General features: G+C 40.3%; 1 protein-coding gene across 1 annotated transcript; it reads left to right on the top strand.

The window, feature by feature from the left end:
* The first annotated feature begins 12,894 nt into the window (after positions 1-12,894).
* Positions 12,895-55,088, top strand: DCTD (dCMP deaminase). The gene is made up of 6 exons (XM_072624974.1): positions 12,895-12,990; positions 15,363-15,477; positions 16,829-16,964; positions 49,158-49,274; positions 51,808-51,904; positions 53,315-55,088. Exons 1-6 carry the CDS (start codon positions 12,968-12,970, stop codon positions 53,388-53,390), a joined length of 564 nt encoding a protein of 187 aa, XP_072481075.1. The 5' UTR covers positions 12,895-12,967; the 3' UTR covers positions 53,391-55,088.
* The last annotated feature ends 17,001 nt before the right edge of the window (positions 55,089-72,089 follow it).

Here is a 72,089-nt window from a genome sequence, read left to right as displayed (position 1 = left end):
TCTTCTCTGAATTACCTGTAGACTACTCCATCTGAGGCTGGATTTTTTTTGGGGTGGGGAGTGGTTGTGGCTAAGGGACATTTTGACCCTCACTTTGTCAGTATCAACAGTCAATTTCCTTTGGGGATTATACAAAGAACCCTCCTCCCTACCACCCCTTTTTTACTATCTACTCTAACTGGAGCATTTCCAGTGGAGATGAATATGCTCCCTTATCCTTCCCAGTGGCCCCATTCAGGGACTATTTCTGGTGACATATATGTCAGGGTTCAAGAACTTTCCCTGATATGCTAATATTTTGATTGTGACCACTTAAACTCTCAATGCCCTGAACAAATCTCAATGACAATAAGTTACAGATAACTTGAGGATCTCCAACAGAAGAATTCTTCCAACTGATGGAATTATGGGTCTTTATCAACGATCCCTTAAATATTAGTCTAAAGATAGGCTGTACCTAAATATAGGAGCATGTTAATAAAATGAGAGATCTTTGAAAGGAAAATAACAATACCCAGAGACAGACAGAAAGGTAGTTCCTGAATAATGATATTGACTATTGACTAGTCTTTGGTCTTAGGTAAGTCAGATGGAAGTAGGGCTTATATTCAGAACAATCTTGTAGGTAGGTTCATAGATTCAGAGCTGGAAAGGACCTGAGAGATCCACCTTCCACATTTACCAAGGAGGAAATTCATAGAAGTTCAATGTGACCTGCCCATGGTCTAACAGATGGTAAACAACAGAGCCAAGATCTGAATACAAATCCTCTTATTCTAAAACCAGTACTTTCTTCATTGCGTTATATTACCTTTTCTTTGCCTGGGTAACAGGGATGTTAGAACTGAGACTGTGCTCGGGCCAGTTCTAGTGACGCATACACTTTGATCCCTTATTAAAGAACACACATAACCAGAGGCTCCTGGTTGGTCTGTTGGTCTTTTGGTCCATTGGTAACTTGGATAGTGGTGTTGGGGCTGCAACAAAGAGGTCTGGCAAGTGATCCAGGAGCAACTGCCCACTGAGCAGGCTTAGAAGGAAAAACAACTTCTGTTCTCTCTTTCAACTGTGTCTGGAATCTCTGAATTCTTCTTTGGATCTCTATCATGGCATTGGGGACATCCACTTGTCTTTGATCCTTCATCAAGTTCCTAATTTCTTTTCTGCTTTGGGGTTCCCCCCCTCCCCCAGCACCAAACACCAATACTGAGATGTTATTCCTAGGCTTGGCAGCTTTGATGTGAGTTCAAGAGGTTTGAAGTGATTGCAAAGTCTGGGGGCTTGTTGACCATTAGGCGATGTTTGTTGTAGGTACCTATTTGTTGGAGAAGATGACTGTCTTGAGGAGGATGATCCATAAACGCCTGGCAGGCCAGAACTTATGGACAGTGTGGATTGAGGTGAAAATGAAATGTGTTTCGGAATCTCATAAGTTTCCTTTGAACCTTTACCTGGGAGAGTATAGTGGAGGAAATGGGTTTCTATAAGTCTTTTGAGCACATAATTTGTTTTCTATATCTGTTTATGGTTTCCTGTGTGTTTTTTTGTTATGGGTTACTGTTTCATGTTTTATGTATTTGTCAGTGTAGTGTATCTTTTGATTTTGAGCCTTTCTTTTGTGTTAGAGGAAATAAATAGCTGTCCCGTACTTGATAGCTACCACTTAGTACATTGTGTAGCTTTTCCAGATGGGGTTCTGTTAATCCCTTTTTGGAAGAATCTCAGACATAAGCCACACCTGAACCTTGTTTAAGGATGTTTTCCTGGACTACGCCCAAAGGGCAATCAAGCTGTGCATACCCTTTGATCCAGCAATACTTCTAGGTCTGTATTCTGAAGACATCATAAAAAGGGAAAAGGACCTACAATTACAAAAAATTTTTTAGCAGTTCTTTTTGTGGTGGCAAAGAACTGGAAATTGAGGGGATGCCCATCATTTGGGAAGTGACTGAACAAGTTGTAGTATACAAATGTAATGGAATACTATTGTCCCATAAGAAATGATAAGCAGGCAGATTTAGAAAAACCTGGAAAGACTTACATGAAATGATACTGAGTGAAATGAACAGAACTAGGAGAACATTGTACACAGTAACAGTAACATTGTAAGATGATGAACTATGATTAACTTAATTCTTCTCAGCAATACAATGACCCAAGGCAATTCCAAAAGACTCATGATGGAAAATGCTATCCACATCCAGAGAAAGAACTATAGAGTCTGAATACAGATTAAAACATACTATTCTCACTTTTTTTTCCCTTTTTTTCTGTTTCTCCTTTCACAATATGACTAATGTGGAAATATGTTTTACATGATTACACATGTATAACCTATATCAGATTGCTCTCTGTCTTGGGAAGAGGGAGGAAGGAGAAAAATTTGGAACTCAAAATATTTCAAAAAATGAATGTTGAAAATTGTCTTTGCCTGTGATTAGGAAAAAAAACATTAATTTTTTTTTTTTAAAAAAAGGATGTTTTCCTGGAATAACTCTGGATGGGGGCATATTAAGCCAAAGAGTATGAAAAAAGGCATGAGCTCTGATTTTTACAGGACAGACCCAGCCCCAGGATGACCATGAGTCTGTGTGAACCCAGAACAAGGGCTTCTTTGGTGGAGAGGGAGCTCCTGCCAATCAATGACACCTATAAACTTTCATTTTCAGCTTAATGACCATTATATCAGGTTACTGACCTCTAACACACACTATACACTGCAACCAAAATGCTTCTTTTGATTCTTTATGTCACATGCCAGAAATCAGTAAGGAGCTCACCATTTAGTTGATGGCCTGCAGGACATGTCAAGCAGGTTATGATAGCTGTTAGCACACAAATGCAATTTAACAGCTGCTTTCATTTATAGCTATTTCCTAGGCAGTCACCTTGCTAAATCAGTTAAAATACACCCTGCAAAATGACTAGTGATTCTGTATGTCAATGAAGAGCACCCTATCTAGAACTTTAATACCTTGTTGATTACCCTTCAGTAAATTCCTCGATGACCCCATAGTAGAGTATATAATTTAATGAGATAGTTAATATTTCTATAAAACCAGCAATCTAATAAATTCACATTGAGGAGGCACTTTCATAGAACCAATGTGAGTGACTGTTCCACATGAGGCATTATCTTTTCTTGTACAACATTGAAAGCTTACACGCTGTTTGACAAATCTGAATTTTAAAAAGGAAGAATGATTGGCACCCAATAACTTACGTGGAAATAGAAAGTGGCACAAGAAAATTGCCTGGTTTTTTTTTAGATTTATATTTTACACAAATTTTTTTTCTTTTAGGGTTGATCCTACATGTGTAATTTCCATGAGAGTCAATCAGAGTCATGGATGAAAAAGGCTACAAGGTCAGATCTGTAGAGCAAAAACTTGCAAAGCCAACTGGGCCATTTCTTGGCATGGAGAAGAATTCGGGGTGATGACAGTATGCTTCTGACAAAGCTTTCTTCTATTCTCTACATTTGAAATTCAGTCCTAGAAGCAGTGATGTCTTTATCATCAAATCTTGATAGATTTGCTGAGGCAAAGAACAAAGAGGCAGATACAAAACAGGGCAGGGATTTTTAAAAGTGCCATTCCCTAACTTCATGACCAAAAGATAAAACGGATTTTGCTTATACATACATAGGCTGGCCTTTCTTTATGCAGCAGACTCTCCTGAAAAGTTGGGGATCAAATAAATATTGTATATAAAATGACATGAGAAACAACATGGTATGTTGGTTTTAGACCTGAAGTCTTGGGTTCATAACCTAACTCTCCTACTTACTTCCTGTATGACCTTAGCCATGTAATTTAATTCTTCTGGGCACCAACTGAGGTAGATGACCTCAAATGGTCCTTCTATGGTCTTATGAATTTTTAGAAACCACCAACACCATGGTTATCACCTCCCTTCAAACATTGATCTTAAATTTGAAAACTCTGCAAATAGCAGTATCCCCCAGAATATCTACCCTACTTTTACACAGCTAGCATTAAAGGAAACAACCCTTGAACATGGGGACCACCTTCCCCACCACCACTGCTGACTGACTACTATTGATGGGTAGGTGAGTCCAAGAAACGTAGAAATGGCAATGCTCCCATGGCTTCTTCCAGCCCAGATGCTGTTGCCATCATCCCAAGGGAGCCACCTCTACAATAACCTAGCAAGTACTTCTGTAGGTGCAGGAGGGCCCCAAGACTTCAGCAACCACAGCAGCTGAGGACCAACAAAGAAAGTTCTCTCCACCAAATCCCTTGGCAATGTCAAATGGTACAATATCAGAAAAAGAAATGATTTTTATCGCGTAAACAATGGCAGCTAGGTGGCACACTGGATAAAACACCAGCCCTGGAGTCAGAAGAACCTGAATTCAAGTCTGGCCTTAGACACTTACTACATGTGTAATCTCTGGGCAAGCCATTTAACTCTGAGGAAGAAGAAGACTCCCTAAGGACCTCTTTTTCATCTGATTTGCAGCTGAAACCTCTTATACTGGTTGTCTTCTACCATTAAAATATGACTTCCTTGAGATAAGGAACCGTCTCCAATTTTCTATCTGTATTCCTAGCATTTAGAACAGTGCTTTGAATATAAGAAGAACCTAATAATGTTTTTCCATTCATTCATTCAAGTTGTGCATTCACTCATTTAGACTGTCACAGAAGGCTCTGAGGTGAGATAGATGCTACAGTATCCCCATTTGATCACTGAGGAAGCTCAGCTGGCAAAGCAGAGACAGGTTCTAATCTAGGTTTCTTCTGACTCCAAGGATAATTCAGACCTCTTTCCAGTTGCCATAGAAATGGTTTGCCAAACATCTTGGCCAACATAAATAGGCTCTTCTTTGCACTTAGAAAGTAAACATTCTATTGATTCAACCATTCTGGAGAACAATTTGGAACTATGCCCAAAGGGCTATAAAACTGTGCCTGCCCTTTGACCCAGCAATACCATTTCTAGGTCTATATCCAAAAGAGATCATAAAAAAGGGGAAAGGACCCACATATACAAAAATATTTATAGCAGCTCTTTTTGTGGTGATCAAGAACTGGAAATTGAGGGGATGCCCATCAACTGAAGAATGACTGAACAAATTGTGGTATGTGGATATAATGGAGTGCCATTGTGCTATAAGAAATGATGAGCAGGTGTACTTCAGAGAAATATGGAAAGATTTATATGAAGTGATGCTGAGTGAAATGAGCAGAACAAGGAGAACTTTGTACACAGTAACAGCCACATTGTTTGAAGACTGACTTTGATAGACTTAGCTCTTTTCAGCAATGCAAGGATCTAAGACAATTCCAAAAAACTCATGATGAAAAATGCTATCCACATCCAGAATAAAAACTATGGAGTCTGGATACAGAATGAAGCATACTACTTGTTCTCTTTTTCTTTTGTCATTTTGTTTTGTTTCTTCTTTCTCATGGTTCCTCTCTTTGGTTCTAATTCTTCTTTACATCATGACTAATGTGAATGTATATGTAGAGCCTATGTCAGATTGCAAGCCCTCTTGGAGAGATGGGAGGGGGGAAGAGAAGGAAGGGAAGAAAATTTAAAACTCAAAAGATTATGGAAGTGAATGTTGAAAACTAAAAATTAATTAAATTAAACTTAATTAATTAATTAAAATTAAGCAAAAAAGTACATATGCCCCAGAGTTTTGCGAAGGCTGTAGCCTTGATTTATTGTTTTGTTAATTGTCCAGACCAGAGATATCAAACAATGCTGCCTGTAACTCTAGAGGGTACATACTCAACTAGATTAAAATGTAACTGGAAAACATTTATCAAAAAATGCAAATACAATAAAATACAGATAATATTAATATGTGGTTTTCTAAGTCAGCCCACAGAGAGTTTGACACTAGTGGTCCGTATTTAAGAAAGTGAAGGAGAAATTGCTTAAAATGCAGATTAAGCTTAAAAGTGTGCCAAGTTTACATTGCTTTCTTTTTAAAAAAAAATTATTTTTAATTTTTAATTTATGTGATAAAACAAGCATTTCCATAACATAGTATAATAAAAAAGATTATTGCCCATGAAACTGCAAACCTATTATGTACAACTTTCTATTCCTTTTAAATTATAATAGCTATTGTGTACATTTCTTTTTTTTTTTCCCCCCATTTCTTTTGCAGAGAGCCAGTTGTTAAACATTTGCCAGCACATTGCTGTTAGACTCCTTACTAGCTATGTGACAATGGACAAATCACTTAACTTCTGCAAGCCTCAGTTTCCTCATATATAAAATAGGAATAAAGAGCATCTACCTCATAATATTGTTGTGAGGATGAAATGAGATGATATATTATAGTATTATCATAGCATATAATATTATAATATAAAATAATAATATAGTGAATTTTGCAAACCCTAAAGTCCTTTATAAATCCTGGTTATTATGGGCTATTATAATAAAGGTTGCTAGGTGGCACAGTGGGATAGAATGTTGAAATTGGGGTCAAGAAGACCTGAGTTTGAATCTAGTCTCACACTGAGTAGTTATTGCAAGTCATTTAATCCTTAATCCTTCTCAGCCTTAGCTTCCTCATCTGTAAAATGGGAATAATGATGATGATGATAAAATAATCTGAAATAACATATGCAAAGTAGTACTTTGAAACCACAAGGCACTATGTAAAGGCCAGCTCTATTATCACTCTATCCTTAAGTCTAGTTGCATAGTTAGCAAAAAAACCAAACAAACTGTTAACTCCAATAATTTGCAACTGTTTGATATGTACTGACTGCAAACGAGAAATTTCTGTAGCTCTATGATTATAATAGCAAATGAAAACAGTGGAATTCCATTTGCTTCAAACAAAACCTTGGACATGCAACTGTCGATGCCATGCATAAACAGATGTACTAATACACACTTGGGCTAAGTGGTTGTGCTGAGACCAAGGTTGACTTGTATTTCAAAGTAATAACTGGGACTTGTCAAGGGTAAAGAAGCCCTTTGGACTTAGAATATGAATTTTAAAATTTTGAAAATGCAAGTTTAAAAATTGGCTGCTCTTGAACTAGAGAGAATTGGTAGGTCTCTAAATTAAGATGTCATTCAGGATTGTAGGTTCATATTTTGCTTTTGCATAGACATGATAACTATTAATGAATCAACCCAGCAACAAATATTCACTCAACTCCAGCTATGTACATAGTACAAAAGAGGAAAAATAGGATGGTATCCTTTCCCTCAGGAGTTCATAGTCTAATTATGGTTGTAATTTTTACTTACCAGTTTGTGTAGACTATGCTAGTCAATAGAAAATTGTGAAAATTAAGTATTTTATTAAAAAGAGCTTATATTTGCAGAGCACTTCTTGCCATAATGTACTTTTTAAAAATTGGATTGGCACCAAACATATATCATAGAATCAGAGGATGTTTTTCAATGGCACAGACATCTATCTTCTCTCTGTAAGGATCTGTCATTTTGCCCAACAAAAAAATGTAAAAAATTAATGGCAAAATTTCCTCATTTCCTTTTCTGACAATGACTGGTGGATCAAGGAAATGCTGTAGGCCTCATGTACTTGCTTTTCAACGAGGTACTTGACAGTTTCTCATGACATCCTTGTGGACAAATGAAAAAATATGGGCTGTTTGATATTATAGTTAGACTGGTTAAACTCTTCTTCCCCAAAGTCTGTGTTGATCATAGGGTAGGGAGGCTTCTAGTGATGAACTTCAGAGCTTTCTCCTCCACCTTATTTTGTTCAGTCCTTTATCAATGATTATGAATCAAAGTTGTAAAATGGAATGCTTGTTTGTTGTTCAGTTGTTTCAGTCTTGCCCAACTCTTTGTAACTCAGTTTGGGGTTTTCTTGGCAAATTTACTGAAGTGGTTTTCCATTTCCTTCTCTGGCTCATTTTACAGATGAGAAACTGAGGCAAACAGATTAAGTGACTTTCCCAGGGTCACACAGCTAGAAAGAGTCTGAGGTCACATTTGAACTTCCTGACTTCAAGTCTGGCTCTCTGGAATGTTTAGCTCATTTGCAAATGACACAAAGCTAGGAGGGACAGTTAATACTGTATAATCAGGATCCAGAAAGATGGAACCAGGGTGGAATTAAGAGTTCAAATGAAAGAAGATACAATTTATTAGGGGTTTTGAAACAAATAAATTGGAATCACTCAGTATTGTTTAGTGATTAGATCTATCAGAAACAATATTTATTAGTTATGTTGAACCAGGCTTATTGGTAAATCATTTTACATGTAAGCAGATTCTATTTACCACAAAACCCATCAATCAATCAACAAGGATCTATTAATTGCCTACTATGTGTCAGGCTCTGTCTTGCTTATACACATTCTACTGTAGCCAGACCAGCCCCATCACTGTTCTCTAACGCAACTATCCTTTGAGATTTGCTCAGGGTATTTCCCTGAAAGGTTTCATTTATTGTCACACATAAGCAAGTTTGCTCTTATACCTGTCCCCCTTCTTGGCAGAGGTGGAGGACTATGGGTATGGAACACTGCCTATGACATTAGACTTTTTCACTGTGTTGGTTTAGTTTTGATGGCCTATTTAATTTTTCTCTTCTTTATTCTTTGTAATAGGGGATGGCTCTCCTGGACAGGGAATGGATACGGAGAGAATTTTTTTAAAAGTTTGCTTTTGGTGAGATTTGGGAATATTTAGGGCAATGCACATGTTTGCAACAAGAGAATGGTAATGCTATTTTGGGAGTGAAAGTTTGACTTTATTGAAAGTTAGGTGGTGCAGTGGATAGAATACCAGACCTGGAGTCAGGAAGACACATCTTCCTGGGTTCAAATCTAGCCTTAGACACTTACTAGCTGTGTGACCCTGGTCAAGTCATTTAACTGTTTGCCTTAGTTTCTTCATCTGTAAAATGAACTGGAGAAAGAAATGACAAACCATTCCAGTATCTCTGCCAAGAAAACCCCAAATGGGGTCACGAAGAGTTGGACATGCCTGAAAAATGACTTAAGAACATATGTTCATTTATATGGTGATCAAAGAGGAGAATGAGAAGGCCAACTTGCTCTTGCCCAGATCCCTGATTTCTCAGCCCTTAGGTGTTTCTGGCTGATAGCTGGTCTCCTAGGGCCCTTCCTTCACACTAGGATGAGTCTACTTCCAACACATTGCTTAGCTTGGAAACCAGCCCCACCCAGGTCCTGGGACTATTGCAGGTATCCTGGTTGCCCCTTTCCTCTAAAAGTTAGTTTAGCCTTTGCCCTCCTCAGTGCCTGTCCTGGTCAGCCCTCCCTTTCCACAATGCTCTCTAAAGCCTTCCTCTTCCATGTGGCAGTGGAAAGATGAATTTTTGAATCTGGGGACTGAATTTGAATTCCAGTATTGTCACCCACAATGTGATCTCAAAACAAAGTCCAATGCAAGTCATGTCATCATTTCCCTGATGTCATGGTCTTCTTCGAAAATGAAGGATGAACACAAGATCTTGAATAAATAACTTCAGTCTTCTAGGGCCTTGAGTTCCTTATCTCTAAGATTTAATCCCTTCCACTTCTAAATCTACCATATTAGATATTTTCCTCTCTTATTCTTTCCATCTTCTGGAAATTAATGAAACTTTTTTTTCTTGAAGATACCACATGCTTCAGGGCAGCATGGAATCAAAAGGGATGGGTTCACAGGAGAACATTGTACATAGTAATAGCAACATTGTGCAATGATCAGTTTTGATAGACTTAGCTCTTCTCAGCTATGCAACGATCCAAGACAATTACAAAAGACTGGGGATGGAAAATTCTATCCACATCTAGAGAAAGAATGATGGAGTCTGAATGCAGATAGAAGCATTCTTTTTTCTTTCTTGTGGTTTTTCCTTTCGTTCTCATTCTTCTTTTACAAAATGACCATTGTGGAAATGTTTAATATGATTGTACATGTATAACCTATATTAGATTGAATGCCATTTTGGGGAAGGAGGAGGGAAGGAAGGGAGAAAAATTTTAGAACTCTAAATCTTATAAAAGTGAATGTTGAAAACTAAAAAATTAATTAATTGCTTCTTTAAAAGGTAGGTTCAAATCCCACCTCAGATACTTGTGACCCTGGGAGAATCACTTAACCTCAATATACTCAGTTTCCTCATCTGGGAGGTAAAAGGTTTGGAGACGTCTTCCATCTCCAGATCTATGATCGATTGATACCCTCTCCAAGGACAGCTGCTTTTTCTGTCACCCAGGGCCAGGAAGAGGGAGAGCTGGTACTCTCCTTGCTTCCCAATATCACCTTCAGATTCTCCTCTCACTATCATTCAGCAAACAAGTCTAGTCATTTAACTGAACCCCATCCTAATCCAGACCTTTTCTTATCATCATCTAGTGACTTGCTGGTCTCTTTACATTCTCCCAAACAGGATCAACACTTCCATCATAGCCTTTATCTTTATCCCCAAACTCATCATTTCTGAACATCCTGACCAAGGCAATATTCACAATACTGATGGCGACTATGAATATGCCGGCATAGTTCTGAATTGCAAAGGATAACAGACTCTCCATACAGAAGGCAGAAGAAAAGTATTTATTCAGACACAAGAAAGCCAAATCCCAACACCATAAAGCCAAATCAGTCATAGCAACCAAGAAGTCAATATACATTAGCACTGCAGGGAATAAAGTCATTCCCAAGCCTTCCCCTCCCACATGTGAGTTAGGTTTCCAAGTTATTTAAGCAGGTCACATGGGCCTATTAATGAATGGGGAAGATCTTCCCATTTAAATTACCATTTCAACCTTCTCAACTCCTATGACATGTCTCTAGCCTATCTCTGCCACACACTGGAGAGGTCATTTCTTAGATCAGTGTTCTCAATCTGGAGTCCATAAACTTAATTTTTTTTTGATCACTGCCTTTCATATCATTGATATTTCTTTGAAATCCTATGAATTTATGCACTTAAAAACATTATTCTGAAAAGGAGTCCTTTGTCAGATGGCCAAAGGAGTTGGCAACACAAAAAACATTAAGAGCTCCTGCCTCAGATGAATCCCACCCCCACTCAATTTAAACTGCCCTAGGCTCCTGAATTCCCATTTACAATTCTGGGAATTGGTGATATTATCAGGATATCAGATATGGCTGGGAGAAAAGGAATGAAGATCGGACTTCAAAGGAAGTTTGGAGAATGAATGTGGAGGCTAAGAATTCAACATTTTTCACAACAAATGTTGGTTGCAATGACATATAAAAGTAAACATTTGTCTAAAGGAGCTCATAGTTGACTTGGAAAATAATCAGACTTGCCTATGTTGTGCATTTGAGCCCGAGTTTTATCAAGGGCAGGGTTGGGGAACCTGTGACCTTCTAGGTCTTTGGGTGCAGCTTTTTGACCGAGTCCAAGTTTTACAGAACAAATCCTTTTATTAAGACTATTTGTTCTATGAAGTTTAGATTCAAAGGGCTGCACTTGAGGACCTAGAGATCCACATGTGGCTTTGAGGCAGCAGGTTCCCCACTCCTGATCAAGGGGAATAAAGAATAAACTCTATATTTAAAGAAGTCCTTTTCCTTTTGCTTCTGCAGCCTCTATCAAGAGCAGTATATAATTTAATTACTGAATGCATAGGCTGGACCATGGAGAGAAATAATGATGTGTCTGCCGTTGTGAGAAATGAGATAGCAGCCAACTGCTCATTCCCATCATTCTTCCTCTGTTGGACTAAATTAATATAGTTAACAAGCTTTTGTTTGGATTAGCAGCTCACACGTCTGATGCACAGATCTGGACTCATGATTATTACCGTATTTATTACTTATTGATTGCTGACAGTGCACTCACCCGGCACATGAGAGAGAGGAATTCTTTTGTCATTTTACTATGCCTATGCCAATGTTCAATTTAATTCCACTTGGCAGACATTTATTAAACTCTTACTCTGCACAAAGCATGGTGCTAGTAGGCATTGGGGGAAATAAACCTTGCTACTACGTTGTCTACATGGAGTTTATGGGGTAATAGGGGACATGTGCCCTCTCTGCAACACACCAGATTTAGGGGGCACTAGTTATTTTGAGACCAGGGGTGTGGGTCACCAAGCTTCATGAAATAATAGATTTAGAGCTCCCACAGCCATATAGTCCAACCTCCTCGTTTTACAGATGAGGAAACTGAGGTCCCGAGAATTACAATACTTTAGGTCACAGCGCCCCGATCATCCTACCTCGTGAACCCACCTCTAATTTTATTTCTTAGGGTTTTGTTTTTTTTAAAGTAAAGGGCAACCTTTTTATTCTGCAGATGAAAAACTAAAGCTCGGAAAGGTGAATGGACTTCTCCAAGGTCTCCAAGGATTTCAAAAGAAGCCAATCTTATTTCCACAGCCTGTGCATTCAGGCCACTCAGCAGGCTAACAGGAACACGGACCTTTGGACTTCTGGGCCCGGTTCTGGCAGTTATCGCCCACTGTACGGCCAGCCTGAATCTTCTAAGGAATCAGCACCCCGCCAGTTCTGGCCTCCCTCGGGCCGCGCGGGGAGCCCCCCATCATAGCCCCGTGGTGCTCCCTCCCACGGCCGGCCTCCAGGAAGCTGGCATCTCCCCTAAAAAGGTCCCGACACTCCAAAGGAGGGGGCTAGCGGCCGCAGAGAAGGGGGGGCCGCGACTCGGAGCGCGAGCAGAATCCCGGGGAGCCCCCACCTCCACCCCTCCCTTTTCATTCTTTACGCGGGAGAAGCTGCCGCTAGTTTGCCAGCCACGTGGCGCAAGAAGGTGGAGGCGGGGATGGGGTGGGAGGAGCCGAGGGTGAGGAGGCGTGGCCGGGCTCCCCTCCTGGGGGCGGCCCCGCGCACACGCGCAGGGATTGGGCCTTCGTGCGCGCAGGCTCCGCCCCCGACCTAGAGCACGCCCCCAGACCCGCCCCCAGACACGGTCCCGCCCCCGGCTCCTCCTCTTCCCGCTTTTGTTGTCTGCGCGCGAAGGTTGGAAGGAGGCTGCGGCGACATGAGCGGGGACCAGCTCGCAGGGTACGCTCGGCTCTCCTCCCTGCCCCTCCCTTCTCTCCGCTCTTCTCCTCCTCTCCCTTCTTCCCTCCTCCCCCCGAGCGCCCCGCGGTTCCCACGCGCACGAGGCTCCCGGCTCCCGCACAGCTGGGGGGCCTGGCGCACAGCGGGGGGGAGTCCTGGCACACAGCGGGGGGGAGGCCTGGCACACAGCGGGGGGCCGCCGTCCCGCGGCGGGTCTAGGGCGCCCCTGTCGCCATCGAGCCCGCTTTGAAGGCCCCCTGCGGACCGAAGGTTCCGGGCAGGGGGAGCGTTGGGAATTTTCGCCCTGTGTTCACCCCCAGGCCCACTGAAATACCCCGGGAATGAGGCAGACGGCGGTGTAGACCTTGAGGGCAGCCTTGAGCGGCCTGCCGAATTAGAACCCAGCTTGGAAGTTCCCTGCTGTAATCATGACGTCAGTAGCCCCGGTAGCCTCCCAGTTTGCAAAGCCCCTTCGTGACCACGGTCGCCCACATTTGTGCAGCAGCCTCAGAGTTTGTGAAGGGCTTCGCCTGTGTTGTTTCATTGCTCCTGCAGACAACCCTGTGGTGTAGGCGCTGTCATTCCCATCTTACAGATGAGGAAACTGAGGCCCGAGGGCTTGTCCAGGTAACAGCGAGTAAAAGGCCGAGACAGGATTTGAACACAGATCCTTATTCCGAAGCCCCCCCTGCTATCAGTTATTCCAAGAGAAGCCTTGGGATATGAAACTTGGGGATATTCCCTGTTAAAGGAAAAAAAGGAAAAAATTAGCCCTTTGGGAGTCCCTGATGTGAATTCAGAATAACTGTTCCCCCACTCTTTCTGCCCCAATTCAGGTCAGTTGATTTTCAGTATTAGGGACCAGCCTAGAGGAGGATTGAGGGTAGACAGCACGTCATTGCCTTCTGTGAAAAATCAGTCCAGAAAACAAGCAATCATTAAATGCCTGCTGTGTGCCATGCCCTATGCCAAGTGCTGAGACAGAAAACCACCCCCAGGTTCCCTTCTGTTGGAGCATGGGCCTTAGCCTCTTTGCAGGAGTCTCTGTTTTCTCCTGCGAATACTGTTCGTGCACCTGCTGGGCTGGGGACGGGCTAGTTTTCTTTTTCTCTACACTTTCATGAAGCAGTCACCGTAGGAACAGATTTATACAGCGCTTGAGTGTTTGCAGAGGGCTTTCTGTAGGTTATCTCATTTCAGCCTCAAAACGGTAGGCCGCAGTTATCCCCATTTTACAGCTGAGGGAAGCCGACTCAGCTTCAGTGACTTGCCTCTGATCACCAAGGTGAATAAAGGGGAGAGGGGGATGCTGAGCCAAGCTTTTGGAAGCCCTCCCCTTCCTAGACTGCTTCTCTGTGGTTTCCACATGACTTGTCTGCCACGCCTGATACTTGAGCACAGACAGGTTCCCCTTACCTCTTTTCCTCGATGACCGTCTGTGAGCTGATATTCTTGGTCCGCTTTCGTGAGCTTTAGCCCATTTATAGTTATACTACTGTCAGTCAGCAAACCTTTATTAAACCTTCACGGTGGCACCATGAAGGAAGGTCTTAATTTATCTTCATTTCCCATAGCCAGAGTGCCTTAGATCATACAGTTCTTGCAAAGTGGTATAATAATATTAATTAGCATTTAACATAACTGACATTGGCACTAACTGTGCCAGGCACTGTGCTAAAGTGCTGTACTATTATTATCTCATTTGATCTTTATTTTGCGGATGAGGAAACTGAGTCAAATAGTGGGTAAGTAACTTGTCTAGGATCACACAGCTCATTATTGTCTAAGGCTGGATTTAAACTCAGGTCTGACTGACGCTAGGCCTAATACTTCATCCACTATACTACTTAGCGGTTGAGCAGATTTTATTAATCTTACAAATGAGGAAATTGAGGCACAGTGTTGCCCAAGTTCATATAACTAGAGTCAGTAAGTTGATTTCTCCCTTGCAGAGGTTACTGCTTCATCTTTGGCTGTTGTAAATTGTTTAAGTTACTTCTAAAGAGAATTGTTATATGGATTGTTGTTCAGTCCTTTCAGTTCTGTCACTGTGTGACCCCATTTGGGGTTTTCTTGGCAGAGATACTGGAGTGGTTCGCCATTTACTTCTGCAGCTCATCTGACAGATAAAGAAACTGAGTCAAACAGTTAAGTGATTTGCCCAGGGTCACACAGCTAGTAAGGGTCTGAGGCCAGATAGGAACATAGGAAGAAGAATGTTCCTGACTCCAGGCCTGACTGTGCGCTATGGCACCACCTAGCCAGGACTGTTGTGTTGGTCAAAACAACCTGTTTGCTTTTTCTCAAATGCTGGACTTTTAAATTTCTTCCTCTTCATCATCATCATTGTATTGCTTCTGTTGTATCTGCAGCTCGGGCCACAGTGAAACAGCTTGTAAAAAACGGGACGACTATTTGGAATGGCCTGAGTACTTCATGGCTGTGGCCTTTTTATCTGCCCAGAGGAGCAAAGATCCAAATTCCCAGGTAAGACCATTTTGCAGAGTGTAATTCACTCACACTCACAGAGATGCACATAAATGCATTAATGGTCAAAAAGGGAAAACTTAGAAGACTAACCATTAATTTTAAGATTTAGAATAAGTCTGCTCTCTCCACGTTCGCAGTTTTATTTCTTCTCTTACAGTTCGCTGCCCGAGTACATTGTTAGATTCTTCAGTTAACTGCCTCATTGCAGCAGGAATTTGTTGAAAGACTGTGGTGGATGGTTGGGTCAGGATTGAGGAATTTTTAATCAGTCAATGAAGAAACATTTATTAAACACTTGCTTTGTGTGAGGCCCTGTGCTAAGGACTGGGGGTATCGATACAGAAATAGAGGATATAAAAATCTCATTTTTAACAAGATAGAGCACCCTGTGATGTCTTCTACTTCAGTGGCGCTGGAGTTAATTGTATTTCTGATTTCATTAAATTTTTCTGCTTATAATAGTAATGATAAATCAAGGGATCTCTCTTGTGGACTATCACAGTACTTTCTGTTTCTTATGTGTTAGCAACGCCTGAGGCAGGATTGGGACCCAAGTTTTTTCTTGACTCTGAGGCCACATTTATACCCACTATACCATGATGCCTTTCAGGGTCATTATCAACTATCTTACTGTCCCACTGGATTGTAAACTTGTTGCGGGTAGAAAGCATGTCTTAGTCATCTCTGAATTCCTTTATTGTCTAGCAACATGACATCTTTATTTCAGTAGATAGAATGCTATATCTGGAGTCAGGAAAACTTGAGTTCAAATCTGATCTCATACACTTACTAGCTTTGTAACCATGGCACATCATTTAACCCCTGCCTCAGTTTGCTCATCTGTAAAATGGGTAAAATAATTGTACCTACCTCCTAGGGTTATTGGAAGGCTCAAATGAGATAGTTGTAAAGTACTTAGTGCCATGCCTGGCACATAGTTAGGGCTATATAAATAATTATTTTATTGTTATTATTTTTAAAAAATTTATTAGTTACTGTTGTTAATTCAGTGCTAATATTTTTTTAAGAGCCCTAGTTAGAGCCCAATTAGGTAACTGGCTAGGTTTGTTTCTCACAGCTCCTTTGGAAGTGATGATAATAATTATAAAGCCAACATTAATATGAGACTTAGACATTTGCAAAGTGCATTATACATATGGTACTTGACACTCATAACTACTCTTTGAGGTAGCTACTAGAGATATCCCTATTTTGTGGATGAAGAAACTGAGACTTGAAGAGCTTAAGTGATTGCCTTAGGGCACACAGTGAGTAAATGACAGAGGTAGGATTTGGACACTAAATCTGCTTCTCAAATTGAATTGAAACCATTTTTTTTCCTATTTAGGTCGGTGCTTGCATTGTCAATGCAGAAAACAAAATTGTTGGAATTGGGTACAATGGGATGCCCAATGGGTGCAGTGACGACTTGCTTCCTTGGAGCAGGGCAGCTGACAGTAAACTGGACACCAAGTACCCTTATGGTATGGAACATGACCTGATCTCTGTGATAAATGTGTTTCACTTCAGATCTGGTATTAAATAGGGGAGCCAGACAGAAATCTCTCTCCCTTTTTACCTATCAACAGCTAGGGAAGGAAAATCCTGTTAAAATATGTGAATCTGTTGACCCTACCTAACCCTCAAGTGCCACAGAGGTCCAGCAGATGGAGGGACAGGAGGGTAACTGTATCCAGGGCTCCACTGTATACAAGTGGACACTTGGTAAATTTCATTGACGGATGCTGTACAGACAGAGCCAGGGACACTGATAGAATGTGCCTGCAGAGAACCGTAGCCAAACAGACATTCAGAAATGATGGGAGCAAGTTCTCTGTGGCTCCTTGGTTTACTTTAGCATCATTAGAAATGTTGAGAAAAGGGGTAAGGTGGCCTCCTAGCCAGGGCACTGCTCTTGGATGGGGAACCTCAAAAGCCAGCTGATGCCAGCTGAGCCATAGAGGTAAATAACAGACAGGGATGACAGAGGACGTGGAGAAGGTGAATCACTGTTATATTATTGTGTGCTGCTATCCTGTGCTACTCCATAATGGTAAACTGCACTATTGTTATCGCTAGGTGTGACTCTTCTGCCTTCTGGCCTCTCCAGGATTGAACTAGTCGCCTTCCTTTGTACAAGGAAAGTTGGGTAGGATGCAAGTGAGCAGTATGGGATGAGTAAGGAGTTATCAGATTGTAGAAGACCTTCAATGCCAGGTTAGAATTTGGACCTTATTTAGTAGGTAACAGAACCATTGAAGGCTTTTTACAGATTTATAGGATCACAGGTAGATAGTCAGAAGGGACCTAAGAGGCCATTGAACTCCCCATTTTACAAATAAAAAACTCCTTTTTGGTAGAGTCTCCTCCCTCCATTTTACAAATGAGGAACCTGCTACATAGAAAAGTTAAGTGATTTGCCTGAGGTCACTCAGGTGTTAAGTGGCTCACCTGGAATTTGAGGTGGCACAGTGGATAGAGCATCAGACCAGAAATACCTTAGTTCTGTCTGTATGTCTGGCCTCAGACATTTACTAGCTGTGTGACCCTGAGCAGGTCACTTAACCCTGTTTGCCTCAGTTTCCTCATCTGTCAAATGAGCTGGAAAAGCAAATGTCAAACCTCTTCAGTATCTTTGCCAAAAAAAGCCCTAAATGGGGTTACAAAGAGTCAGTCACAACTGAAAAACAAAAACCCACTGTGTTTCCCTTGTAAACATCTGCTTCTTCTCCTCCTTCCATTCATTGCTTCTCATTCCACCCTCTGAGGCCAAGCTCCAAGGTAAATGAAATGAGTTATCTTATCCTTACAGTCTTCTCTTCAATTTAAACATCTCTGCTTCTTCCAACCATCCCTCTGATGGCAAGACTTTGAGTCTTCTTGCCCTCATCAATCACCCTTCTTTTGATATTTTCCAGCTTGTCAGTGCCCTTCTAAAATGTGACTCACCAAATGCTCCAACCATAGTCCAACTAGGGCAGGGCACAGGGGGGGTCTATCGACCAACTAGTAAGGATTTATTAAGTACCTACTATGTGTAGGCACTGTGTTTAGGAGTACAAAGACTGAAGTAATCTCTGGACTTGAGGAACTTAGCATTCTAATGGGAGAGAAAACAAGTATGTGTCTAAGTATATTTAGTAGAAACATAAAGTGAATAGAAAAGATAATAAAACAATGGAAAATAAAATACATAGAAAATAGTTAAATACAAGGGAGTTTTGGAGAGAGGATACTAGTAGTATGTGTGGAAAGGCATTAGGAAGAAGATACTTGAACTGCATCTTTTTAAATTTACGTTTTTTTAACATTCTTTTTTTATTTTTGAAGTTTGAACGGCAAATTCTTTTTCCCTCCAGCCCTTCCCTGACCCATTGAGGAGGCAAGCAATATAATGTCAGTCATGCATGTGAAGACATGCAGAACATACCTTAAAGGAAGGGCAGCTAGGTGGCACAAATGAGCTAGAGACGCAAATGGACGAACCACTCCAGTAGCTTTGCCAAGAAAATCCCAAATGAGGTTATAAAGAATCAACAGAAGCAACAGATGATTCCAAACCCATCATGTTTTCCATTGTAGCCATATGCTTCTTTATGTCAGGAATCAGGAAGGCTTCATGAGTTCAAATCCAGTCTCTCCCACTTGAATGTGACCTCCTTGAGGGAAAGACTATCAAACATGACCTTAGACACTTCCTAGCTGTGTGACTCTGTTTGCCTCAGTTTCCTCATCTGTCAAATGAGGTGAAGAAGGAACTGGCACACTACTCCTATCTCTGCCAAGAAAACCCCAAATGGGGTCACATAGAATCAGACATGACTGAACAACAATCATTTTTCTCCTTTTTTTGTGTCTTGATTTTATTTTAAAAATTATTTAGTATTTTAGTTTTCCCCAGTTACATGTAAAAACAATTTTTAACACTCACTTTTAAAATTTTGAGTTCCAAATTTTCTTCCTTCTTCCCACAAACAATTTTATATAGGATATACATAATAACTTATTAACATAGTTACAATATATGTTAATATTAGTAACATTACACTATATGTTATTGTATAACATTTCTGTATGTTATACATATATTATAACATAATAACAATAATCTTAAAGGAAGATAGGGCCTTTAAGGTGAAATTAAGGAATGAGGACAGGCCATTACAAAGGCACAGAGGCAGGAGATGAGTATGGTGTGGGAAGCTGGATGACAGTGTAGGAGGGAGAGTTATGATCAATGGGTTTGGAAAGCCAGGTAAGGAAAGGCTTAAAAAGATAAACAGAGAAATTTATCTTATCCTAGAGGCAATAGACCTCTGGAGTTGATGGAGTAGGGAAGTCACATGGTCAGCTCTGCACTTAAGAAAAATTACTGCTCTTGCCCTGTATGACTAAATTTTTGTTATTGTGAACTAAAATTACATTCACTGTTTTGGTTGTCATCATCAGACATCTTCAGTTCACTAACCTTCTGAGGTCCTTGAGGTCCTTTTTCACAGGAACTGCTGTCTAGTCATATCTCTCCCATACTGTGGGGTTGAATTTTTGAACTCAAGTTCAAGGATTTTTTTTTGACATTTATCCCTATTAGATTTCATCTTATTACATTTGGTCTACAGTTCTAGCCTTTTAAGATTTTTCTGAATCCCAATTCTGTCACTCAGTGGGTTCTCTATCCCTCCGAGCTAGCTTTCATTTCTAACTTTAGCTAACCATGCCATCTATACCTTTCTCTTAAGTCATTAACAAAAATGTTCAAGGCCAAAGCACCGAGAATAGATCTCTGAGGGGGCCCACTCCCCTAGGGGCTTCCCTTTAAGGTGACATTGATCCGCTTAATCACCGTTCTTCCTATCTGGTCATTCAATCAGCTCCAGATCCACCTGCCTAACCTACCTGCCTCATCCACAGGGAAGCATGAGAAACTTTGTCGATATCCAGGTATATCATAGAGTATGTACAACGGTCCTTTGATCTGCCAGGCTCGTAACCCATCCACAGAGGAAATGTGATTAGTCTGGCATCGACTTGTCCTTAATGAACCCATGCTGACTTAGAATGCTCCCTACTTCCCTTCCTGAGTTCTCACAAACTACCACTTTAACAGAGCATTCTGGAATTGTGCCAGAGATTGTCATCAAGCTCACTGACCTTAGGTTTTTTCAGAAATCTTGCATTACTTTCCTATCTCTGGTTCTATGGTATCTCTCCTATTTGCAGGATAATAGGAGTAATATTAAATAATGATATAGTGGCTAATGATACTAGCTGGCATTTATGTAACAATTGGGTGGTGCAGTGGGTAGAGCATTGGCCTGGATTCAGGAAGACCTGAGTTCTAATGTGATTTCAGACACTTATTAGCGATGTGACCCTGGGCAAGTCACTTACCTCTGTTTGCCTCAGTTTTCCTTATCTGTAAAATGGACTGGAGAAGGAAATGGCAAACCACTCCAGTGCCTCCACCAAGAGAACCCCAGATGGGGTCATGAAGTTGGACATACCCGCAGTGACTAAGCAATAGCAAAGATTTGTGTGTGTGTATCATTTTAAGGTTTTTCAAAGCATATTATTTAGGTCGACTTGTTTGAGCCTAACAACAGCCATGTGAGGTAGGCATTATTATTGTCTTCATTTAAATGTGGCAAACTGAGACTTAGGTTGTGACTGACCCAAGGTCACACAGATAGTAAGTATCTGAGCCAAAATTGGAACTCCAGATCTAGCCCTGAAAAGGTCATAGCATTGTAGGATTCTAAAGCTGGAAGGGGTCCTTAAAGGCTGTCTAGTCTAATTCCCTTATTTTAGTACTAATGCTAGTAACAAGAAAAAAACAATTCAGGCTGGCCCAAAAGTCTTAGTGCAGTTTAAAACAAAGCTTCAGTGAGAGCTAGCTTTAGCTCACCTTTATTTGGCACTTTACGGTTTGTGAAACTATTGCCATTTGTTATATCATCTTACAGATGGGGAGAGAGAGATGAAGTGAGTTGCCTGAGATCACATAGGTAGTATTTGGCAGAGGATGACTCCATGTCTAGCATTTTTCCCACTGCTCATCTGGCTTTCTCCAGGAGCAGTTCAGCATTCACACCTCTGCAAGGACTTTTAGATAACTGGGATATGGTTATTTTGATCTTAATAAAAAAAGATTTATAATCAGCTAACATTTCCCATCTGTTGGTCCCTGCTATATGACTTGAACTCACTGAGGGCAGACACGGGGAGGCTCACCACAGAGTTTACCCAATCTTTTCAGACTATGACAGTTTTCTGTTTAGAGGAATTTGTTGGCTAAAGAATTCGAAGAGCATAGAGTAGCCTTCACTCAGCTCTAATTGTGGTGAGCAAAAAATAAAGTGTTAAAAATTGAGTAAAGATTTTGTTTTAATTTGAGTATTTTTTTAATTAATTGATTGATTCTTTAAATTATTTGTTTATTTTTTCTTGTTGGTAGGAAACAGGAAGGGAGGAGATTAGTGGTTGGGTATGTACCCATCCCAACTGTATGTAACATAGACACGTCCCATATATATACATTTTAGAAATGAAAAGGTCACTTTAAAAATCTTGGGTTGAAGTATGTAGATACCAAAGTCATTATTCACCAAGCAGATAGGATCTTGCTTGGAGATAGTTTATTCATTCTTGTGCCTGAACCCTGCTTTGGAATTATATGGAATGGTGAAAAGACCTTAGTCCTAATTCCCTCTTTGGTCTCTGACGTGCCAGTGGCAGTCAAGTAGCAATGGTTACCAAATAGAAAGGAGATTGTATGTTATGGGCACCTGTCTACCTGCTCATTTCCGATTGGTTGTGTGTTATGGGCACCTGTCTACCTGCTCATTTCCCATTGGTTATCAAGTTTCTCCACTGGTGGGACCCTGTGCTTTCTCCAATCACAGTGAGCCTGGGACAGACTGGTAGCAGTCACCCAGCAGCTAAAGCTTTATATACTGTTAAAGGTCTTCTAGTCACCTGAACTGTTGACTTCTTCCCAACTTCGAAAATAGCTGATTTTGTCTATGTTAAGACGCTGCCTTTGTACATGTTGACAGCATACTTTGTGAGCAGTGCTTATGAGCTCTCTTCTGTAAAAAGAGTAGACAGACATCTGTCTGGCTCTGCAGTTTTTTAGTTTTTTGTGTTTTTTTTTTTATTAACTAGTTGTTGAGTTTTGGGGCACTGGTTGACTGTCATTTTTCCACATCTGTGTAGCCCTTCTAGGTTTTCAAAGCTCTTTCCTGTCACTTACTAATTATTCAGTTTCTATCTAGCAACATTAAAATCTGCAGTTTTCTTTAACCATTGATGTACTATAAGAGTGTAAGAGTGTATCAAATGGCTTTTAAAAAACACAGTATTCCATCATAATACACATAAAGATATGTTAAAATTTTAAATAGTGGTAAATGTAATGCTACAAATTAGGGAATTTTTTTCTAGAATTTATCTCAGGAATTTTAGTTCCCCAGGGAAACAAATGGCTCATGGGATCATAGAATGAAAACTGGGTGAGACTTGAAACCATACTCCCAGTATTTGTCTGTCTTAATGTTAGACTCAGAATCAAGGAAACCTGTGTTCATATACTTCCGCTCTGTGAGAGCCTATATTGTCCACAGAGCCCCATGGAAATAGTCTATGCAGGCATTAAGGATGTTGTTGATGAAAACATGAAAAGTGAATAGGTTGGCTTTTGCAGTCAGCTATCTATTGGAGACCATACCTTCCTTTACAGTCACAGGAAAGAGAATAGGATCTCACTGGGTCTACTACTATCTGATTTTAAAAAATATTTTGATTATAGAATAAAATCCAACATTGACTACTCCTTAGATAAGACATCTGCCTTGCCTGCCTTAAATTATGCAAGATTGTGACATGCGAATAAAAAGCCTATTATTATCATAGGTTCTTAAGGTCATTTGCTGGTCATGTGACTATCAGAGAGTCCCTAAATCTTTCTGCACTTCACTTGGAGGATTTTTATTGTAATATTTTGCAGTTTTTGTGAAGAAACTACTTAAAATACTGTACAGAAATTTGAGTTGTTTTTATTTTTCTCAGTTGGTAATAGCAAAGTTTTCCATTCCAATGGAATCTTTGCTTCTTTGATACAACTTGACAGTGGAGCGTTCAAAATGGTATAGCTTCCCGTATGGGTTTCCTCGATTTTTTTTTTTTAGACCCAGCCATTCTTCTGGACTACCATCATTTTGAGTATCTCTTCTGCTTTCTTATGATACAATCAGATACAGTCCCTGTGTGGTGGTCCTGTCATTGCTAATGAAAATAATCATTATAAAAATGGTGACAGGCAAACAGCAGATGTTTATTAAGAACTTATTGTGTTAGGTAGTCATAGCAGACACAGTGACATATCAAGCAATCATTGCCTTCAAGAATTTACTTTCTATTGGGGCGAGTGGGATAGGGAGAAGAGGGTCTATAGCATCAGCACAAGTAAGTACACAAACAAGACTAAGGAGGGGAGAGATGGTCAAGGAAAGCTTTGTAAATGAGATGACCCCTTGCACGGATCCTTGTGAGACAAAGGTCCCACTTGGTGATGATGAAAAAAGAATGCATTCCAGGCAGTAGGGAATGGCCTATACAAAATATGTGCAGGTAAGATGTGCAGCATTGAGTTCAAGGGAACTGCTGATAGTCATTTGGTCAGAAGGTAACATTTGTGAAGGAAAGTAGAATGAAATGATCCCAGAAAATCAGTTGGAACAGGCAGGATGGTAGAGGGCTTAAAATTATGGACTGAGGAATTGGTGTTTTATTCCAGAGTTAACGGGAAAGCCCTGAATATTTTTGAGCTGGAAAATGGCATGGTTTCCTCCATTCCACATTGGTATCAAGTTCCCCATCAGTGAAAGTATTTGAGGGAAGGCTAGATGATGGAGAGAGGGAATGTTTTGGGGTGAATTTGAGTTTAGATATGGGTTGGATTAAATTGGGGGTTCTTAACCTAGGGTCCGTGAACTTTTACATACATACATAGATATACACACAATTGGTTTCTTTTTCATTCTTTTTTTTGCACTTGAGAACAAATGATCAAATGAGATAATATTTGTAAAATGCTTCGCACAATGCCTGGCATGCAATAGGTGCTTAATAAATGCTTTCTCCTTTCCCCTTTTTCTATTCAGAGAAGGGTCCCACAGACTTAATCAAAATACCAAACAGGGTCCATGACACAAAAAAGGATAAGAACTCCTAGACTGCATGACCTCTGAAGCCCCTCCGTGAGTTTCTATGAGCAAGATTATTTGATTGAGGCAGTTTTTTAGTTCTTTTAATCAAGGGTTTTAACCTTTTTGTGTGTGCCATAGTCTGGGGAAGCCCATGGATTCCATATAATAATGATTGACTGCCTATATCCATAATTGAAGAAAATGCAAAACTTCAGTTAGACATGAGTGAAAACAAAAATGTAATTTTTTTTGTCATTAAAGTTCATGATTCCCTGGAAATCTGTCCACAGACCTACTCGATTATTCTAGATGGTTGTGAATTAGGTAAATTTCTCTAAGAAATGGCATTTGACAGGAATATCAGTTGATGTTTGTCCATTTTTCTGATGAAATAGTGTATTTGAACTGATTGGGTTGCAGCGCTGTGTTTTAAGTTGGTATTTGCTTTGACCTTCTCTTTAAGCAGTCAGCGTTCTGACTGTACATGGACAGCTGATTCTGAAATGTCTGTTGGGTCTGTAAGCAATCATTTCATGCCTGTTAAGCCATAGTTGGTTTCATTTATCCAGATGCCATTTATGGCTCACCATAACCAATGAGTGCCTTTTGACGCTTTTTTTAAAGAAAGTATCCATCATGTTTATCCTCTCTCTATCTATCAAGCATACATAACTTGGGGTTAAGGGGTTGGGGTTAGGTATCAGGAAAGGCTTCATCCATTTTGCAGCTTGGTGGGGATGGGGAAGGAGGGAGGGGCACAGTGCAGATGAGGAAAGACTTCATTGAGAAGATAGTACTTGAGTTTCAAAGGAAGGTTGGTGTTTTAAGAAGAGAATATGAATCAAAGTCTTGTGATTCCAAAGTATGCCAGTTTTTTAATTCTAATGAAGAAAATGAAGATTAACCTAGCCCAATTAATATCTTTTTTTCCCCTGAAAGAACAGAAAAATATTGTGGCATCCCTAGCATTAGATGGTGTGAAGACCTCACTGGTTGGTTTTTTTTTTTAAGGGAGATCCTGTTTGCCAGTAAAGTGTCTCCCTCTCCGCTATCTCATCCTCCATTATCAAATGAGATATTTGGGTTTGTTTGTTTTTTTGCTATAATTTAATATTTTTTTACCCATTACATGTAAAAACAATTTTTAACATTTGTTTTACAAAATGAGTTCCAAATTCTCTTTCTCCTCCCCTCATTGAGAAGGCAAGTAATTTGATAAAGGTTATACATGAGCAGTCATGCAAAACATTTCCATGTTAGTCATGTTGTGAAAGAAAACATGTTTTAAAAAAAAACAACACAAAAAATAAAGTGAAGAAAAGTGTCCTTTGATCTACATTTAGACTCCATTAGTTTTTTCTCTGGAAGTGGATAGCATTTTTCATCTTAAGTTCTTCAGAACTGTCTTGAATCATTGTATCGCTGAGAATAGCGAAGTCATCCATACAATATTGCAGTTACTATATACAATGTTTGCCCGGTTCTGCTCATTTCACTTTGCATTAGTTCATATCAGTCTTTCCAGGTTTTTCTGAGATTGTCCTACTTGTCATTTCTTAGAGCACAATAGTACTCCATCACAATCTCATACAATAACTTGTTCAGCCATTCCCCAGTTGATGGACATCCTCTTGATTTCAGTTCTTTGTCACCACTAAAAGAGCTGTTATATTTTTGTACGTATAAGTATAATCTTTTTCTTTTTTGTTTTTTTATCAAATAAGATAATATTTATAAAACACTTAGTAGTAGGCACTTAATAAATGTTTGTTTTCTCTCTGCTCCTTTCCTTCCCTTGCTCCTTCCTACTTTTTCCCCCTTTCTTCCTTTGCCTCTTCCTTCCCTCCCTCTCTCCCTCCTCTCTTTCTTCTCTCACTTTCCTTCCTTCTCCATCAACACCTTTCATTACACCCAACATCGGTAGCAAATCCAAATGTCTAGTGCTCAAACAGCAGCGATACTGAAATGTTTATACTGATGAAAGGCAGATTTCTGGACCAAAACCAAGTTGCAGACTCTTCCCTTGTGAAAAAGGAAGGCGTTCATTTCTCCTGCTGATTTCTTTATCCCCAATGGAAGATCTATTCTAGCAAAGATCTGATGAAAACGCGTGCCACCAAAACAAAGATTCAATAAAGCACAGAGAAGAACGCACATGTCCCAGATAAAGAGAAAGATCGCTGCCATTTTCTTGGGGTTTTCTCCCCCAAGGGAGTAAGATGAGCTTGCAGTTTTCTGACCCACCTAAGGAAAGGGGCAAAAAGGAACTTGGTCCAGGATCAGGAGGGACTCTTGTTACACTTGGGTACATTTAAATAGATGGTTCCCAGACTCATAAGGCCATTGGGCTCATTTCTGACAGCTGTGGAGAAAGTAGTTGACTCTAAACAGGGCCCTTCATCTCAGCTTGCTCCTTTTGTCTGATTTAGTCAAGGATGTTGCCATCTCTTTGACTCTATCCTGTCACCACAGAATTGACTCATGTCCCGAATAGGGAATGGTGGCATTTTTGAATAAAACAGGTGGGAGAAGAGACTCAAGGATTGATTTGAAGAATTTTCTCATTTCTAAAGAAGGACCTCGAAAGAATGAAACTTGAACTGGAAAAGTGCTAAGAAATCTTAAAATTTTGTATTAAGATAACACATTTTTTAAATGCTGCCAGTATGTGGCAGTGGTTGTTTGAATTTTATATTTAAATTTTAATCTTTATTTCCCAGATTTAGCATATTGTTAAGCATGCATACATGTCATTTTAGTGATTACTTAGCCATTTACTTCACCCCTCTTTGAACACTGACATTTTCCTCACTGCCATGTCTGTGATATATTTCTTTGGCATCCAAAAGGTTAGTCTGGAGAAACTAATTTATCAAGAAGTTAGGAGGCTGATCCTCTTTAAGCTGTGACTTCCTTTGCAACTTGTAAGAGCTTCCTAGTAATTAAGATCAAATTTGTTCTTGCAGTCAGTTGAAATGGAATGCCCTCTGGTTTTGTGAGGCTGATCCATAGATTTGATGATTTACTATGTCTTTTTTTATTGCAGAATTTAAATTTCAATTAGAGCTTAAAGTACGAGCAAAATGCTTGTTTTAACATATTGTGTCTTTGCACGGGCTGCCTGGTTTCCTTCATTCTCCATCTGCAGGGTAATCTCGGAAGAGCCTAGGCTGACAGCCAGCCTAATTAGAGATTTTTTGCACAAAACAACAGTGTATCTGATGAGGAAAAGCTTTGAGGGATTTTTACAGAAAATAAATCCAGCAGATCACCTATAAATATTGAAGGTGGGGGAATAAGATCCTCAAGTTTGTTTATAGATAAATAAAGGCCGCCTGTGGATGCAGACATTCATAACCATCCCTTTCTGGCTTTCTAACAGAAGTGGGTTTGCCCGAGCATGTAACTGTTTGTAAACAGCAGTTTCAAGAAAAGAGCATTTAAGTAATGATTTTTTTTTCTTTTTGCTAATTTGCTTTAATGGGAGTATGTGCATTTTAATCTTTGATTACAGAAGTTGAATTATTGGGGACGTGCTAGAGAACAAAACTGTAAAATGAGAAGCAGGTCATGGATACTAGAATTGTTTTCTCAGACTCTTAGGAAGCCCAACTGAAGGACTGTCTTTAGAGAACCTGAGATATCAGAAAATCCGGTGGAGATGCTGCTTCTACAAGGATGTAGGGGTGTGTTAGCATTTTCATATCATGGAAATTTATCAGAGCATAAAATTCAAACTGGAAAAGACCTTAGAGGTCATCGACTCTCCTCCCCTTTATATCACGGAAACTTGAGTCCCTGAGAAGATAAGTGATGGACCCAATGCCATACTGTTAGTAACAGAGTCAGGAGCTGACCTCATGCAGTTTACCCAGGTTTAACATTCTTTGTACAGGGCCAATTTCAAGTAACGTCCTCCACATTTGTACCCTGGCTCATCTGACATTTATCTCTTCATTGCCGCTGATTGAAAGGGTTTGCTAAGAAATTAATAATCCACATAAGACTTTGGGGGCACATTCACTGATTTTAAGTACTTTAGAACATTAATTGTTGATATGCAAATGAATGCTGCTAATTATAAATGTATCCTATCTATTCATTAAGGATGATGAGATTTCTACTTGGAAATACTTTGTTAACAGTTGGGGTTCTTATCCAGGCTTTGAAAATAATGAGACTGCAATTCTTTAAAACAGTCTGTAAACAAGATATTGTACTAACCCAGTCTGGCCTTCTCCCATTATCAGGCTGAATTAGTGAGGTTTATTTAGCTTTATCATGGGGTTTTTGTTTTCTTTGTTTTCTGGAGAATCTCCAGTTTACAGGATTTATTTAGGTATGATTAAAAAATGGAATTCTTAGGCATTCCTTGAATGTAGACATAAGAACCAAAATTTAGTTCTTGCTAATTTCAGGATTTATTTGTATCATTCTTTGCTTTGATGTTCTTGCAATCTTTCTGATATAAATTTGCATGTGAATGTTTGTTAATAAGCTGTTACTACAACCTGCACCCCCCAAAAAACGACAAAATCAGTGTGGTTTAGTGACCCCATATGGGATCAGTACCCCCAGTTTAAGAAGCACTGAAGGGGTCAGGAGTAGAAAAATTTTCAGAAGCCCTGTTTAGACAGCACCAGGAATGTTGGTCTTGGAGTCAGCCCAGCATTCATATCCCAGCTGTAGTATTTTACTAGTTGTATGACTTTGGGGAAAGTCACTTCTCAGGTTCATTTGTAAAAGAAACTCGAAATACTTGTATTCCCTGCTTCCCAGGGCTGTTGTGAGTCTCTGATGCCATCATGGTTATAGTGGGGAGTCAGAGGATATGGAGGTATGGGACCTGGGTTCTAATCATGATTTGACCTCTAAAGTCCAGCTATGAGCCTATAAAAGTCCAAGAAATCCTGGTTCTGGCATTTTTACTGACCTGAATGACATTGAGTGGGTCATTTTGCTTCTCTCGGTTCCTTTTTTTCCTTATTTGTAAAATGAGAAGGTTGGACGAGGCGACATTAAGGTCTCTTCTGTTTCTGAGTCTGTATTTTGCAAATACATGTTAAAGCAATTCCTAAGCAGTGTTCTAGGAGTAGAATAGTTGCTGATCTGAACTATTAGGGGGAATATTCTCATCTGGAGCTCCTCCCCACAATAATAAAATCATAAGTCTACACCAAAAAATTATGTAAATATAAGAGATTGTTATATATATTTTTCCTGATGACATTTGAAAATTTTGAGTAGAAAGAGGCCCACTTTGGGAGCCAAGAAAGCTGGATCCCAATCTCTTCTCCAACACTAACTAGCCACATGACCTTGGGCAACACAACACAAACACATTTAGGAGCAATAATACTTTATTTACCTTTCTTTGCCTCAGTTTCTTTATTTGTAGAATGGGGGTCCGTCTCAACCCTGTGAGTCACTTTCTTTTTAAGTTAAAACAGTCTAATTATTAGCATTGGGATAGTGCTTTTTCAAATCTGAGCAGACATTGTTTTTCTAACAAATAAAGAGTTGTTAAGTTATAAGGAGTCCAGAAAATATCAGGGAAAGTCAGAGCCACAGAGCTGTAAACAGTGTTTGGTAGGAGTAGCCAGGGGTTGTATTGATGAAAATGAGCCACATTTCATCAGCTGAGCCTTTCAGACATCTCAAGATCTGTTTGAGTGCTAACAGAGATGTAAAAGTATCTTTTCTTCCCTTCCTCCTCCCTCCTATTCCCTGTTTAGGTGAAGAAATAGAAAGCAAGGAAGAAATAAGTAAGTTGGAAAAACTGTATAATGGGAAATAATTTGGTGGAGAGGAAACTGAAATATACACATATATGTATATATACATGTATATGTATACATACACACATGTATATATCCATATCTGTGTTTATTATCCACTTGTCTATTTACTGTTGACCAAAAACAGTATCACAAGTCTATAAGGCATACATTGCAACTGGATTTATTGCAAGAAAAGACACATGCATGTGGGAATTCCTTGTACCAAAGAGCCCAGCAGTGCAGGGAAAGTCTTGATATTTAAGTTATAGGGCAGTCATAGGGGAGGGGGAAAGGATTAATCCCCTCCTGAAGGGGAGGAGGAAGGTGATGGCAATAGCTGCATTCTTTTCCCTTGGGAACTGTTGGACCGTGAAGATAGGATGGTCTGCTTATCTACAAGGGTCTCAGCTGCACAAAAAACGTTTCTTGGTTTGGTGCAGACTGATTGGTGTCTGTCTTGACTCCCATGGCCACATAGGGAGTCCCCCTTGAGGTGCAAATAACAAATTATGTCAGCTCAGAGGGAGTGCTTTTTCCTTAACACGTTTAGGGTCTCCTGCATATTCTAGGTCCAGTGTTTCTGAAAAATATAGAAACTCAAGAAGACAAATTCATTGGGGTCCTTAATTCTATCTGTCTGTTGGTCTGTCTTTCTTTCTTTCTAGCTAGCTAGCTCAGAATCTGATAATTGAAAAGGACCTCCGAGGTCATCCCCAGGAATATACTCCGTCCCATCCTTGTCCACTTGGAGACCTCCATTGATGAGGAACTCGCTGTCCTCCTAAGTCAAACCACTTGCTTTTGAAAAGCTCTAATACAGAAGTTCTTAGCCTAGGGTCTGTGAACGTGTTCCTTTTAAAAAATATTTTTTGTTAACTACATTTCAATATCATTGGTTCCTTTTACAATCCTATGTATTTTATTTTCTGCACTTAAGAACGTTATTCTGAGAAGGGGCTGGTCCACAGACTTCACCAGACTGCCAAAGGGATGCATGACACAAAATACGTTAAGAAGAATCCTTGTGACTGGTTGTTAGGACATTTTCCTTACAAGTATCTAAATCTGCCTGTCTGCATTTCACATCCGTTTGCTCTTACTTTTGCCCTTTGGGGCCAAGCAGAAGAAGCCTAATCTCTTTTTAGTTACTTAAAGGCAGATAGTGTGTCCATCATGGGACTTCTATCTTTTTTAGATTTAGCAGCCCTGGGTCCATCGGCTAGTCTTTGCATGGCATCCACATTATGGGTCACTTACCCTGCTGTAGATATACTTCTACTTTGCCAGCATCCTTCCTCAAAGGTAGTGCCCAGTCATACTCCAGATGTGGTGTGAATCTGAGAGCTGGAAGGCATCTTGAATTAAAGGTCATCAAGCCTAAATCCTCCCATATTCCAAACCTACAGCATCCCTAGGAGAGGATAATTCAGCTTTTTTAATTTCTCCAACAATAAGGAATGAAGCAATTGGCTTAATTTTTCCACTATATTAATATACTTCTTTCTTGTATAAAAGATGGGTGTGTGCTGTGTGTCCCATATAGGTTACATGTGTCCACATGGATTTGTTTAGATGTGGCTCACAGGGAGTCATGAATAGATATCTCTGCTTTACTCTGACCACCCTTCTCCAAGGGAGACTTTGATTGCTGCCAGAAGGAAAGTAGATTGGTGTCAGAGGCTAGATCCTTTGCGCTCTTCAGAGAATGGCACTGGGCTCAGATTATATCTGTCATCCTCCCTAAATATTGTTATCATAAGGGAAATAATTTTTAGGTTCAAGCTCTATTCCTGATCACTCTCCTGTTAACTGGTAATGAGTGCCCAAAGCTATACATTTAAGGCTTGATTCCCTTCCCACCAATGCCAGTTTGACAAAGAATATACGTAGCAAATAGCAAACAAACCTGTTTATCCAAGCTGATAGTAAATAGAAATCAGAGAAAGGATACAAACGAGACATTTGAGCCTCTCCCATATGAGCAAGATATCTCAGTTCATCCAAGAGAAAGAGTCCCATGTTTCACTCAAGGGGAGAAGCCTCAGGTATAGCTAGGGGATAGGGACATGATTGAGTTACCATGTTGGATTCTTTCTAGTCTTCCTCTGCCTTTGGGAACTTGAATGGAGTCTCATGTCTTGTCTTTCAAAGCTTAAAGTCAGAAAACCAGGATCTTTCTCCTTTCCCAAGTGCTTGACTCACACAGGTGTGGAGCATTGAGTAACCGATCTCTGCCAGTGAGGACAGTATTAGGAAAGTACTATTCACATTGAACCAAAAGGCGAAAGTCAGTCTTGCTGTATCTGCCATGTTGGTCGATCTCCTAACTGTTCATTCAGTACAAGCTGTGCCTCTTGTGTGATGCCTCAGCATTGGAGGAAGTCAAATATGTGATTGTCTACAAGTATTGAGGATATAAAGGAAGGTAAAAGGTGGCCCTGCTGTCAGGGTGCTCACAGTCTGATGGGGAAGGAAACATGCAAACAGCTATGGAGAAATAAGATACGTACTAAAGAGATGGCGCTAAGATGAAGAACAACTGGGAGAAGCTTTTTGCAGAAAGTGAGACTTGAGCTGGGACTTGAAGGAAGCCAGAGAAGCCTGTGAATTTGTCCTTCCTCTATCCCTTTCCTCTGGCCATCTTCTTCTCCCCATTCCCTGTTTCTCTCTCTCGTTCCTATTTCTCCTTTTCTTTCCCCATTTTATCCTCCCTCCTTTCCTTCTTTCTTTCCCCTCTCCTCACTTTCTCTCCCTCTCTTTTCCTTCCTACCCTCTCTTCCCTCTTCCTTTTCCCACTGTCTCGTCCCCTCTCTTTCCTTCTTGTCTTTCTTCCCTTTTCTTTATCCTCTCTCCTTCCTCTCTTCCCTTCCTTTCCCCTTCTTTCGCCTTTCTTCTTTCCCCTTTCCTCTTTCTACTCCCTTTCCCTTCTCTTCCTTTCTTATTCTTTCCTTTCCTCTTTTTCTCACTCCCTTCTTTCTCCCCTTCCCTTTCTCTTTCCTCTCCCCTTTTCTCTTCCTCTCTCCCTCCCTGCCTCTCTCCTTCATCCCCTTTCCTTAGAATACCACTTGCCCAGCCTGTGTCTAGTTGATAATTGACATTTAACTTGTTAGGTACATATTCTGTGTCCCTTACTAGACTATGAGCTCTTTGAGAGAAAGGAATTTTTTTAGGATCATGAGAGGCAGGGCTGGATGGAACCTTAGAGGTCATTCAGCCCAATCCACCCAGCAGACTGAACCCCTGAGATACTGTGACTTGCCTGAGGTCACGCAGGTAGTAAGGGGCAGGAATGTGAAGGCAGGGTCTGTGCCTCCAAATGCAGAGGTGGTTCCCTGATGTCCAGTGCTCTTTTTGCACCATGCCTCTCTCCCTAGTTCTCTAGCAACTAGCCCAGCGCCCTTGCCCTTTGAGGTGGTCAGAGTATATTTGTTGAGGAGGAAAAATGTTCCGAAGTAGAAAGGACTGACTTTGGAAATCCTTTTTTGAGTCAGTATTTTGTTAATACAGGCTATGTGCCCAGCATGGTGTAGTCTCTGTCCTGAGGGCTGGTGGAAGCCTGTGTGTAGGCCTGGAGGAGAAAGACATTTATTTTCATCCTCATCCATTCTGGTGACTCTGTACCTCCCAATTAGTAGAGGCATAAACTATTTCTCACTGCTCCTTCCTACCCAAATGATAGATACTACAGTGAGCTTAAAATATTGAATATGATAATTGAGCATGAATTTTTAAATTCTGCAATTAAATGACTTTGTTCAAGATGCCATTAATTTTGAATTTAGGTGACTACAGTAAAATTGGAACTCTTTTGGCCATTTTTCCTCATTTTAATTTTTCAGCAAATGTAGGATATTAGACTTATTTTATTGTGAGAGGATATTTGTTGTAAGTGGGCGGCTAGGTGGTGCACTGCATAGGGTGTTGAGCCTGGAGTCAGAAAGACTTATCTTCATGAGTTCAAATCTGGCTTCAGACACTTACTTGCTGTGTGACCCTGGGCAAGTCACTTCACTCTGTTTGCCTCAGTTTGTTTATCTGTAAAATGAGTTAGAGAAGAAAATGGCAAACCACTCCCAGTATCTTTGCCAAGAAGCTTCTCTGGGTCTCATTTTCTCCATCTGTAAAATTGGGATGAAAATAATAACTTGAGAATTTCACTGGGTTGTTGTTGGGATCAATGAGATATAATTAGTGAGATATGAGGGAAACTTTGAAACATTTTACAAATGGCAGTTAAAATAATAGTAATTTCTGTTGTTTTTCTGCTAGAGCTTGGCCTTGTAGAGGCAGTATGATTTAGTTTAATGAGTGCTGGGTTCAAATATCAGCCCTTCTGCTTGACTGTGGGCATATCACCCAACCTTTCCTGAGCCTCACTTTCCTTTTCTGGTAAAATCCTTCAGAACCTTGATTGTTTCACTTCTACCTTAGTATCCTCATTGTCTCCAACTCACCTGGCATATAGTGTTAAAAATATCCTCTTATTGATAGGTTTAGCATTGTATGCTTCCCCCATGTCCAACACCCTGGTCTAGCCCAGAATTCTATGACTTTTTGACATGATTTGCTCCTTATAAGAGATGTAGAAGGTTGGTAGAACAAGAATTAATATTCTTATCCATTGTAGAAATGAAGATCCCAAGTCACAGGATAAATGGAAGCTTATTTCTTGGACATTTATCCAAGTTAATAGTAGCCCAGTTGTATACAGCCAGCCAGTGGGGCAGCTGGGACTCAGTGTAAAGTTGTAAAAAGAAGATGGTACCTGAGTCATATGATGGTAGATGTAGGCTAGAAGGAACTTCACCAAGCTTCTGGTGGGAAGCACCTAAGAAAGACTTGTTGAATTGAGTTGCGCTTTGTTGATTTTAAGCCACTTTGGTCTCTCTGGTTAGTCCTGACCTGGATTCCGTGGTCAGTTCTTCTGTCAAGGACCCTTGCTATGGAGGGGAATGGGGATGCCAAAGAGGGGGAGCCCAAATGATCTCAGGACTTAAGATTGGTTCCCTCAGATTATTCTGTTCTATCATATGTTAAGGCTTAGCGTAGGAACCCTGACAAAGCATTTTTTAAGCACTTACTGCATGCTAAGCAGGGAAGCTAGGTGGCACAGTGGAGATAGAGCACTGGGCCAAGAATCAGGAAGAGTCATTTCATAAGTTTAAATTTAGCTTCACACACTAGCTGTGTGACCTTGGGCAAGTCATTTCACCCTGTTTGCCTCAGTTTCCTCATCTGTAAAATGAGCTGGAGAAGGAAATGACAGACCACTCCAGCATCTTTGCCAAGAAAACCCTAAATGGCTTCACGAAGAATTAGACACAACTGAAATGACTGACTGAACAACCACAAAAATCTGTACTAAGTACTGGGAAGAGAACAGGCACTTATTAAGCACCATCTATGTTCCAGGCACCATGCTAAGCACTTTACAGATATTTTCTCATTTGTTCTTCACAACCCTGGGAGGTAGGTGCAATTATGATCCCCATTTTATAGATGAAGAAACTGAGGCAGACAGGTTAAGGGACTTGGCCGGGATCATAGAGCTAGCAAATATCCAAGATCAGATTTGAACACAGGTCTAACTCACTCTGGCACTATATCCATGTTGTGCCATGTACAAAGTAAGAGACAACCCATATCCTAAAGTAACTTATACTGTTTGGGTGAAATTTTACAGAAAAGGAAAGTCTTAGGCTACTGACCTCCCTGTCTTCCTTTAAGTCCCAGCTAAAACCTTACCTTCTACAGGAAGCCTTCCCTAACCCTTCTTCATTCCAGTGCCTTCACTCTGTTAATTGTTTCCTATTTGCCCTGTAGATAACTTGATAGGTTAGACTCTGCCTTGAGGGCAGAGATTGTCATCTTTTGCCACTTTTTATATCCCTAGCACTTAGCACAGTGCCTGGTGGTGCTTAATACATGTTTATTGATTGACTGATTGATTAACCCTGTTCTTGGCACACTAGTCATAGCCCAATAGCAATTACCACAGGTACCAAGTGCAACAAAACAAAAAAAGAGATGAGCTTAACTTGTTCTATATTTAAAAAAAAGCAAACTTGCCTTATTTGTTTGAAAATTAAAAGTCAGTAACATTGACACAATATACTCAGTAAGTGCTTATCAATTAAAATAAGATAAAGACTTTAGGGAAATTATTTTTAATGGATTCTGCCATGGTTGGTTTGGTCCATGCTCATTTTTTTTCTAAAGTGCTCCCTCCTTCTGTTGCCCCTCCCTGAGGATTTTGCAACATGAAGAGTACCCATCAGGCTTAAACAACCCTGCGGTAAAAAAAGAACTGCATGAACTCTGCTAGGACAGTTCTGTTGCTAATAAAACCTATTTCAGGTTCAAGTTTTAAGGAGATATTTGTAAATAACAACGTGAATGGAGGAATACTGGTTTATCTTGTCAAGCCTTCTATGGTTTTGGAGAAATAAGAGGTTTGGAATGGGGAAATACTTTTTTCCCCCCATAAATTTCATGTCCTGAAGGTCTTAGAAACATTGAGAGGGTGGACGAGAGCCTGTTGATGTTCAGTGTTCATTCTCTGGCTTTAGAGTTGGCATGAATGAGTTGGTAGGGAGAGAGGGATGTGGAACAGAATTTCTAAACTGTTCCATTTGGAGGACAGAAGAAAGATTGACCTAAAAAGAGGAGCAGTTGGATACCAAGTTGATTTCTTTCCATTGAGCCAGGAGAGAGGGTGTTAGAAAAGCTGTATGATGAGCAAGTCAGCTTTTCGAAGTCCGCCTCCTCTGGGTGGCTGAGCCTTGACAATCCCTTTGCACCCTCAGATCTGCTTTTGCTGTGGAGTAGTGTTTTCACTGGACCAGATGAAACATCAGCTGGATTTCTGCCATCTTTCTAACTGTCTGGACCAGGACCTGTCAGTAACCGCTTGCCATGAATAGATGAAGATTCATTTTCCAAATGACTGCAGCCCTGTTAGTAGGGAAAATTGCTATGTAAAGGGCTTCTGAGAGTATCTAGTCTTCTTTTGCTTGCCTGCTGATGGTGTCAGTATCTTTTGATCCTGATCTGTTGAATTTTTCACTTGAATTTCGAGCAGAGAAACCACTGCCATTATAGTCTAGGTGCTTCCTTCATGTCTAGAGTTAGTGGGAACCTTGTTTAATATAAACATATATGCATACATACATATACACACATACATACATATATGTAAAGATAATTTAAAATATTTCTTTATAATAGAAAATACCATACATACATTTTCATATCATTTTGACATCAGAGATATTAAACATGGAAACCAGATTAAGATATATAATAAAAATATTTAATAAAATACATAAGATTACAAGAGAACATAGATCATGTTAATATGTGGTTTCCTAAGTTAATGGCTGACAGGGATCTTTTTGTGTAGCTTTGTGGCTTTCATTTCTATTTGAGCTTGACATCCCTATTGTACATCATGAGTCAGGGGGCGGTAGTATATTTGTGCTAAACAAATTTAGCTCAGCTTTTTATTGTGAAATCATTTTTCAGTCCATGAACCATTTGGGATTATCATGCCAGAGCACTGGGGTCGTTTACCATTTCCTACCTCAGCTCATCTTACTGATGAGGACCTGAGGCAAACAAGGTTAAGTGACTTGCCCAAGGTCACGCAGCTAGTAAATGTCTGAGGCTGGATTTGAACTCTTGAAGATGAGTCTTTCTGGTTCCAAGCCCAGCACTCTACCCATTACACCACCTAATTGCCCAAGCTCAGCTAGCTTAAGGCTAATGCTATTTCCATCATGCATGCAGGTTCATTCTAAGCTAGTTAGTTACCTTGGCCATGGGCTATGAGACCACTCCCTGAAGCCTATCCCTTCAGAGTGCAGCTAGGTGGGACAGAAAAAGGGAAAAAGAATAACCACCAAAGTCCTTGTCTTCTTAGATGGTGGGTAAACTCCAATTACCAAAAGTGTATGTCTGGACATATTTTATGTTCTCTTTTAAAATTTTATTGGTGCCTTTTGTGTTTTTGTTCTACAAATACTTCCTAATATCCCTTCCCCTCCCTCCATAAAACAAAGAAAAGTTGTTAAGCAAAAGTAAGGGATAGAACATTGGTGTCTGATAGCATATGTAACATTAGGTACCTGTTTGCCAAGAAGGGGAAATGATGTCCCACCTTCTGTAAATATTTTCCAAGAGAATTTATGTTATAAATGGTAACCGACCGATGAACAGTCAATCAGTCAACCTAATTAAGTAGCTCCTGTGTGTCAGAGTTGGGGACGCAGACAAAAAAGAAGCAACCCTTCCTCACAAAGGCTTGCATTCTTTTGTGACAAGTCTGTACACGTAGCAATCAGTGACAGGGCCCAGCACCCAGCACCCTTAGGCCTTAGTCTGTTCCTCTTGCTGTCTCCTATGTCAAATAAAATTTTCCATATCATAGTGGAAACAGTACTAGACTTGGTGTCTCAAGGTCCAGCTTTCTGTCAAGTAGTTAAAATAATACTTGAGTTAACCTTATACTAATAGGGTTATTTTAGGCAGAATGGAAGGAAGGGAGAGAGAGACAGAGAGAGGAATGCTGGTTGAGGGAAAGAAGAAGGGGAAATAAGCAAAGAAAGAGGGAGAAGGGGAAGGAGGGAGGGAAAGAAGTTATTATGTACCAGGACTATGCTTAGTGCTAGAGATACAAATGCAGGTCAAAAGAAAGAAAGGTTCTACCTTTAAGGACCTTCTGTTCTAATAGGGGAAGAAAACATGTAAAATAAGATAGAGTAGACTGAATATGGAGATGAAAATGCTTAAAGCAAGGACATAGTTTTAAGTCTGAATAGTCGAACAGGTCTGAGAAGGGAATGAAGGTTGGTTGGCCTTGGCCTTTCCATAAAATTCACCATTGGGCCTGGTGGAGGGATTTTCCAATGTGAGAACACAGAAGGAGTGGTTGGATGTTCCAGGATGAGGAGACCTCAGGATCTGAGGGAAGTTCCAGTGGGAGGCTGGACTCCAGCTGAGTCATAATTTCGAATTCTTGAAAGTTAGGAAGAGGACTGAATGTGTGAGCTGCTGTCATGCTGGTCCTTCGTTCTCCAAGAGGACCATGACCTCAAGGTGATGACATGACTTGCAGTTGACTTTGATTTGAGTGAGGGAGAGCTGTGCAAGGTCACCAGCCTCACCTTCTTCTCCTGTGATGTCTAGATCCAGTGGCCTGATATTCATCAGGAGGGCTGGAGATGACCCAGGATGCAAATGCTGTGTGGGACTAAAAGTACTGTTAGAAGCCAGTCACCATTTGTAACAGTGATGCTAATGGAAAATCCATTGAGATTCATGCCCTGGATTTTGGTACCTTTACACCCCTCTCCCATGTCCTTTTTGACTTCCTTTTATATTTTGTCTTTATCCGTTAGAATATAAGTTCCTTGAGAGCAGAGCTCTCTTTTCTTTTTGCTTTCCTTTTGCTTGGATTCATATCCTTAGCCCAGTACTTGACAGATGGTAAATAATTAATAAATGCCTTTTTCTTCCCCTTCTTTCTCCTTACTTGGGTGAGGAAGCTCGGTCATACAGGTAGTCTCTTGACTCTTTTCTGCCATGATGGTTGAGATGAATGACCAAAAGAATCATCCAATAATAGAGTTTCTCATAATAGCTAATGGGGGTGAGGGGTGAGGGGGTATGAACTTGAAATGGAACAAACTGTATAGATTGGAAGATACTCAGATAGAGCATTCTAACCTAAAATGTTTGCTTCATGTAGCAATGACCTTAGGGAACATTTCCTGTCCCTTTTCTAGGGAAAGGACTTAAATTTAGAGTGTATTAAATTGTTAAATTGTTGACCCAAACGATATGTACTTCATAGAGCAGTATTGATATATGAAGGCCCTGACAGGATGTCTTTCAGTAACTGGAAAATGAATAGTGAAAATCCATTTTAACTCAAGAAGCAGCTGAATAATTCTGTAAATTGATTTTTACAGAAAGGAGAACAATTGAGTTTCCATCACAGGAAGTACTCAGACTGGGACTGAATGACCAACCTGTCAGCAGTGTGGTAGTGGTGGTGGTACAGGGAGACCATCAGTGAGTGTCAGGTGGGAGGTTAGAACAGGTAACCCCTAACTAAGATTCTTTCTTGTTCTATGGGAACATTTGATAGTTAAAATTAAAAGAGCAAACTTTTTGGTTTTTTTGGAGCTGACAGAGACTTCAGAAATCTTAACTCCTTCATTTTACAGATGGGAAAATCAAATACACACAGAATTATTGACAGAGTAGGAATTCTAACACAACGTTCTTTGACTCAAATCAGTCATAAAACTCAAGTTACCATAATACAGGTAGAGTTTATAGTGGAAATTAACAAGGAATTATGAGACAGCCACACACAAGCCAATATTAGACTTGGGTGTCCCATTTCATCTTAGTTGTTAATTAGATAGTGAGCACCCCACTCAGGCTCCTCTGACTCAGGTCAGTCATAAAACTCAGTTATCAGAATATAGCTGGAGTTTATGGTGAAAATTAACAAGGAATTATGAGAGTCACAAACAAGCTGACATTGAACCTGCGTGTCCCATCTCATCTCACTTGTTAATTGGGTAACAAGGATGCATTGGAAAGAGGGCACATTTTACCCTTAGAAAATTCCAGAACAACTATGGTGTAAGATTCTCTTGTTTTTACAACCTCACCCTGTCTTACCAGTGAACTGAACTGTCTACATTTTGAACACAGGTGGCTCTCAAAGTCCCAGAACCTTCAGAGTCATCAACTTGGTTCAGGGAATGGGTTCCCCAGGGAAACATGTAGAGAACCCTGCTGCTATTTTGCAGAGATCAATGTGCGCCATTGCTAAGTGGTCCTACATCACCTGTACCTGGCTGTAAGCCCCATGCCCTTGCTTTGCCACTGTGTCGAGCACCCTAATTTCTAAGGTTAGCTTGGGTCAAGATAGCTTCTCTGGGCTGGAAAACATTTCTTAAAAGAAGAATCCCCTACCCCTGAAAATGAAGGCTTTCAGGCAATCTGCAGAACTCCTCTCCTTTTTAATGGGAGTAAAAACTGAAAGGCTACCTGCCGCCATATTTTGCCAGGCATCATTATTACCTGTCATCCTTGCATGCTGTCTTCAGAGCAATCGACTGTACTGAAGTTGCATTACCGCTCGATTATTGGAGGAGCATTAAGTTTTTTTTTTCCTTGACAGTGTCTTCACTTCATTTTTTCTTACCTTGTCACCTCTGTGAGTAATCTTAATAATACCATTGTCAGAAACAGATCTTCGTCTTATATCAAATGAGATAAAAGTCAAATCTCCAAAATTATGAAGACCCAGAATCTTTTAAATCTAACCAGGGATAGAATATATCCTATTAATTTGTCAGCCTTCTGGGTGAACCACCTACACAAGACAGTAAGGATTAATCAGGCAAGGGAGATTTTTGAAAAATACATTTTTCTAATTATACAATCTCTTCACAGTGGTCCGGGGTTAATGCAGAACTGAATTCTGAGTGCCAGAACAAGAGACCCAAGTATATGAATTGTCTTATAATTACCTGAAAAGAAGATTTTCCTTCTGGCGATCATGAGCTTTTAAAAGTATTAATCTGATATTTTTGGCATCTCATTTCTTTCATTTTAGATTATTTGGGGAAGTAATTGAATGGTTTTATATTGTTCTCTGTTCTTATCAAATAAGCATCAAGTATTGTTAGTTTCATTGGGGCATTAGCACTCAGCTATTTCTAAAGAATTGGAGCTAAAATGCTTTAGTAATTGGTTATATTTTCTCAGATTTAAAGCATCTCATGAATATTGCAAGGATGTTGCGCCTTCTTTGGTGTACTTGACCAGCGTGCCTCCTGAGGATACAAAAAGCCTTCATTTTTCTTAAGATCTCTAGGAAAGTCACTTTCATCTGCTTGGTTTTTGTCATCAGGATTGTTTACAGTACTTACCACAGCGATACTTAGGAATTCCAACAGAGAATTATGGTTGTTTAGCAAAATAGGAAGATAACTCAGTTTCTTAACTTCTTAGCTTTGGCAGGGGCGGGGGGGGGGGGGGTAATATTTATTTGTCAGATTTTACTGGAATGGCCTCAAGATGCAGATTTCCTGCTGGCTGCTCACAAAGAAGGGACTGGGGAGGCAAAGTCAGGATGAGAGATAAAGATTTGAGAGCCTTGAGTGAGGAGGCCTGTTCCTCAAGCAGATAAGTAGAGAGGGGAAAATGCTATTAAACTTAGGACTGTGCATTGGGAAATTTCCACAAAGGTGGGGGAGGACAGAGTGGACATAGGAGAGTAGTCAGAGGAGTAGACTCTTCATGCTCTCTTTGTGACCCCATTTGGGGTTTTCTTAGCATAGATGCTGGAGTGCTTTGCCATTTGCGTCTCCTGCTCATTTGATAGAAGAAATGGAGGATTAAGTGACTTGCGTAGGGTCACACAGCTAATAAGTGTCTGAGGCCAGATTTGAACTCAGGTCTCCCCGACTCCAGGTCTTGCACTCTATCCACTGTGCCACCTACTGAGTTGGTCTGTTCTTGACACTAAAAAGAGTTAAAATGGAGACTAGTCATCAAGAACAAAGCTAGCAGAGATGTCTGGAAGGATGAGAAGAGGGTTATTGGGTTTAGTGTGAAAAGAATAAGCATTTCAATAGAGCCTCCTCTGTTCCAAGCACTGTACTAAATGCTTTTATTTTTTTTAGATCAATATTAGCTCATTTAATCCTTACAACTACGCTGCGAGGTAGTTATCCCCAGAACAGAAGTAAAGTGACTTGCCTGGGTCTCACAGTCTGAGACTGGATTTGAAATTCCTGAATCCAGCCCAACACTCCATCCACCACCGTGCCATGGATGGAATTGAATGTAAGAGACAAAAAGTGTCTTCCCACAAGAAATCAAGATTCTGGAGATAGAACATGGAGAGAAAGAAGGAGTTACAGGATTATTTGAAGAGAGAAACCCCTTGCCTGCAGGGATCAGGGAAGGCTTCCCAGGCATGGGATAATATCTGATCTCAGTGTAGAATCAACATAAGGAATCAGACCCAGAATTGAAGCCTACATGCAATGCATTCCAGGTATAGGGGAGGAGAAGGTTTGGGCACATGCTCTGGGGTGGGAGCTGGTATGTGGAATTTGGGTTATGGCCAGGAGTCCATTTTAGCAGAAACAGCCAAAGTGAAGGCTAGCCAGAAAGAGGGGTGGGAGTCCTTGAAGGGCTAAGGGGTTGGCATTTTATCATAATGAAGCCACTGAGGATTTCGGGGGTCAGAGGAGTGATGTGTACTGAGCTGTGCCTTAGGAAGATTATCTTCGCAGCTAAGCAGAGGATTGATTTAGGAAGTAGAGGAGAGACTGGAAACAAGAGGTCAGTTGGGAGAATTTTATAATAGGACAGTTAAGCCATTATTAGGGCCTGTGCTAGGATAGTGGCTGTGTTTCCAGGGTGGGATGGATCCACCTGCTGTGGATGGAAGATGGGCAGGGTGTCAGAAGAGGAGACATGCAATTCAGAACACATTTATTAAGCACAGTACTAGGTGCCGAAATGGGCAGTAAGGTGACACAATGGATAGGGTACTGGCCCTCCAGAAAGTCTCCTCTTCCTGAGTCCAAATTCGGCCTCAGACACTTACTAGCTGTGTGACCCTGAGCAAGCTACTTAACCCCGTTTGCCTCAGTTTCCTTATCTATCAAATGAGCTAGAGAAGGAAATGGCGAACCATTGCAGCATTTTTGCTAAGAAAACCCTAAGTAATGTCATGAAGAGTTGGACGTGACTGAAAGCAATTAAACAAACAACCGAGTGCCAGATACTGTTCCAGGTATTGGGGTGTAAACGCCAGAAATGCAGATACTTTCCTGAGGCGATGAGCCATCTCGAGATAAACAGGGGCATCGGTGGTCAGTGTGTGCTCATGTATCAGGCAAGAGAACTGTTTGTTCCTTCACTTCTTCCAGGAAGCTAAAAACTAGACTGAAACTTAGGTTAGAAAGAAGGATTTGCTGGGAAGTCTAAACTCAGGCCATTGGTCTCTTTTTTTTATTATTATTTAAAATTTTTTGAACTTAACAAATACCAGAAAAGGGCATTTGTACATATGTAGTAGAACAGAAAAAGAGGATTGGACATGAAACAGCAAGCCTCTATTGTGTATATTTGTTTTCATGGCTACTCGCAATGAGAGTGCAAACCCAGGGTTGGAGGAGTCATGTCAGCAAACATTTATTTATTAAGCCCTTATTATGTGCCTGGCATTCTGCTAATTTCAGGATATACAAAGAAAGGCAAAATGTAGCCTCTGTCCTCGGATAGCCCAACTTTAAATGGAGGGAGATGGCGGGCAAACAGACGTGTACATTAAAGGTACACAGAACAGTGTACTGTGTACTAGTTACTAGGTATACAAAGAGCAGCCTCTTGTCTTTTCAGTCCAGTGCCATTTTGTCACTTATCAGGTTCATTTGGTCACCACATTGATTAGTCATTTCAGTTGTGTCCAATTCTTCATGACCCCATGTGGACTTTTCTTGGCACAGATACTGGTGTGGTTTACCATATCCTTCTCCATGTCATTTTACAGAAGAGGAAACTGAGGCAAATAGGGTTAAGTGGCTTGCTCAGGGTCACACAGCTAATAAGTGTCTGAGGCTGGATTTGAACTTGAGTTTTCCTGACTCTAGATCCTGCCCTCTATCCATTGCACCACCTAGCTGCCCTTTGATCAAGGTAGATGGCTCTTTTGCTCCGACAGAACTCAGTTGTACAACTACAGGAATTCATTTCAGTTCAACTAATACTCATTAACTTCATGTTTAAGGCACCAAGGGTGCAAAAATGAAAATGATTTAATTCTTGCTTTCAGAGAACTTATCTTCTGTTGAGGTTTGTACACAGTGGAAAGAAATGGTGGATGTAACCCTGCGAGTTTGGACTGAGCCTATTAATTAGAAAGATGGAACTGTGAGAAAGAAAGCTTACCTAACATTTAATTGATGTTTTATTGATGTTATGTTTTCAAGGTCACAGTCCTATGTAGATAGCCCCCATCCCTTGCAGTCTTCCCCTTGCAGCAAAGAAAAACAATTAAGTACAACTTGGGCCTGTAGTCCTCACCCACCCACCCCCACCATGGAAAGAAGAGGGTTGCAGTTTCTCTTTACAGAGATCCCTAGAACCCAAGAGAGATGACAGAGGAAATGAACAGGAGTGATGTGATTTGAGGGATTCATGTGCTATTGACTCAACCCTGGAATGAAATGACATGTACTGTATCTCTTTATTAAGACAGCTTTTTCGCCTTTTTCCAGATTTGGTGCTCACTTAGACAGCTGGGAGGCTGCGTTCCCACAGAGGTAGTTTCATGTATTTCTAAGGATCACACTGATTTCAAGGTTTTCACATTGCCCAGCGGACCATGTTCTCAATAGGGAGGGTTTTACATTTTAACTCCAGTTATTTTGTAGCGAAGTGAAAGGAAGCCTGTTTATAATTCTCTGCATTATTGCCAATAAACCACCCTTTCTATGCAGAACTGTAAAATGCTGCTTGAGCTAGGAGGATCTGTTTCATATGGTAATTTCCATTAATGAGTCAGGACATAGAAATGTTAAATTTTGCCTCAAACTGCCTAGTGTGAATTAAGGGAAGACTGTTGTAGTCAGTGTGACAATTTCTTCTGGTGATTCAGAATAGGAGAATATAATTGTGTCCATAACCTGTTTAATGTTCTGGATAGAAAGTAACCCAAAATGTATATTTTGTTCGTTGAGGGAACATTGCTTTGACATTTGGATTTAGGAAATCTAAACTTTCACCATGAATAATTGGGGCCCTCATTTCTTCCCTTTTTCTTTCAATAACTATTTAACACCCATTGTGTTGATGGCTTTGCTTTAGGCTCCCTGGGAGTTCCAAAGAGCTGTGTAGACTGGGCTCTGCCCTCCAGGGGGGCTTAAAAGAGACAATTACATTTAATTGCTTCTAATAACAAGCAGTGTGTAGTCCCTGCACAAAACTTCTAGGTCTTGTGGGAAGGGGAGATGATTGTGCTCTGGGCATTTCTTAGGAGGAGGAGGGCATGTTGGGATGGAGCTCCCCTTTCCTATTGGAAAGAAAACCTTTGCTTCTTTTTTCAGACATTTCTGGGCGCTTGCAATGGTATAAGCCTTTATTCAGTCCATCAATCAGTAAGCCTTTATCAGGCAGGCAGGCAGGCAGGCAGTGTGCATTTATAAAACCACGTGAGTTCTAGGGATACAAAGAAAGGCAAAAACGTAGACCTCTGCCCACAAAGTGCTTAAAGTCTAATGGGGGAGACACTGTACAGATAACTCTCAGAACAGGAACTAGCAGTGGAGGGGTGGGCAAAGCCTCCTGTGGAGGATGAGGTGGAGGATGAGCTGAATCTTCAGTGAGGTCCAGAAAGCCAGCAGGTGAGGAGGGAGAGCACTCCAGGTGTGGAGAACAGCCATTCAGAAGCTACTGAGTGGGAATATTTACATATATGTAAATATACACACACACATAACATCTGGGAGGATTAAGAAGCCTTTTTGTAGAAGAAAGGAAAGAATTCTGAGTTACAAGTCAGCCCCCCTCTTCCATTTTGAAACAGTTAACAAGGTTTAGATATAGCATAAAATGGATATTTGGGTAGATGGCGCTCCTCATCTTCATGTGGAAATGGATGTAGGTAGAGTGAGATAACTCCAGTGCCAGTAACCAAGGCATTCCCACTTCGATGGGCCTTTTTCTGTTCTCTGGTGACCAGGAAGCCACTTCCATGTGGCCACCGGAAAGCTTCATTCTAGAAATACAGCTTCAGCCTTGGCCCTGGGGCCATCTTGTCAAGTTTTGTTTCTTTTCAGGGAAAGAGGCATACCCTCTTTCATGCAACAAATATTTATTTAATGTTTACTCTGTGTAAAAGCCCGTGCTAGGCAATATGAGGAATATAGAAAGCAATAGCATTAGGTGCCTTGCTTTTTATTTGAAGAGACAAGATATAAGTGTATAAAATGTTAAGAAGTAGTTGCTCTGCGTATTCCCCCTGGAGGTCAGAAATAGAAGGGTCCCAGCTACATCAGAATGCTTACAGTAGCGCCTTTTGTAGAGCAGAAAAGCTCAACTGATCAGACGCCCATCATTGGAGAACAGCTAAAGAAACTGTGGAACCTTCATGCAGTGGAATAGCACTGCTGCTTTGATGAAGGATAAAGAAAAACATGGGAAGCCTTGTCAACAAATAAAAAAAATTGTGACAATGATATGTGTAATTATAATGACCAAGCTGGGCGCCAAAGAAGAGATAGGAGTATATCTCTTCTTTTTCATTTGGCTATGGGTGTAGAACACTTTATTTTGTTGGGGGTTGTTTGATTAGCTTTGCTGAAGTGCTTTTTTTCTTAAATTTTTTAAAAATAAGGGATGGCTCTCTGGGTGAATAGAGGAGGGATACATTAGAAAATTAAGGTAATGTAATGAAATGAATCAGTAATTATTTAGGCTAAATTTTTTTAACTTAATGTTTTTTAAACTTTTTAAATTGAAGTTTAAAAGTTTGGAATAGATTATAAAGTGCCAAATGAATTGTATAGACAAGTTCTAAAGGTTCAGAGAAAGGAGAAAAAGGCTTGATGGAGGAAAAGTTGGACTTGAGCTAGGCCTTGAAAGATGAATTAGATCTGGTCAAGTAACATTCAGATATACTGGCAGAAATATCAGGTAGTCAACAGAACATTTATTAAGTGCCTGCTATGTTCCTGGCTTTCTACTAAGTGCTAGGGATACAAAGAAAGGCAAAAGACAGCCCCTACCTTCAGAGAGATCACAATCTAATGGGGGGGTGGACAAAAATTACTGAAATTAACCCTGTTTTTGGAACCTTCAAGGGCTGCTCAGTTGGTAAAGAACTTAGATTTTCATTGTCATTGAATTTATCCCTGATACAGGCCCTTAAAGAGAATATAGAATATAGAGATATAAATTGAAAAAATCATATCAGCTGTAGACTACACACAGGTGTCATACCAGCTCATTTGAGATAAAAGTGTAGCATACTTTATGTGGATCGATACAGTCTCTCTCCCCTTATTTTTCTCCCTTTTCTGTTTCTCTTTTTCTTTTGAGGAAGAAAATGTGTATTTACTCAGCTGAACTGTTTGTTGTACATTCTTACTGTTCTTGGGTGCCTTTTAAGTGTTTCTGGGATGAGTCACCTGGGAGATGAACCCAGTTCCTCAAGAGAGAAATGCTTAGCTTTACTTCCCAATTCTTTAAAAAAAATAACTATACCTCATCCTCTTGACCATAATGATGTTCTTATATATGCACATAAATGCACAAATGAGCTGTTTCCCATAGACATTTGGGTTTTCCAGGGTATTGTGAAGCCCTGGGTTATTATGACACTCAGGGTAGGTTGGCCTTGGGCCTTGGTATCTGCTTCAGGTTCTTAAAACCACTCTGGCTAATGATTTTGTTACAAATTACCAAACTGGTCAGACCACTTGACCTTCATTTGGTGATTTTGGGATGCCTCTATTTGCTGATTTTTAAAAGCTGTAATCTTTATCATTTAGGTGATTGATCTTGTATAGGATGCAATTAGAAGAACTTCATTAATATCAATATATTCTTCATGACCTGGAATATTACTTTTCCCTCTCTCATCATGCAGTGTGCCACGCTGAACTGAATGCCATTATGAACAAAAACTCTGCAGATGTGAAGGGTTGCACCATATATGTCGCCTTATTCCCATGTAATGAATGTGCTAAACTCATCATCCAGGCAGGTAAGAGCTGGTGCCAGGTTGATTTGTCACATTTGCATTGCTGTCTGCTCCTGAGTACCTCATCACAGATGTATTTGATTTTAAATTGTTGTTGTTTAGATCTAAATTAATTGCACTATCAACTTTGCAGGAGATTTCCCGTGTTTTGTGTTTGAATGGTGCCAGGTATTCTAAGACTAATTGTATCTTCTGTGATTCTTAGCATGTTTTTAATTTAGGTTTGCAACTTCTTAAACCGTTGAGCTGCCAAAGAACAACACTGGCATTGAATATAATTACTGTCAATTTACTGTACTCTGACATATTATGCATAGATTAGGGGGGGAAATGAACTTCTGTCTGAAACAAGGTCAGTTGGGAGCCTCTCCATGAAATTTTAATTTGTATGTAATATAGGGTAGATATTTGAAGATTTTAAAATATCTTTGTTCAGAAATGTCATAAGACTCATATGATCCGCATTTAATTTTTCCTCTTATTACAGTGCTATAAATCTGTGTTCTTGCAGCAAGGGTGCTGCTCAGAATGTTTCTCCTTCTTCAGACTATGATATCCAAGTATTGAGCTAACTACAGTATACTTTATCTCCATAAAACTCTTGGTTCAGTCCTAAACACTTAATCATGTTGGCCAGATGTGTGACTTAAAGGGTCTGTTTATCTTGTGCTTCCGTGTGGTTCTGAAGAGATTCAGTGTGGGGGTATTGAAATCAAAAGCCTCATGTTGAAGGGCTCTTATAAAAATACCTTTCTGGCCTCCTTTTTGTGCTCTCACTCGGGTTTTATTTTCCCCAGACTGCATTCTCCAGACGGAACAATGGAAAAGAAGCTGGAATCAACAAAAGCAGTCTTGTTTATGTGTCGGTTGGGAGGGGTAGGGAAAAGAGAGGGGGTGGAGAGCATGCTGGCACAAGTGGGGTAACTTTCCAGCTCAGTATTGTCAGAAGAGGATGAGGACAAGTACATTCTGTCTTCACTTCCAAGGAACTTGTTTGAAATAAACACATCCATACCTCTCAAACTATGAACACTGGAATTAGAAGTATTTTGGCACTCACTTTTAAATCAGAGACTCTTAAACTTTTTGGGGTCATGGACCTCTCTTGTGGTGTGGTGATGTTTACAGACTCCTCAGAATGTTTTTTAAAAGATTAAGATAAAATACATAAAATTACAAAGAAAACTAGTTATATTGAAATTCAGTTATCAAAATATTTTTTAAACATGTTAAGAACCCCTGTTCTGCATTTTCAGGTCCTCTCCACTCCTTTCCTCAAAGTAGCATTATTGAGTTATAATTTGTGAGTGTAGAGTCATTGATTTAGACCTGGAGGGACCTTAGGCGCCCTTGAGTCTAATCCCCTCATTTTGCAAATGAGGAAATTGAGACAGCCATGTTAAGTGATTTGCCCAGGGTCACACAGACAGGGTAGGTTAAGGTAGAGGTGTATAGGGTCTTCAGGGAGGACCAGCACCTCTGGTGTGAGTACTGCAGAGCCCTTTTCAGAGGTGCTTTCCACTTTTGGTGTCCACCAAGCTGTAGCATGTATATTCAAATGGCTCAGCAGTTGGGCTAAACCAGGTTAAGGATAACTGATGGGCCTCAGACCCATTGGTGAGTTGGGGAGGTATCTACCCCAGAATGCGAAGATTTCTCCTGGTGGAATGGATGAATGAGAACAGATATGTTCCAATGGCTGTGAAGGTCATCCACTGTATCATAAGCCATCACCAAGCCATCATCATCTTAACTTTTGACTTGCCACTGGACTTTGATGACTCTGGAAGAGAGAGTAAGGCAGAAGACTTTGTGCAACTCTGCCTCATTTAAATCCAATTCATTTACAAGTCAAGATATCACCCTACGATGTCATTGGTCCCTTTCTAAAACAAAGGACAAATAACAGAATCAGAGGTATGATTCGCACCTAGCTCTTCCTAACTTAACCATAATGCCATTGACTGTTCAGAGTGAAGCCAGTTTAGTTCAAATTCTGGCTACCTGCTTATTACCTGTGTAACAAGTCACTTTATTAACCCAACCACTGGGGCTGCTTGGAATTTCCTAGGTAGACTCTATGTCTATGCTACTTAATTGCTTCAGGTTAGTAGTGGTCCTTCCTTAACATAGAGTGTGTCTACTTGTGTTAGATCTCAGTTTTCTCATCCATAAAATGAGGGAGTTGGGCCAAAGCTACTTCTGAGGTCCCTTCTAGCTCTAAGTCTTCAGTTCTGTACCTAACATTCTGTCATCGTGTTAATTAAGCCTTAAACGTCTTAATAAGTTTCCATTTCAGATTAGTGGGGTAAAGGTGGGAATCTAAGTTGGTTATTGAGCAAATGATGTACTGTGTCCTTTTCTATGTCAGAGAATAGGAGATAGGGATTTTTGCTAGTAAGATTTGGAATTTTCTGTTAAGCTCACCTAACAAAGTGTAATTAATCATATACTACAAGGACTCCATCTGTTTCTATAAGTCATATATTATCTGTATCTGCACTTTCTAATGGACTTTTCCACATTATCTCTTAAGGTATAAAAGAAGTTATTTTTATATCTGATAAATACCACGATAGTGACGAAACCACAGCTGCAAGACTCATGTTTGATTTGGCTGGGATTAAATTCAGGTAAAAAAGGACAAACTTTTGATGTGTGTGAGGCTTTTATTTTGTTTGTTCGAGTTTTGAGAAATCTCTTTTCCTAATGAAGAAGTTTATTTGACTTACATCAACACTGGAGTGTGCTCACTAATTCCTTTCTGGGATTCCTGGCTTTCTTTGCGTTGTTGGGGCTTTGGAGATGATGGAAACGCTGTCATTGTAATAAGAATCTGAACAGTGTCATTGAAAGAATAGATTTTTAAAAGCAATGACAGGAGCATCTGAAGGTAATTTGTTTAACAGACTTCAACTCCAGTAACTTTCTAAGGCTTCGACTAATTATTCTAGGAGGAGGGGATTTAAAAATTCACAGAGTTTTACAATATTAACATAAGACCTTCTTAAATTTTGCAAATATAACAAATGTGGCATAGAAAATTTAGGATGAAAGCAACCTGCTAGGTTGAGACACCCAGGAGTTCCTACAGCGGTATTTTAAATTGAGGTTTGAAGTTATTCAGTTATTTCTTGCTTTCAGAAGCTATTTGGATTTTGATCATCATCTTGACTGGGCAAAAAGAGGGATGTAAGATGTTTTACTTGCAAGCTAGGTTAGCCACCTAGATTCCTGGGAAAAAGTTAGTTGAGCCTTTTTTGAGATGACAGAGCTTAAGGAAATGGGTCTGATGTCTTGTAGTCAGTGGCATGATCAAGAGTGGGCTTAAGATAATAGCCTAAGGTCTCTGCCTGTTACATTAATGGTTAGGGATATGGGCTGTGCTTAATGAATCTCCTGAATTAAACAAAGTGCAATGCCTTATGAGACTTTAACTCCCTATTATTTGAATAATTCTTTGTTAGATCCAAAGAAATAAATTCAGTCCCCAAATATTGTCTTCTTTTTAATTGCTGGGAAAGATTTGAATTTTTTTTTAAGATTTTAGGACTCATTTTAATTTTGTACTTGCAAGTGTGATTTTTAAGTAACTTTCTATTAAAGGTTCATTGATTTATCTGGCCCTGGGCGAGATGTGAAATAAAACTTAAGACCCTTGAGCCGCCAGAAATATACTTTCCAAATTTACTGAAAAAATTTGTTAGAGAATGAGATAAATTTGGGGAGGATGGGGCCAGTAATCTGTTGTCATGTTCTGCAGCCTATGTGTTAGAAATCCTTTGATTCCCTAATAATTCACGAACTCCAAAAGTTAAAGAACAACCTAAGCAACCCTATATGTCTTTTTGTCTTCATCTTTTTTTTTTGTCCATGTTTCTCTCAGTATGGTACACTCTAATTGGCTCAGATAAAAAACTTCAAGCGAAACATAGGGCATTTTATTCCTTTCAGAAAATGTTGGTTAAGCCAAAGTAAACAAATTATTTTAAACTACTCATGAGATAATATCTTTATATTTTTCTTCTGTTTTTTATGTTTAGGAAATTCATACCCAAGTACAGCAAGATTGTCATTGACTTTGATTCAATTAACAGCCAACCGAGTCAAAAGCCTTAGTGAGTTACATCTCATTAAAACTCTAGAAGATTGGGATTATCCTCTTCTAAGAAGCTGCTAATGCCTTTCATCTCGAAGTTACCCATAACTTTTTAATATCCAGTACAGCAAAAGTAGACATCTGAAGAATATGAAGCCTCAAATCTTCCTTCCTGTCTCTCTGGTCACATGGAATCTACATCTATTTAAACTATTGATTTCTGATTTGAAATGGTGAAACATCTATAGCATAGACAGGGCTGGGGTAGGGGTGTTTATTTTCTTCTTTCCCTGAAAAAAAACAAAACAAAAAACAGGACAGTAAAAGGAGCCAGACTTGGAGTCAGAGGACCTGGGTTCAGATCTTGACTGCCATTTACCAGATACTGTAAATTGGGCAAATGACTTAATCTGTTGCCTCTGTTTTCTCATCTGTAAAAATAACAGGTTGGGATTATGTGATCTGTGGCTCTGTCATAAGTAAGGCTCTGCCTTACTGTTACCCTGATATCTAATCACTAGGGTTGGTTGGGATTACCTAGGTAGACTCTACTACCCCATCTTATTACTTCGGGTTAGGAGTGATCCTTCACTAACGTACAGTGTGCTTACTTGTGCTAGAGGAACAGATAAGTAATTGTCATTGTCTTCTTAGTGGGGATGAGCAGACATACTGGGGTGAACATCTGGTCTCAGTGAAGTAGAACATGGAAGTGCCCTTGTTAAAAACAGAGGCTCAAATTATAGTACCTTCAAAATAGTGTTGGGAGAAGGTCACCTATTTAGGATTGCTGCTTGTCCTGTCAGATCCTGACAGAAAACATTGCACCACACCTGTAAATAGAGATTGAGTGCCTCCTTGGATGATCCAGGCAGTTAGCATTTACCTTGGTCATGAGATCTGAGCAGAAACAGCTGTTTATTTGTGAATTATTTTACACCTTCTTGTCAGATGCTGCATTTAATTCACCTTGTTCTTTAGAGTTCCATAAACTGTCAATTTTATGGAATAACCTGTTCCTGACCCTCAAAACGTTGTTAGTTGTTTATAAGTTTAAGGTCAAGGGCTCACAGGATTTCATGTTTTAAGGGACTTCAGATAGCACTTAGTCCCACCTTTCATTTAACAGACGAGATGACTGAGGCAGCAAGAAGATAAATGAGTCACTGAGGTTTGCCCAGTGAATAAGTATCAGAGTTGGCATTCTGACTCAGAACCCCAAATCTTTTGTTCTTTCTCTTTCTCCTTCTTGTTGGCTGGAAATGGTGTCTCCATACCAAGGCTGGGTTCTGTCTGTCCTCTCCTAGTCCACCTTTGTTCAACACCTGGACTACTCTAACACGAGATCGAAAGTGCCCACTTGGAGGCAGCCTGTTCTAGCTAGAGGGGTGACTTGGGCATATTTAATCAAGCTGGTTCATTGCCTTTGTCTTCAAAAATATTGCTTAAACCAAATAGCCTCACTAATCATCATGAGGCTTGGGAATGCATGTCAGTGCACCTTGTCTTTTATCTAATTTAATTTTTTATTAGCTATGTTTAGTACCTTTGTTTAGAAATGACTCTTCTCTTGGAGAGCATTATTTGCTCTTTTAAAAAAAAATAAAGCATTACACTTAGCTGAATTTTTATCGTCTCCAAGGTTTTTGTACTCTGTATTTTCAGTCATTATGAAATTTGGCGTTTTACCAGTATTATTAAAATCTTATTAAAACCTACTAACTGAAGTACGCTCATCATTATAGTATCATATTGTATGCTTAATTCTACAATTCCTGCCATGCTTGTTAGTGGTGCCTGGAGCACAAACCAGACACTGTAATGCCTGCTATTCAAGCTTCTAAGATGTCATTTATTCAACCTACTAATATTGTAGATTTTCCCCAGGTAACATGTAAAGGTGATACCTTTTCCTGGACTAGATATTAAAAATCAATGTCTTCCATGAGTATTTGCATATCTTTAGGGTGGGGCTTATCTTAGAAGGGAAAGTTGATCCTTTCCTCACCTACCAAGTTGGACTGCCTTTGGGGATGGGACTCAAATGAAAAAAAAACAAAAAAACCAGCAACCAGACAGCAGTGAAATAATAAAGGACTCCCAGTTCAGTAATAGTAACTTATTAAGCTCTTATTATATGTGTAAAGCAGTAGGCCACTGTGGTGCCTTGTTTTCAAATGGAGCACATGGGCAAGGATGAAGGTTCGAGTATGTAGGGTTAAGCAAGGAAAACTGACTCCATTATGTGTTGCTAGGACTAGATTTTTCCAATGGGCACCAGTATGTGACCTCGAGGTCACCAGGGTTAACAGAAGTCAAGCCATCTTGGATTCCTCCAGTTAGAGGCAGAAAAGTGTCCCAGTTCTGGCCCAGCAACCAGAAAGTAGAAATCAAAACCAATCTCTTTCCTCTGGGTCTGCTCCACCCTAATTAAGTCAAGTCAGCAAGCATTTACTAAGTACCTACTATGTGCCTGGCATTATTTTAAGTGTTTGGGATACAAAGAAAGGCAAGCCACAGTCTGAATTCTCTGGTAGCTCGCAGTCTAATGGAGGAAAGAACATGCACACAAATACATACAACTAGGTAGATGAGATTCATTGGAGATATCCCCAAGGGAAGGACCTGGCATTAAGCAGCACCAAGAGAGCATTCTTGCAGAAACTGGGACCTTAAGAAGATTCCATAAGGAAGCCAGGAGGCAGAGGTGAAGAGGGAAAGAATAGCCAACATGGGTGGTGCTCAGTGAGAACTCGGTCAGGAGGTGGAGTATATTTAAGGAGACCAGAATAAGTATACTGAAGGGGAGTAAGGTGAAAAAGACTCTAACAAGGTATAAGAAGGGTAGGCCTTGGGTCTGCTCCCCAGGGCAGTGGGAAAGGGATCATTGATGGCAAAGGCCCCCAAAGAAGCAACATTGAGCTTAAACATTGTTCTCCTGTGGACCAGGATTGGAAGGAAAGAGATGGAGAAAAGGTGTTTCCTGAAGTTTCCTTTTTCTCTATGAAACACCTCTGATGATGCTTTTCAGCCATCTAGAGAGTGCAGGAAGCATAATGAGGAGAAAAATTAGACAAGGTTAACAACATTGTAAAAATGAATGGCTGAAGGACCTAAGAACTCTGATCAACATAGTGACCAATGGTGACTGAAACGCCAATGATGAAATATCCTATCCACCTCATGACAGAGAGGCAGTGGACTCAGTATGCAGAATGAGACCCATTTCTTTAGACATGGCCAATATGGGAATGTGTTTGACTTGACTACGTAGATTTGTTATAAGGGTTCTCTTTTTCTTCTTTTTTAGGGGGTGAGTTGAAGTTGAATGAGAGAGGAAATAAATGCTTGTTAATTGGAAAGACTCCTTTTTTTTCATTGGTCTTCTTGTGGGCTTAATCCATCAATGATTATAGATCCCTGAGGAGGAAGTCTGAAGAATCCTACCTAGCCCTAAGGAACAATGTTCTTTGAACGGCTGAGTGTTGTCTGGAGTGTGTTCTTTCTTCTAGGGAACAGATACTCAGGGATATAACCATATCTTTTGTCTTGGTTTACATGTGAAAACTTACAAACCGTGGGGTTTCGTAGCCAGTCTGATTGCAATTGGCTCAGTATAAACTTCAACAACACACACTGTTCCTGAGACAATGTGGTATGTAGAGCTGTGGCCTTGAAGTTAGGAAGACTTAGATTTCAGTCCCACTTCTCCTGCTTTTTTCAAAGTAGACATGCAATCTTGGACAAATCACTTAATCTTCCTGGGCCTCAGTTTCCTTGTCTGTAAAATGATGGGGTTAGACACTATGACTTCTAAGGTCCCTTCTGGCTTCAATTCTATGCTTTTTATGATCTTTGAAGTGTCTGTTTGAAGGAATGGGACACCTTTTTTCTCTTATCATTTGTTCATGTAACTCAGCCTATGACCAGTGAAGACCAGGGAAGAAATGGAGTTGGTTTGGTGTGGGGATCAAGAGAATGAGTTAGGATTCTATCTCATGAATATTGACTCCATCTTGTACTTCCACATGTATTATCCTCCCTCTTATTTTTCTGTAAATCATCCATGCAAATCAACTCAATGGCATAAGCCACCTCTTGTTTCATAAATGCAGGTGGATGCAATTAATCACTAGCTCTCCATTCTGGGAAAGGAAAGACCCCATTCCCCTCCCAACTCAATGTAAACTCATTGTTCACCCCTTCCCACCTCCCAATTTGGAAAACCTTTGATCTCTCCTCCAATTAGACATCAGATTACCTAATCTTGTATCCTGTTAATTGCTTTCTTTTAATTAATTGGTTTTATTTGATTGTTTTTAATAAATAAAATCTTTTGCTCTGCATTTCGGGTCTTTGACTGGGGAGTCCATTGACCCATTTATTACACGTGCTTTGCTAATTAATTGTATTGCTCCGATAATTTCCTCAGTTATCAATTATTAACCACACCTGGAACTTGCCTTTCTGTTGGTCAAAGGAAAAAATTGGCACCTAACAATTCCACTGCTGTCCATAAGGCACTATTTGAAATGGAAAAAGGATATTCTCAGCAGCTTATAATGACCATGGTTAGGGACAGTTGTGACACTTTGACCCTGTTAAGTTTCCATGTAAGACACTGACATACCTAAGGTCATTGACCAGTATGCAAAAGGAGTCCTGTTCACTTAGCCCCAACATAGTTAGACTATGCATCCAAGATACGTTGGCTCTCAGTGCCGCCACCCTACCCCCAGTCTCCATATGTCTGCAATTTCTAGCCTGGGGGGCACTGAGAGGGGGGTCCTTGACTTGCACAGGGTCACATAGGTAATGGGCCTCAGAGGTGAAAGTGGAACCCAAGTCTTTCTGACTCAGAGACTATCCCTCTATCCCTTAGGCCATGCTACCTTTCTTATATCTCTGTGATCTCTTTTCATCTGTTCATATATAATTATTCATTGGTAATGTCCTGCAGTCTATTTATATCAGTGACTCAGAATTTTAACTCTTCAAAGACTGTGATATTCCATGATTCACAGCCATCCAGCATTGTTGGAAGAACATTGATGTTAAAAGGGCAGAGAGAATCTTCTGCTTGCCTGAACTGTGTATTTCCAAACTAATTCATCCCACTTTCTTTAAATACAATTTATATTTAAGTATAGGCCCAGCTCATTGTCTAGCTTCAGTATCTATCCCAAATCTGTTTCTATAGATAAACATATATATATATATAGATAGATAGATAGATCTATCAATATATAGATTATGTGCACATATAGTTCACGGGTTGTTTATAGTACTATATATCTTATCTATTTAGATCTAGATATATTGATATCCATAAAAGTACATAATATATAGGTTACATCTAGATTTCGATACGTATCAATATATCCATATCAGTAGATTTCTTTAAAGATATCTCTATGTAAGTGTATATTGATATCTCTATACTGATGGACCAGCTCAGTGAGCGTTTAGTACAATTGTTTACCATAGTCTGGATAATGGATATTCTTCAGGCCTTTTGTAGGTTATGAGGTTGAACACTTGAGGAATTACAGATTTCATTAGGAAGCTCTACAGTGTTCCATAGCTTGATGCCATAGATCCAGGGTCATCCACAAACCACAGCATCTATTGGGAGGACCTAATCTTCTTTCTACTTATTTGGACTCTTCTCTGAACATCCTTCCCTGATGATGGCAAATATCTTTGGCAAATTGGCCTTCTTTATGTTTCACTTGATATGAACAATGATTGAAGATAATTATCTTTGCTGTTTCACTAATGAAGGAATCTTATATGAACTTAACATGTGCATAACTACTCTAGTGGAAGAGAACTTTTGAGGTCAAATTTTGCTTTACTCAATCAAATGTGTTTTTATAATCAACAAACAAAAAAACTTTTCAATCAATTGTAAGACAGTTAAGTCTGTAATTGTAAGACAGTAAGTCTACCCTAGAGCATGTTATGAAAACCCTCTTGTTCCATTGTCATATTTTCATCAAGAATGTCCTTGATATGTGTATAGATCAATCTACTAAAGATTTTGTAAAGGAGAAAAAGTGGATATTTAGTTCACTCAATCACTTTTTTTTTTTTTTGCTAGTAATATTGTCCGATTTTCCCTAGTAGTTGAGTTTCTTCCCTTTCAGATATCTTGAGATTAATCCCTCAGTGCTGTCAAAATCTTATCACCTTCAACATGGACAACCTCTGTGTCTGCTTGGTCTGGTCTAGCAGCAATTCCCATTTTTTTCCTCAGAGTCATTTCTACTTCCTTGTGTTGTGTATCAAGGGTGATGATCTTTGAGTTCAAACATGGTAGCTCCAATGTCACTGATGAACTGAATAGTTTGTTATAGAAATTTTGACAGGCGGAGCCAAGATGGCAGAGTAGAAAAATGCATATACTCTAGCACTTCCCCACAACCCACAAAATACCTGTAAAAAATGACTCTCAGCAAATTCTAGAGCAGCAGAAGCCATAGAACAACAGAGTGAAAGAAGTTTCCAGCCAAAGGTGACCTGGAAGGCCATCAGGAAAGGTCTATCTCACGGGACACTGAGCAGAGTGGAGCCCAACCTTGGCGGTGGTGCTGGGAGAAACAGGACCTGAAGAGAGCTCTGGGGCAGAGCTCCCAGCAGGGAGAGTCCCAGATACCTCAACCCACAATCAACAAAGAAAGCTCCAAAGGTTAGTGTGGGAGGGCTTACCCAACTGGGTGAGAGGGGAATGGAATTTATCTAGCAAAAGCCCCAGGTAATGGCAGCAACAGCAGCAGCAGACTGCAGGCAGCTACGGTGGCCAGGAAACAACCTGGATCCATTGCCCAGGCAGTTCTGGCAGTAGGGAGCAGCTGATCTAAACCTCAGCACTGAGTGATGGCCCTGCCCCCACCCAAAGCTCCAGGGAAAATTGAGCAGCTGAGTCGAATCTCAGCCTTGAACATAATACTGGGGAGAGGAAGGGCAATTGGACCATCCTCTTGACAGAGGATTCAGAAGTCAAGTAATTGACTGGGAAAATGCCCAAAAAAGGAAAAAAAAAATAACATAGAAGGCTACTTTCTTGGTGAACAGGTATCTCCTTCCATCCTTTCGGATGAGGAAGAACAAGGCATACTGTCACAGGAAGTCAAGATCCCTGCCCCCAGGGCCTCCAAAATGAACGTAAACAGGACTCAGGCAATAGAAGAGCTTGAAAAGTGAGTTAGCAGGGGCGGAGCCAAGATGGCGGGGTAGAAAGACGCACATACACATAGCTCCGAACCCACAACCCAGAGAATGGCTAGAGGGGAGTAACTTACGGCGAATTCTGCACCCAGAGGCCACGGAATATTGGAGCGAGGGAGATTTCTGTTCCGGAGAGACCTGCAAACCTCTTGCGGGGGGTCCTTCGCGCTGCGGACTGGGCGCCGGGACTGGGAGCTGAGTGCAGCCCTGCAGCGGCCACGACACCGTGAGGAAAAGATCTGAGTGGGCTACGGGGAAAGGATCTCCTGCGGCCACGTGGGTCCCTCCACCCACAGAGGGACCTGCAAACCTCTCGCAAAAGGTCCGTCGCGCTGCAGACGCGGAGCCCACCACGGACCTGCGGCAGCCGGGGCTCCGAGAGGTACAGATCCGAGCAGGCTTCAGAGACGGGATCTCCAGCGGCGGCACAAGCCCCTCCACCCACAGGTGAGGACGGTCGGTGAGAGAGTCTCTTTGGCGGGTCGAGAGGGGAGTGGGGTGCCCCCATGGCTCGGGCCCCCCCCGGGAGATAGAAGCTGAGAGGCGGCTGCAGACAGGGGCTCCCCAAGCGGGCGGGAGCCTGGATCCATTGTGGAAGTTCTGTGCATAAACCCCCTGAGGGAACTGGGCCTGAGAGGCGGCCCTGCCCCGACCTGACCACCTGAACTTAATTCTCACACTGAATAGCAGCCCTGCCCCCGCCAAAAGCCCTAAGGTGGGAAGCAGCATTTGAATCTCAGTCCCCAAACACTGGCTGGGAGGACCAGGAGGTGAGGTGGGTGTGAGGAGAATATTCAGAGGTCAAGCCACTGGCTGGGGAGAATGCCAAGAAAAGGGAAAAGAAATAAAACTATTGAAGGGTACTTTCTCGGAGAAAAGACACTTCCTCCCTTCCTTTCTGATGAGGAAGAACAATGCTTACCATCAGGCAAAGACACAGAAATCAAGGATTCTGTGTCCCAGCCCACCCAATGGGCTCAGGCCATGGAATAGCTCAAAAAGAATTTTGAAAATCAAGTTAGAGAGGTGGAGGAAAAACTGGGAAGAGAAATGAGAGGGATGAAAGAGAAGCATGAAAAGCAGATCAGCTCCCTGCTAAAGGAGAACCAAAAAAATCTTGAAGAAATTAACACCTTGAAAACTAGCCTAACTCAATTGGCAAAAGAGGTTCAAAAGGCCAATGAGGAGAAGAATGCTTTCAAAAACAGAATTAGCCAAATGGAAAAGGAGATTCAAAAGCTCACTGAAGAAAATAGATCTTTCAAAACTGGAATGGTACAGATGGACGCTAAGGACTTTATGAGAAAGACAGATATCACAGAACATAGCGTGAAGATTCGAAAAATGGAAGATAATGTGAAATATCTTATTGGAAAAACAACTGACCTGGAAAATAGAATCAGGAGAGACAATGTAAAAATTCTGGGACTACCTGAAAACCATGATCAAAAGAAGAGCCTAGACATCATCTTCCATGAAATTATCAAGGAAAACTGCCCTGAGATTCTAGAACCAGAGGGCAAAATAAATATTCAAGGAATCCGCAGAACACCACATGAAAGAGATCCAAAAAGAGAAACTCCTAGGAACATTGTGGCCAAATTCCAGAATTCCCAGGTGAAAGAGAAAATATTGCAAGCAGCTAGAAAGAAACAATTCAAGTATTGTGGAAATACAATCAGGATAACACAAGATCTAGCACCCTCTACATTAAGGGATCGAAGGGAATGGAATAGGATATTCCAGAAGTCAAAGGAACTGGGACTAAAACCAAGAATCACCTACCCAGCAAAACTGAGTATAATACTTCAGGAGAAAAAATGGTCTTTCAATGAAATAGAGGATTTTCAAATTTTCTTGATGAAAAGACCAGAGCTGGAAAGAAAATTTGACTTTCTAACACAAGAATGAAGAGAACCATGAAAAGGTGAACAGCAAAGAAAAGTCATAAGGGACTTACTAAAGTTGAACTGTTTACATTCCTACATGGAAAGACAATATTTGGAACTCTTGAAACATTTCAGTATCTGGGTACTGGGTGGGAGTACACACACACACACACATGCACACACGCACACATACATAGAGACAGAGTGCACAGAGTGAATTGAAGAGGATGGGATCATATCTTAAAAAAAAAATGAAATCAAGCAGTGAGAGAGAAATATTGGGAGGAGAAAGGGAGAAGTTGAATGGGGCAAATTATCTCTCATAAAAGAGGCAAGCAAAAGACTTATTAGTGGAGGGATAAAGAAGGGAGGCAAGAGAAAAACATGAGGTCTATCCCATCACATTCCACTAAAGGAAAGAATAAAATGCACACTCATTTTGATAGGAAAACCTATCTCATAATACAGGAGAGTGGGGGACAGGGGCACAAGCAGGGTGGGGGGGGGGAGGATGGAGGGGAGGGCATGGGGAGGAGAATGCAATCCGAGGTCGACACTCATGGGGAGGGAAAGGATCATAAGAGAATAGAAGTAATGGGGGACAGGATAGGATGGAGGGAAATATAGTTAGTCCTATACAACACAACTAGTATGGAAATCATTTGCAAAACTACACAGATTTGGCCTATATTGAATTGCTTGTCTTCCAAGGGGAAGGGGTGGGGAGGGAGGGAGCTAAAGAAGTTGGAACTCAAAGTGTTAGGATCAAATGTAATGTTCTTACCACTGGGAAATAAGAAATACAGGTTAAGGGGTCTGCCAGGCCCAGAGGCCTGTGGGCTACCCGAGTCTTCCCTTACCTCTATCCCGAGGTCTTCGGTTGGCCAAACCGGATGCTCGTATGAGAGAAAGGACGTTCCAGAGTCGAACAAGGGTTGAGCTTTATTTCAGGGTCTAGTTACAAGTGCAGGGGATTTCTTCCTTAGGAGGGAGCGAAGAATCTCCCAAGGAGGCAAAGATCTTACAATAAGAGATTGGAAGTAGAAGTATAAGTGGGGAGAGAGGGGGAGGGGAGAGAAGAGAGAGGAAAAGCGGAGCCTTCTGTCCTGTCTGCTCCGCGCCCCTCCCGCCCAAGAGAACTTTCAGGCTTTCCTGATCCTACTTAAACTCTTCAGCCGCATAGTTTGCATCTGAATACCGTGCTGTTAGATAACAATAGTGTGCCCAGATCCGGGACAATCTCGAGGGCGGGGAGAGCTCTCTCCCATCACGTTTCTCACGGGAAGAGGCGGAAATACACGAGATAGCTCGGTTCACCTCGATTCCCAGTCGTTTCCTGGGGGGGCCTCGTGAGAACTCTAAGATTTAGAAGTTCCCACCTTTACCCGCCCGAGGCTGTCCACATGGAATTGAGCTTCCAACCCTAGCAGGGGTCAAGAAAGCTATCTGGCCCTGCGGGACAAAAGAGAAGACAGAGACAGGGGCAGGGAGGGAGGATAGAGGAGAGAGTAGATTGGTCACAGGGGCAATTGGAATGCTTGGGTTTGGGGGGGGAGGGGATAAAAGGGGAGAAAATTTGTAACCCAAAATTTTGTGAAAATAAATGTTAAAAGCTAAATAAAAAAAAAAAAAGAAAGAAAAGTGAGTTAGCAGCTTGCTAAAGGAGAACCAAAAAAAATACGGAGGAAAATAACAGCTTTCAAAAGAGGCCAACTCAATTGGAAAAAGGGTCCAAAAAGCGAATGAGGAGGAGGAGGCTTTAAAAAGCAGAATTAGCCAAATGGAGGAGAAGGTTCAAAAGTTCACTGAACAAAATAATTCATTGAAAGAGAGAATTGAGTTCAGGGAAATGAATGACTATAAGATAAACCAAGCAGTTAAAAAACAAAACCAAAAGTTTGAAAAAGTAATATGAAATAATTCATAATGTGAATTATGATAATGTGATAATGTGAAACATCTCATTGGAAAAACAACTGATTTGGAAAATAGGTCCAGGAGAGACAATTTAAAAATTATGGGACTACCTGAAAGCCATGATCAAAAAAAGAGCCTAGACTTTATCTTCCATGAAATTGTCATGGAAAACTGTCTTGCTATTCTAGAACCAGAGGGCAAAATAAGTATTGAAAGAATCCACCAATCACTTCCTGAAAGAGACCTGAATAGAGAAACTCCTAGAAATATTGTAGTCAAATTTCAGAGTTCCCAGGTCAAGGAGAAAATACAGCAAGGAGCTAGAAAGAAACAATTTGAGTATTATGGAAATATAATCAGGATAACACAGGATCTGGCAGCTTCAACATTAAGGGATAGAAGGGCTTGGAATATGATATTCCAGAAGTAAAAAGAAGTGGGATTAAAACCAAGGATCACCTACCCAGCAAAACTGAGTATAATTCTTCAAGAGAATAAATGGTCATTCAATGATATAGAGGACTTTCAAGCATTCATGATGAAAAGACCAGAACTGAAGAGAAAATTTGACTTTCAAACACAAGAATCAAGAGAAGCATGAAAAGGTGAACAGGAAACTCTTTCCTGTCATAAAAAAAAAAAAAGACTTTCATAAAAGACTTGTCATAAAAGACTTTGTAAAGCTGAACAGTTTACATTCCTACATGGAAATAAAATATTTGTAACTCTTGAGACTTTTCTCAGTATTTGGGTAGGTGGAGGGATTACACACACACACACATACACACACACACACACACGTACACACACACATAGATGGAGAGTACAGGTTGTGTTGAATCAGAAGAGATGATATTCACCCCCAAAAAATAAATAAATAAAATAAAAATTAAGGGATGAGGGAGGAAAATAATGTGAGGAGAAAGGGAGAAATGGAATGGGACAGGCTATAACTCAAAAGAGATAAAGAAAAATCTTGTTCAATGGAGGAGAAAAGGGAGAAGGGGAGAGGGGAAAAGTGAAGCACATATGGCTTAAGGAGGGAATAACATGCTTACTAAATTTAGTGTGAAAATCTATCTTACACTACAGGAAAATAGGGGAGGAAGCGTCAAGTGGGATGAGGGGAATGATAGAAGGGAGGGCAAATGGGAGAAGGGAGTAACTAGAAATAAGCACTTTTGGGAAGGGACAAGGTCAAATGAGGGAATAAAAAAAGGGGTGATAAAGTAGGATAGAAGGCAATATAGTTAGTATTACACAACATGATTATTATGGAAGTTTTTTGCAAAATGACACATATATAGCCTGTATTGAATTGCTTGCCTTCTCAGTGGGGATGGGTAGGGAGGAGGGAGGGAGAGAAGTTGGAATTCCAAGTATTAGAAACGAATGTTGAGGATTATAATTGCATATAACCTGCAGATAAGAAACACAGGTAATGGGGTATAGAAATTTATCTTGCCCTACAAGAAAAGAGAGAAGATGGGGATAAGGGAAGGGTGGAGTGTGATAGAAGGGAGGGTACATTGAGGGGAGGGATAATCAGAATGCAAAGTATTAGGGGGTCATGGGAGTGGAGAAAAACTGGACATGTTACAAAGTGATGTAAAAGCAATTAGTATTAAAACAATTGACTCAATTAATTACTCAGACTAAATCAGAGACATCTTTAGTTTGGGGAAAAGAATTGTAGTCTAAGTTTCCTAGAGGCAGGTAACCTTGGGTAAAATTTGGCATTGATGGAAAAGTTAAAGTTTTAATGGTAAATTTGATTTTATGATTGTTATTTAATCAGGAACTAGAACATGTATAGAAAGGCATGTAAGCCACTTAAGACTTGCCTCAAAAGATGTTCCTTAGCTAATGTGAAATTATAGTCATATCTGAAACATGGTTATTGGAACTTGCTATTTTAAGATTCTGTGGGACTATTAACTGACTGTTCTCCTGAGTCTAACTCCAGGTATGGATAGCAAGAAAGGCAGTCTAAACTTCCAATCCATAATGCCAGTAAGTCTGTGAGATGCTGGTATGAAGTGCAAAAGGTGATCTCATGGGAAGGGTGGGAGAGTGGATGTTCAGCTTGGGCTGAGGTAGGATTCTCCTGACTCAATTTCCTCACTGACACCTGGCAGACTGAATGCAAGTTGACAATCTACTCCTGCCTGGAACTGACATGAACTTGGGGAGATAATTGTTTCCCTGCAATGTCCCTAGTGACAATTTCCTATAGTCAAAAGATTTGTAAGCTTAATGCCAGATCCATTAAATTATAGATTGTTGGTAGGGGAACATCCAAGGTCAAGTCTAAAATTAAGCTATTAGGTTTAGGACTTTAGATCAACAACAATAAATTAGGGTCCTTTAATTCTTAGCAGTGGTGTGAAGACAATCAGGTCTTATGAAGTTGGCATACATACTTATTATTTCTATCTCAGTTGGTTAATGTTAAAAAAAAAATTCGTTTGTGGTCTCTATTGTAAATGCTTTAAGAGAAGTATCGCCTGACCAAAAGTTGGAATTGTTTTGTGTGATATGGTGTTAAAAATTAAAAATTAAAAAAAATTTAAAAAAAGAAATTTGGACAGACTTTTTCAAATTTTTGTCTGTTGTCTAACCTAATTTTTATGGACCAACTCAGATTATCTTGCTTTATTAAATCGCACACCTAATTTTCTATAAACTTTTTTTCTCTTTTTTCTCTTACTGTTTTATAAGAGGATACTCCTAATAATCTTACACTATGTTCCATAAAGTTTTGCAAATGGCTTTCAATTCTAAACTGGTTTTGCCCTTGTTTATCACAATTCTGTCCTTTAGCAAGGATATCAAATGTTTGCTCAGTGACGTGGTTTCTAAGCTCTCTTGTTCAATTCTTTTATCTATCTCTAAAGAGAACCTGTGAACTGTCCTTCCATTCAGCTACAGTCCTCACATTTTTCTGGTTTAATTAAAGTGAGAATATCAATATCAGATGATTTCTTTCCTCCAGTGATATATGTGCTTGGTAGTTGGAAATTTAGGGCACCCACAGTTAGATGAATATTTATGGTCTGAAAACTCGAGAATTTTCATATCTTTTGTCCTATTTTCCATCATCCTAACATCATCACTGGAAGGGTACCACGTGGGACTGAGAGCTGCTTTGTGTTTTTCTGTTTTTCATTGGGTCTCTGGGGTGAAAGACTTTATGACCTAGTAGTACATAGCCTGGTTCTTGGACAGTGAATATCATCTTCAACTGTGATGGGATTCTTAAATCAGAGTTACGTGGGGACATAGCCACCAGCAATGTCAGGGTTACTTTTGTGCCAAGATGAGGCACCAGAAGCATGGAGAAAAAGTTCACCATACAGTTAATTCCCCAAATCATTACGATTCCTTCCGCTAGAGAAATCTCCCCACTTCTGGGCCTCTTCTTGACCCCATGCCCTCTCTTTGTTGAAACTTGGAGATTATTGTGGGCAGTGGCAATCATAAATCAGTATTCTCTCTATTGAGAAATTCTGGGAGATTTGGGGGTTAACTTAAAGAGGTGAGAATGAACTGGCCATAATTAGAAATTATGGAGCTAGTGATGTGAGGAGGACTTTCTAGACCATCTAGATGAGTCTAATTCCCTCATGTTACAGAATTTGAAAGGCTAATTCTTCACCTCCTTATTCTCTATACTTCTCCAGCAGGCTGCGGGTGGCACATTGAATAGTGTTGGGCCTGGAATCAGGATCACCTGAGTACCAATCCATCCTCATTCATTTCCTAGCTCTATGACCCTGGGCGAATTACTTAATCTTTATTTGCCTCAGGGAAAAGGATTTGTTGGACACTTATAAATGAGGAAGCACTATGCTAAGTGTTGAGGGAAAAATACAAAAATGAAATCAAAGAATTTATATTCTAATGGGGGAAAACAACTTCTATGGGAAAGTGGTGGCCAAATAGAAGTATTATGTTTTGGATCAGACTGGCATTTCCTTTCCTGGGGTAAAGGTGGAATTGATTTTTATTGTGGTTCTGGAACTGGGAAGAGAGTAGGGTTGGGGTTAGAATAAATTCTCAGAAAGTGTTTTCTGGTTCTAGGTTCTAGGCAGCTGCTGATGGCCAGGGAATAGAGGAAAGCATATCTGGTGCCCATCTGAAATAGAAGGCTTCGCCAGGCCCTAACCAATCAGTCCAGAAGGACCCAAGGCCCGAGTTCTAGAAATCAAAGGGTTAAGACTCCAGGGCATGGTTTGGATCCACACCTGGTAGTAGAAGCAGGTGGAGAAAACTGTCACTTTGGCCATAAACTTGTTCTGAGAACTCAAATTTGTTCCAACACAGTTGACATAGTAGGGAAGGATTTGAGCATAATTCCAATGTGTTTGCTTACGCTCAGTTTCATCTGTCAGAAACAACATGAGGAAAAACGCAGTAATGCACAGGCTGTAACCCTTCAGATGACCAATTCCACAAGCTAACTATAGGATTTTGTTAAGGCAAAGTGCCATGTTTATTGTCTAGCCTGGTGCAGGAGGAGCTGTGGTTGAAGGGGGACTGGTCTGCTCAACAACCCCCTTCCTCCATGACCTCCAGCCCCTGAGGCCCAGAGTAATAGCCTGCCCTATTTGCCTGAGATTTTGCCAGCCTCGGCCAGCAGTCTGAGCAGCAGCAGCCAGAGGCCTCAGATGCTTGACATTATCTATTGTACTAGCTATTTCTTAACATGTATAAAAACTATACTCTTGATTTTGAAAATTAGGTTTCTATTTTTTTAATGTGTCACTGACCAAGTTTTTGAATGTAGTACTCCTAACCCCATTTTTTACCCTAGGCCCTGTGGTTTTTATTGAGAGATTTTGCATAGCTCCATGATTTGGGCGGATGCCTATGTTGTGTTACATCAGAACTCTCTGTGTTGGAAGTGTAAATGGAGTCAATCCAATTCAAGAAGCATTTAATGGAGACCTACTTTACCGGAGGGAAACTAGATGGTGCACTGGCCTGTTCTAGACCACAATAGGTGAATCTAATCCCCTCATTTTACAGAATTTGAAAGGCTATTTCTTCTTCACCTCCCTGCTTTGTGCTTCTCTAGCGGGTAGTTGGTGGCACATCGGATAGAATGCTGGGCCTGGAGTTAGAAAGACTCATCTTTATTTTATTTTATTAAGGAGATTTGTTCTGTGAAATTTGGATTCAACCAAAGGGCCGCATTTGGGGACCTAGAATGCCACATGTAGCCTCGAGGCTGCAGGCTCCCCAACTCTGGACTAAGCGTTTGCTAAGGTCCTTCCCAGTTGTATAATAATTTGATAACACAATCTTTCCCTATTTTCTTCTTTTAAGTTTTCTTATTTTCTTCTCATATCCTTTCCTTTTCCTTTTTTCCCTCAAAATATGAGAATCAGAAGAAATAGAGAGGAAAGAAAATAAAGATACTTTAAAGAGATACTTTTAAAGAGATACTTTAAAAATACTTTTAAATTCTAACCATTTCATTTTTTTTTTTACCAGTTTTAAGTTCTAAACCATATTGTTAGGGAGCCCCTAATTTGTTACATTTGTAGATATATGAAGGACAAATAAGCCATAGATGTATATAATCCATCTATTAAAACTCCTACAACACCATCCACCCCCTTTTTTGGTCCAGGTTCACAGTAAATTTATTTCCCCACTCTGAGTGACATCATTAACAGGGGAGATTATTCCTCTATCTGACTAAAGCTGCATCTCTTGGAGATCTATAGCAATCCAGCTATGCCCTTCAATAACAGTGATGCTTTTTGTCTAGAAGCACACTCTCCCCATGCACCACCCCTATCCCAACTTGTTAAAAAATGCTAAACATGAATTCAGTGGGATCAGAGTTTTCATCTTTACGTCTGTTGTTATCACCCCAACAGGAGGAAGGGGCTTTTTCTGATTAGAAAGTTCCCAAGGATGTCAGCGTTCCAGTTAAGAGAGGTTTGCTTTGAACTGGCTGCCTTTGGGGAAAGTATCCCAGAAGGAAGGAGTTTGGAGCAGCCTTTTGCCTGTAAGGCATTGCTGGATAATTGTGGTGAAGTGAGACTCTGTCTGAGAGAAGTGTTGCCACCTGTCATAGCTAATAAGTGGCAATAAGGGAAAAGGTCTTTCACTGAACCATTAGGCAGAGGGACCACATTCAAAAAGGGAAAATACGTGAGTGAAAGGGATAGAAACTTCCTTTCCCAGACATTTGGGGTTGCCTTCTTCTTTTCTTTTTTCTTTTTTTAAAGAGAGATCTTTGCACAAAGATCTTTGACATCCTACAGGATTCATGTATTATATTGGTCTGATATTATAGTCATCTTTTCCCAATCAAAAGGAAAGTAGGATCAGAGCTATTCTGCTATGAGACTTACTAGGCCATCTAATCCTACACACACTCCCCCTCCAGTTTTCAGATAAGGAAACTGAGGCCCAGGGAGCTTTTAGTGACTTGTCCATGGTCACACAGATTGGTAAGCATTAGATTGATTATATTTTTTTAACATTAATTTTTTTCTTTTTTTCTTTTAGTTTTATTTTTAATTTATGGATTAAAACAAGCATTTCTATAACATAGTATGATTTTAAAAAGATGATTGGACATGAAACTCAAATCTATTATGTACAACTTGCTGTGTTCCTTTTAAATATGTAATAAAGTTATCATGTAAATTTTTTTTCTTTTTTAAAAACTAATTTTTAAAAATTGAGTCTCAAATTCTCTCTCTCCTATGCTTCCCCACCCATTGTGAAGATAAAGAATGTGATATCAATTATACATGTGAAACCATGCAAAATATATTTCCAGATGGTAAGTGTTCAAAGCTTGATTTGAACGCAAGTCATCTGACTCCAGAGCCAGAGGGCCAGTGTGCGTTCCACTATACTGCTTCCTTAAAAATAAAGGTAAAACCAGAAAAAAAAAAGTTGGGAGGAGATTATAAATACAATTCTAGATCTTTAGGGTGACCTGACTTGTCAGAGCCAATGTGATGTAGGGGGAAGTGGTGCATTCGGAGTCAGAGGACCTGGCTTCACATTCTGGATGCTACTATCTGTGTGCAAAGAATTTATTAGCCCCATTTGGACTTCGGTTTTCTCATCACTAATGTGAGGGGGTCGGACTAGGTGGTCTCTAAAGTCCTTTCCAGCTTTAAATCTACAATCCTATTTTCCTTAAAAATTTTTATTCTGAACTTAAATATTTCCATTCGCAACCCAGACATTCATTTTTACAACAGAACACAAAAAGAGAATTGAATATGAGACTATGAATCTCCATGTCATGTAGCTTACTTTAAAAAATTATACCTGTTATTTCAAAACTGTCTTGCTTATCTGTACTTCCTTCTGCATGTTGTAATGCCCAGGCAATACCCACAGTGGCTGTATGAACATGCAGGTATATTTCCAGGGCAAATTCGCAAAATATGCCCTCTCTTCCTCAAAGATGAAACCAGAAATATTTATTCAGATACCAGAAAGCCAATTCCACCATGGTAACAATGAAGTTTGTACACATTACCAATAAAGGGAGCATGGCCATCCCTAAGCCTTCCCTCCTTCAGGCCTCCCCACAAACAAGCTCCCTTAGACAAAATCAGTCCCTTTCTCACTCATGCTAGCTGCCTTGTTCTGCTCTCTGTCTCAACTCTGTCTGTTCTTTTCCTCAACCCCATCTCACTC

The sequence above is a fragment of the Notamacropus eugenii genome, chromosome 7 (genome assembly GCF_028372415.1).
Source record: "Notamacropus eugenii isolate mMacEug1 chromosome 7, mMacEug1.pri_v2, whole genome shotgun sequence".
Lineage (NCBI taxonomy): Eukaryota > Metazoa > Chordata > Mammalia > Diprotodontia > Macropodidae > Notamacropus > Notamacropus eugenii.
This window is presented reverse-complemented; position numbering and strand designations above follow the sequence as displayed.

What these genes read in the sequence shown, in the direction of transcription:
- DCTD (XM_072624974.1), top strand. Translation starts at nt 12,968, where the DNA reads ATGAGCGGGGACCAGCTCGCAGG. An exon ending in TAAACTCATCATCCAGGCAG is followed by an intron (nt 49,275 to 51,807) that starts GTAAGAGCTGGT and finishes TTATCTCTTAAG; the next exon opens with GTATAAAAGAAGTTATTTTT. An exon ending in TTGGCTGGGATTAAATTCAG is followed by an intron (nt 51,905 to 53,314) that starts GTAAAAAAGGAC and finishes TTTTATGTTTAG; the next exon opens with GAAATTCATACCCAAGTACA.